Source organism: Brachyhypopomus gauderio, chromosome 11, assembly GCF_052324685.1.
Source record: "Brachyhypopomus gauderio isolate BG-103 chromosome 11, BGAUD_0.2, whole genome shotgun sequence".
Taxonomy (NCBI): Eukaryota; Metazoa; Chordata; class Actinopteri; order Gymnotiformes; family Hypopomidae; genus Brachyhypopomus; species Brachyhypopomus gauderio.
In genome coordinates, this window is record NC_135221.1 from 10781437 (window position 1) to 10842384 (window position 60948).

The window sequence follows — 60948 nt, forward strand, 5'->3', positions numbered from 1 at the left end:
GAAGTTGTTTCCATAAATGGATTATTGATTTGGATCACTTTACCGAGATGTATCTAATTAGGCAAACCTATGGCAAACTAAATATTTAAAAATAAATAAAAGGCATCAAATGCACTAACGTCACATTTCCTGTGGCAAAAATGTTTCGGTATATACGTTTTTATTTGAAATGAAATTAATTACGTAGTTAACAGCATTTGAAAGCTCTTTTAATCGCCTGCACAGAACACACAGGGCCTGCATAGGATCAATCAGACCCAACAATGACATTAAGTCACAAATCAGGATAGCTCACTGCTTGGTAAACACAAAAAAGCCTTCCTTTGCTAGGCAGGAAATTCACACCTAATGTGTCTAAAATATTTAGACCAAGGTGGAAAAATTGTGTAAGGGTGTTTATCAAACTACATAGAATTAAAAAGACAACCCAGACAGTGCCAAACTGACCAGTGGGAGGCTTCTTTAAAACATCAAAAAGCATCACTTTAAATGGGAACAGTATTTCACTGGACACAGTGACTGCTGCTTTTGTGAACTATAGTTTAAAATTTCCCATAAAATTTGCATGGTCAAGAAAAGACTGAAACTGGCAACCAGACATGCTGTACAGCAGTCGGCTAATTTAGCAGCTACTCACTTGTCGGACAGGTCCTTTGTTACAGATGAACGACTCCTGTACTGTATACAAATTATGCACAGCAACAGATGGACTACAGTCTTTCACCTGTACACCTACCTACAAGGTGTTGCTAGTGCAACAGCTGGTGAATGCATGGCCTGTAACTCATATGGAAGGAAGCATTTGTATGTACGGTATGATGAGAAATCTCATGAGTTTGAATTCTTAAATTCAGCATCATTCAGTAAGCAAATATTTTGATGGTGCAAAAATGGAGTAAACAGTGATGCACTCCAAGGCCCCCTACTGACCATTACTGCCCCTTTAAACAAACCATCAACCATGCAGCTCTGTTGAAGCATCGAGGCAAAATTAACCGAGCATTGGACAAAATGAGCTACCCCTTTACATCAATTCCCTGTAGGAAATGAACCAGCATATAATTTAAGAAAGTTTGTGGCGTTTCCAAACACAGGAGGCACACGCTTACAATTCCTAACTCATGAAAAGTTTTGTTGGTTTTGTTCCAATGACGTATGCACTTAATTTACCACAAAACATTAAGATTTTTATTTTTGATATAAAAGCACACTTGCAATTCAAAGTCTAAAAGTATCATTTATCAAGACAATTTACCTTAAAAGCAGTACCAAACATTTAAATAAATCAAGCAGAGTAATTTTCTCCAGGTACCTGCAACATTGGCAGTGTTGAAAACAATTTAAGAAACACAGGCACATTACTCTGAAGTCCATCATATTATTTTCAGTATGAAAAGTATTATAGTGCAGGTCCGAGTTCTTGTGTGTTGTAGAAGTCCATGGTCACAATTGATGAGCGACATCAGTGACTGCCTGGGAGGAAGACAGAGGGGAAAATGAGAAAATTGGTAAACCACACCATAGAAAATACATTAATATACTCAAATTAAAATCTTCAGAATGCAATACATCAAAAACAAAAGCCTTAAGCAATTCATGCCAAAATTCATACTATGAGCACAAGTGAAAAAAAGTCCCTGAATGTGAATACGCACCATTTGGATTTGATCCACCGTTGCTAATTATGGCTATTCAGAAATCAAAATTACATAACTATAGAACAGAGTAATACTTGACCAACACGTAGTGAAGACAGGTTGATTACATACCTAGATCGCAGGATGATATCCTAATGAGATATTTCAGTCATATCACAATCGAACCCAGGTACTGAACAGGTTCCCTGTATAAACAAACTTCTACGGCTATTTCGAAGTACCGGAATAACTGAAACACCTAAATATAGGGATCAAAAGTAAATATAAACCCGTAGTTGTTCATTGAATGCATAGTGGTATCTCGTTAGTTCTTCACATACCAAAAGACATCAAGTCCCCTTGCACATTAGCATAAAAATCTTTAACCTAATTCAAGAACTAAAAGGGACGAAATATAGCGTAAAGAACAACTAAGTTACAGACAGACCTCAAGTGGCCGTCCACGTCAGCCAAACTCCTTCAAAAGACTAAAATTAAGCTGTCGTAAATTTTTTTTATTTAAAAAGTAACATACATTTGCATATCAGTGTTTAACAATGTGTATGTTCTGCAAACAGGGAATACAATACATGACAAATGCTAGAAGTTTGTACACAGCGGATAACTGAAGTAGGGTGTCAAATCAAAGCCTTCCCCGCGTTATTTCACAAAAGTGAAAAGGCATTAAACGTAAGATAGTAGAAACTGTTCTGCCAAACCCGAAAGAATGGAAAAGGTGGGATTTACAAAGGCGAACGACTGAGCGCAAAATGATGTAAACAGCACCAAATGTGCTTTAATCTCACCGCCCAGCAGTTCTGGCAGAAATAATAATAATAAAAAAAACAATTCGCCTTTAGCTGAGAGAATTAGCTTCTGTTGACTAAGTCTAAAACCGAATGGACTGCAAACACGTTAACAACACTTGCACGAAAAAACCCGAATCTAAAAACAAAAAAAAATGGGGGGGGGAGGAAAAAAGGTCAAGCCAAAGATATTATATATATACACCTTCAACTTGAAACATAAGTAAAATCGATGCTGACCGGGCAAGAACATGTCCTACAACAACCAAAAAAAAAACGAAAATGTGGTCGAACAAGTCAGGTTTCTCGGAAGGAATCTTCCTACCTGTTAAGAACTGAGGTCTTTAAGGTAAAGATTCACAGTGTCCGCCATTTCTGAAAGGTGTTTAGCAGAGACCGGATGATTCTGCCCAAATGTGACTTCGACGAAATATACGGACAGTCTCTCCCGAGTGTCTCTCCTACCCCCGGTTCTTTCTTGTGTTTTAATAAGCCCCTCCATAGCCGCCCCGCCCGTATCCAGCAGCCCCGCCGCGAGGGTAGGGGGCCCCGCTGCGGCCTGCATACGTGCTCCCGCCCTTCATGGGCCCGTACCCGGACGACTGTTGGCCGTATCCGCTGCCGAAGTCACTGTAGCCGTTCCCGCCACCGTAGCCCCCCATCTGATCCCCGTATCCACCGCCGTAGCCGCCTCCGTAACCCCCGCCGTATCCTCCTCCGTAGCCGCCGCCGCCGTAGCCGCCCTCGCTGCTGCCGTATGCCCCCGCCCCGTAGCCGCCCCCGTAGCTGTTGTACCCGCCTCTCCCGCCGCCGAAGCCATTTTGATTCCTACCCATGCCCCTTCCCCCTCTCCCCCTGCCGCCCCGCGGTCCGCCGGCGGCCTGTATCTCCTGCCGGGTGAGCGCCTTCTTCACCTCCACCTTGTGTCCGTTTATGGTGTGGAACTTGAGCACCACCGCCTTGTCCGCCGCGTCGTTGTCCTCGAAGTGCACGAAGCCGAAGCCGCGCTTCTTGCCGGTGTCTTTGTCGGTGATCACCTCGGCCTTCTCGATGGCGCCGAACTTGGAGAAGTACTCCCTCAGGTTCTCCTCCTCGATGTCCTCCTTGAGGCCGCCGACGAAGATCTTCTTTACCTTGGCGAGCGCCTCGGGTTTGCCCGCGTCCTCCCGCGCCACCGCCCGCTTCAGCTCCACGTTCTTCCCGTCCACCACATGCGGCCTGGCGGCCATGGCCGCGTCCGCCTCCTCCACGCTCGAGTACGTGACGAAGCCGAAGCAGCGGGACCGCTGGAGCTGGTCGTTCTGGACGACGACGCAGTCGGTCAGCTGCCCGTATTTTTCGAAGTGGGCGCGGAGACCCTCGTTGGTGGTCTGGACGTTCAAGCCGCCGACGAAAAGTTTGCAAAGCTGGTCCATCGTGGCGCGCGTGGTAGTGCGGAGTCGACTTTTTTGTTCGAGTGTGGAGCGGCGCAGTGGCGTCCTATAAAATGTAGCGTAATGACGTCATGACGTACACGCGTTCAGGAAACGAGCACACACACACACACACACACACACACACACACACACACACACACACACACACACACACACACTCCTTCAGTGGAAAAGTCTTTTGTGTAAACGAAAAAGGGGGGTGGTTTGCCAAAAGCAATCACTGATTGTTATCGCTTGTGGACTATGGTTTTCGTCGTTGTTTCGCATTAATGACGTGAGGAATTTTTTTAATAAAGGTCCCACAAATTCGCACTGCAGTTTTTGTCGTTTGCCCATTCAGAAATCACATTTTCAAACAACTAATCACGGTCCTACGGCCGTTTACACGTTTTGTTTACCAAATGCTGTAATTCTCTAAAATAATTAAGTATGTGCTACAAAAGCAAAATCTTGTATTTTTTACAAATATATTAAATATTGTATCAAACAATTCACCGTTTGATCAGTTGTGTAAACTAACAACCAAAAAGCTAATTGTCATTATGAGTTTGATACCGGACAGTGTGCATGTCATGTATCAAAGGCCGACAAGCATAGCAGTAGGGAATTTGTTCTTTTCTCATCAGAAAAAGATACACTGCGCATTTTGGTTTTTGTAGTTTGCATTTGAAGATGGTCTTAAATTATATTTCCTGTCGTTATATATATGGGAGCAATTTCTATTAGCTGTCACCAGGGGCAAGAAAAGAATCTTCAAAAGAATTTCGGTAGGATAAAAGTATCAGATCAAATAAAACCACGTTTTCAAAACACAGCTAATTTCCAGAAGATGTAACATAAAAGCCAACCTACAATAATAAATGCTGTAAAGCATGAATAGTGTATTTTATTGTGAATGAATAGTTTTCTATTGTGAAGGTAGAACAACTCAATATGCAGTTGCATAAGGAGAGTAAAAACAGAGAATAGAGTTTTCTCTTGAAGCTGTTTAATTAACAAAACATATATAATGTGCATAACAGATAAAAACACTGATTTGTGTTAATATATAATTTCTGTATATATTATGGGCAATACATATCATGGCTATCTTGAAGTCTGGGAATTGTTCTAATGGCATAAAATGTAAACTAATGTAGTAAACCACGTTCTTTTTGCCTTTTCATTTTATGTAAACATAACTGAAGGTTCTCTTTATTTCACACTTAATTGAACCCTGGAAACTGCAAATAGCTACATTAAATACAACACAAAAATCAGAAGCACAGAAGACAGTGACATACTGCCCACACTAGCGGGTAAGAGCAACGTAATGTCAGGCCTATGCTCTGTGGCTGCTTATATGCTTACATATCGTACGCTATATGCCAAAGTCCGTAAGATATGAAAAATATACACTGTCAAAAATTACTGTGAGAGGGGACCATCTTCAATAGTGGAGTGGAGTTGTGTTTTTACCTCCGGCGCGATAGGGGGCGATAGCTAGTTAATGCAGCGGGCCAGCTGCGGCTTGAGACGCGCGGAAACTCAAATAACGCAATTCAAACTTCTTCAGTTAGAAGCGTAAAGATCAGGCGAAAAAGGTATTTGAAATTATCACCAAAACCCGTCCTAATAGTGAATTTCACCTCCTTGGTTTGTAGTGTTAAATAAGTAATGTGCAAGTAGCTATGCAAACTACCTGCATTTCTCTAACGGAAAAAAACTGAAAACATTAGCTAGTTAGACTCAACGCATTAGCTGAATACTCGCCAAATTTATAATCATTAACTAGATGACATTATATAGCTAGCTACATTAAGTTATAAAACTAATTACCTATGCCACTATTTTCTTAGCCTGTGTTAAACCCAGCCTGTGTTAAACCTAGTCTTAGATTAGGCCCTCATAGACATGATCTGTGTAGTGTGATAATACTAAGGAACTGGTATGTGATTGTACTGTTTAGTCACTGACAAAATGCTGAGGTTCTACAAAATATGTTGAGTATATTAAAAATACATTGTGCAAAAGATGTCAGTTACAGAGGCAGAGATTGAAAGGTTGCGAAAAAAGGTGGAGGATACAGATGAAGCTCTTCAGAGAGCCGCACAGTATGGACTTCAGCTCTTGGATGACAAGATGGACCTGCAGAATAATTTGGAGGAGCAGCGAATTGAGATGACCGCTGTAATTGAGGTAAGATTTTACACAGGAACTTTACCTGTGTTAATAGATCCCATATTCCAGTCGGCTTTGATTTTTACAGTTCTGGCTAGTTTCTGAGTTATGGTTTTGTTCGAAATCCAGTTCAAATGTATAATGTTCACAGGGCTTGGAGCAAGAGAAATACTCACTGCAAAGGGAAGTTGAGCTGAAGAGTCGCATGCTGGACTGTGTTCATTCAGAATTTGAAATGGTTAAAAAACAACAGAAATATCACTTAGAACAGCAGCAACAAATGTTGGAGAGGAACCATGCAGTGGAACTAAGTGACTTCAAGAACAAGGTCAGACCATAACCTGCACAAATATCGACCTATTCTACAGTTGTAAGGCTGGACACCACTGACGGTTCAAATTCGAGTAAAATTCTTACAACGCTTTGAAATATTACATTAGAAGTAAAATGTTCTGATCTCATAGCATTGTGATTTGATTCTGATTCTTTCAGTTTGATTGTTTTTTTTTTTTCTTCTATCTTTTTTTAAGAATTATTTAAAAAACGCACAAATGTTTCTGTTGGAATCATTCACACATAAATATAATACTGGAATATAAACCAGTACACCAAGATGGATTTAGTGGCTTGTACCTTTGCACAGTCTGAAAACATTATGTACATCTTTTGATCAAAGTATGAGCATGTACTTGACAGTAGAGCCCTGACAAAACAACAGAACTGCACAAAAATATATTTGAATCTTTTCTGATATTTTAAAATCAATGCTAATGATTAATCACCTTTAGATAAATCTGTCAAAAAGTTCTGTGTTTCTTGAACCTTGTTGATAGTTATATTAAGATGTAAAAAAGGAAAAATATAATTGGAGACTTTCTTTTGCATCAACGAGTACCTTTACAAAGATTCTAGACATATTTTATATTTGTATCTTATGTTTCACATGTTCCAATATCAGTCCTGGATGGTGTTTAAACATCTATTTAGGTGAGTTCACTTAACGCATGTTTCTGTAGGTGGAGAAAATGAAGGCTGACATGGAAGCGGCTCAGCTACTTGAAAAACAGTTGAAACACAAGTTGGATGTGCAGACTCAGGCCTTAAGCAGCACAACGGAAGAGCTCCGCAGAATGAAGGAACATTCCCACGACACAATGTCCTCGGAGATTCTAGAGCTCCAAGTACAAAAGATGGACCTGGAATCATCTTTGGTAAATCCAGTTTTTTATTATCTTGGGGACACACATTGTTTTTTTTATCATATGTTTTGTTTGTTTTTTGTTTGTGTTTTTTCCCCTGGTACATTACCACTATCTCCTTGGCCTATAACCAGCAAGTGGTGCTGTGAGCTTGCTAGGCAAACAGCTAAGTAGCAGACTTCCAGACTGAAGAGCTGCTGTGATCAGCCACTAGAACTAGTATGCTCAAGAAATGTATTAAAAATATAACTAGGCTTTGATCCTAACAGTTTTATCTGGATGAACATCCAATTAGCCCAGTGCAATGATAGTAATGCAGAACACTTGCAGAGGGCTACAGGCAGGAACATTGATTTTTTGGAGTGGGTAAATGTCTTTCTTTCAGGCCGTCTTTAAGCAGGAGCTTCAGGAGTCACAATACAAAGAACAGCAGCTGCAACTAGCTAACACCATCCTCCAGAGGCAAGTGGAGGCACTCGTGGATGCTAAAGAAGAAAGGGAGAAAGAGGTTGTTTCACTTTACAATGCTTTGGAAGTAAGTTTTTTTGGTTAATTGTTAAACGTTCTCTGAAACCTTCAGACTGTCCATTTGTTATCTTGTATTCACAGCACAACGGTACTAGATATGTATTGTTTTTGATGGTCAGCAAGAGTTCTTGGATAAAGAAAAAATGTTCATAAGGAGTATACCAAAACACACACCCCCAAGTCAGACAGAAACCAGGAATCAAAAAGCTATTATATAGTTAATTGTTGTTGAAATTAAAGTGATGATGACACCAATGGACATTGTTATATGTGGATGGGATTGTACAAATATTTATATTTTATTATAAATAATTATACCTTTTATTAAAAAAAACTAAATGAGCTAGGCCTACTTTATTCATGGATTACTCTGCCACTCACTAACATTGTGCAGCCTCTCCATCAGTATTACAATTATATCAACGTAACAATATAAAATATAAATTAATGTTATTATATTTAATGTTAATGCAAGTTAATGCAAGCTTCCAAAATCACAAAGTTATCTGGCTATCTGTCTGAACTGGCTAGCTCACACTATTTTGTTTTGCTTTTGGCATTCTGTATATAGATCGCTCTGAATTCTTGCTTTATCTGTACTGTGATGCGTCAGTGAGACACACTAAAATATGATGTGCTTGTTATGTTTCAAATTCAAAATCGTAAATTGATATTTTGGCAAAAGGAGAGATCAGAGAGATTGGAGAGCTCAGAGGAGTATCAAATCATATCCTTGAGGAAAGGCTGTGTAACAGTTGTTAATTAATGACTGTTAAATCATCGCAAACTATAGGCTCAACTGTGGCTCATGGTTGAGATTAGAGATGGAGTTTAATTATGATATACAATAATTGTTTCTTTAGGGTTTAAAAATATTGCAAGAACCTAAAGAATATGGCTGAGTACAAGACATTTTTAAAATGCAATCTAGCATTAAACGCATTGATCTGATATCTCACTCATAGAAATCTAGGGAGTCTAACCAGGACCTTCAGATCCAATTGGACCAGGTGTTGCAGCAGGCACAGGATCCAAACAGCAAAGGCAACTCCCTTTTTGCCGAGGTAAAATCTTCCAACATTACTCATAGTCTTGTGTTACAAAACATCTGATCAAACTGCACTTTTTACAGGTGGAGGACAAGCGTGCAGAAATGGAGAGGCAGTTGATCAGCATGAAAGTGCAGAACCAGTCTCTTCAAAAGCAGCATGCTTTCACCAAACAACAGATGATTCGCATGAAGGTAAAAAAAAACATTACTTTTTATTAACCATGAATCTGTTTAAATAATGCATTTGATATTTTTCACTGTAATGTTTTTCTGTTCTGGCAGGTACAAATATCTAATCTTATGCAGCTCCACGGTAGTAGAGCTGACCCCGCCCAGCTCGAGCGATTGCATTTCATGCTGTCAGAGAAGAACAGTGAGATAGAATCCTTGAACAGGAAGGTGCAACAGCTGGAGAAGTTAGAGGTAACGTTTGGCCAAAAATGTATTGACTGATTCCTTTTTTTTTGCACTGAAATTATTGAGAGTAAAATGGGAACCGTAACTTCTTATCAACAGACAAATGAGGATCAGACCTCAACTGGTTCATGCAAGACAGTGGAGTTTGTAGACGAGACATATTACACAGACCTTTTAAAAATACAGCTCTCAAATTCAAAGTAAGTGACAATCTCATGATTAATTAAGATGTCTTGAAGTATTTTTCCATCCTATAGAAAGTTGCTGTCTATGCAGACGTTCAGTGAAAAATGTATAAAGACAATCTATATTGATCTCCAATTTCCTAGCATCAGTCTAGCCTTTGGGTAAAAAGATTTGATGTTAATATTTATAGATTTTATAAATAATTATTAACAACTTGCCCTATTTCCAAGTACCCACATTCTCACAAGTTTGTGACTTGATCATAGCTTAGTGAAGTGAATAGAAGAGACTGTTTGCATCTATTCTTACTAGACACTTTATTATGTACACCTGATTTATAGATGCACTTTATGATGTAAATGTATATTATAGATTGTAGCTGATTGCATTGTAGTGGCTGATGTGTTGGTGTGAGTGTATTGGGAACAACAGTATTGCTGGAGTTTTGTTGGTGTCCCTACTTGCTGTATGCCTACAAGATGCTTCTAATTAGTATTCTTGTTTAGGATGCTAGTTTTGGGGGGGAACTGGTAGATGAATGGCACCAAACTAACCACAATACCTTGGTTGTCATGGCTGTCACATGGCAGTAGACATGGCTTCATGTTGCTGCCTTTTCAGAATTTTTAAAATAGGTTCATACCTTTTTGTTTTTGCTCTTTCGTCTGAGAGTTGACTAGATTCTTTGTCTTCATTGTAATTTTGTGCAAAGTTAAGACTTTATGTGCATTTGTTTATATATTTTGTAGGAAAGTTGCAGAGGAGCTAAAGGATGAGTTGTCCATGGCTAGAATGAAAGCTCTTTCTGAGAGTCAAAGAGTTCTCCAGTTGGAGAGGAAATTTTTTGGAGCAGAGAATGCCCTAAAGCAAGGGCAGAGTGATAATGTCAAGCTCCAAGTGAAACTTGAAGAACTCCAGATGAAATATGAGCCTCATGGTAAATAGATAAACCTATATAAAAATAATGGCAGAGATAAAAGCCTTTGCATTTAAATGGATTAAAGTTATCATCGTGTTGTATATTTAGTACAGTGTTTTAATAAGTTTGACAAAGCAAATTGCTTTTCCATAATCATTTTGGAATACTGATTTAAACAATCTAGACAACATTTACATACAGAACAATAGTTATCTCTTATACTTAAATTCAATACAGGAAGTGTTTGTGTAGCAGTTTGTGTAGTTTTCACTTATAAGACGAATTTTGAGCAGGAAGATTTTTGCCTTTGCCTACTAGTAACATATATTTTCATACACTTTAGTGTAGCCGTTGGACGTAGACATATGTTTAATGACCAAAATCAGAACCCGTGCAATTTCTGATTTGAAAATGCCCAACCTTCCATACAGTTCAGTTTCAGAGTTGCCTGTGCAATCTATTTTCATGCATTTGTGTTAAACCCAGAGAATTCTGTCTGTCTTTGATTAGCCAATTTAATGTTTTCTTACTTGTACTGAGTTAATAGAAATGCCTAGTAAGTCTGATACCAGTAATCTGAGTCAGTATATGGTTAGTAATGGTGCATTCTGTCTTCAGAGGTGAATAAGACACGAATTCAGAAACGCAAACGAGAGAAATTTCCAGAAAACCTTCCTGAAGGAAAGCCAGACCAGAGTGTGGATGCTCCTGCTCTAGAGAGTGAGCCAAACAAGATTTCAGACATTGCTGCAGAAACCCTTTCTTGTTCAAACAAGAACCTGGTTGTGGACACTGTACGGTCAGCACAAGCCCCTGACTGTAGCTTTCCTTTGTCTCGGGAGAACAAAAGTGTCCGCATTAGTGAGGATGTCCCGATCTCAATACCCACTCCCCCAAGGTGAGTACCACCCTCAGTCTGATGCACTGCCCGTAGTACAGATTAGTGTACTTTACACTAATTAGTGTACTTTGCACTAATCTTACTCGCCACTTAATTGCATTGTGTGTGTTTAGAGTGACTAACATTCCACTAGTAAGTTACTGCATAATAATATTTCAAGGTTCCTATGGAATATTAGCCCACTTTCCACTGTGGGCCAAACCTGGTGCTTGAACTTGTTTCTAGGATTCCTTGTCCATTTCTGTTGAGCTGAGATGGGTCTTACACAAGGCGTCATTAAAACAGCTTCATTCTTACCTGCAAGACATTTTCTTTAGGTGAAGTAGCGTGCTGTGGCAGCCGCATTGTTTTTCATACATGCTCTGTGTCCACCTAGCTTCTCTTTGACAGTGGCATCTAAAAAGGCCAAAAAAGAATCTAAAATGCATCCGTGTGCAGGCAGCTTTATAAGCCTAACAACAACGTTTCAGTAATTACAAAGCAGTAGTGTTTAACATTATTATAAAATATAGTTAAGTTTTCAGAGCTTCAAGCAGCATTTCACTTGGAAGAACATTCATTCTGTTATTTACTTACAAATACTAATTAGTTCTTGGTAAAGCAAAGTGCAGGGAATTGCATAATAAGCATAATGTGTGCTAACATGAGCATGGTCTAAATGGAATGGTAATCATTATTTTTGTTAATATATGTAGCTAGAAATGTAGCTAGCAAGCCCAGTTTCTTTTTGCTAATGCTTCTTTTTGCAAGTTATGTATTTGTTACATTTTATCTTTTCTTTTTAAGGGGAAAAAACTGAAGACATTTTAGAACATTTGAAAAGCATGTTTATATAAAAGCTTGGAGGCAGGTGAAATTACTGCTGCATGCTGTCCCAAATTTCCTCTGGCATATTTAAGTTGCCATATTGCCAATTGTGATTTTCACCCCAATTGGAATTAGTCCTCCGCATTTATCCATCTGTATAGTGAGAACACACACACTAGTGATCGCTAGGGGATGTAGTGCGCACACACACACACACACACACACACACACACACACACACACACACACACACACACAAGTGATCGCTAGTGGGCTATGGTGCACATGTGCCCAGAGCAGCCCTAGCTCCAGCACCCAGGGAGCAGTTGGGGTTAAGTGCCTTGATCAAGGTCACTTCAGTCATGGCTGAGGGCCTGGGAATCATACCCAGGACCCGCCAGTCACAAGACTGGTTCCCTAACCACCAGTTTAAATTGTTAAAATAATACTAATCCCTGTTTGGAAAAGTGGTTATGGGGGAAATGTATGTAAATTTCTATGTAAAAATTCATACATCTTGCGAATACAGATGATATCAGTGTTTTTTTTTGATAAATAAGTAGATAATGCTACAGTGGGTTTGGATAAATACTATGGTGGTTTGCTTTGACTGCAGGTCTTCAGCGTCCGAGTGCAGCAGTCCAACAGAGCGCCATGTACTTAAACAAGATGAGGAGAGAAGGAACTGGAAAGCTGAAAGAGCGAAGAAGAGCCAAGCTCCTGTTCACATTGATCCCAGCAACACAATGGAAAGACAGTGTGCTCAGCAGTAATGTAAAATTCCCATTGTGTAGGGACCAAATACATGTATAATGATGACTTTAAAAATCATTTTCTTTAACACTTTAACTGTTTACATATATTTATTAAAGAAAACACACCAAATTTATTATTATACACACCAAATCTATAGCTATTGGTTGCCAATTCTTTTCAGTCAGTTGGATGTACTGGGAGGATAACTGATGGTGTCTTGTACAGCTGTTTATGGTGGTCTCCTTCACCTGTTTGACCTGTTTCAAAATCAGTGAGGTAATATTTGTGTGTATATTTTATGTATGTACAAATGTATATGTTTCTGTTTATGCAAAATCTCTGCTTGCATAAGCAAGTGCATTTCTAGCATTTTTGTATATTAAAGAAACATCCAGCTACCACCTTTGATACATCACATGGAAGAGTCCAATAAAAACAAACATGCAAAGCCAACAGGATTCCAGTGGAGCTTTTCTGCTTGTATTGTTGGTAGTGAGTATGATTGGCTAGGCTGGGGCAAAGCTTTACACAAGAAACACCTGTCAATCAGAGCCATGAACTACAATGTAAAATGGGAAAGTGGTCAATATCTGCATTTTGCAGAGATTTTGGGTGGTGGTCCACTGGGAAAACTGACCAGAGTTCCAAACTTTCTCCATTTGGACAGTATGTCTGAAAATGCATTGTATGTGCATACATGTGGAAACTCATCACAAACTTGTCTGCCCCAGGATGGGTTGTGATCTATATGCAGCACATTTACCTTGTTCCTTTTTGTACATGCATCTTTCACACACATTTACGGCATTTGGCAGGCCCTTATCCAGAGCGACTTACATTTTTATCTTATTTTTTATACAAGTGAGCAATTGAGGGCTAGGGCCTTGCTCAGGGGCACCTCAGTCATGGCTTTAAGTCTGGGGATCAAACCCACGACCCTCCGGTCACAAGATCAGTTCCCTAACCACCAGGCCATGACTGCCCACAAACCATCCAGTGTTCTTTAAGAGTGAACAAAAGTTACTCAAGGACATTTTGTTCCTCTATCAGTTCTCCATCACATTCCTAGCATTGAACACCAGGAAAAGTGGGTATTTTCCACCCATCTCCTTGACAGTATGCCACATGGTGTCATTTTTGGGTTGTAAGGAGAGGAGGGGGTGTTACAGAAATAGAGTAAACCAAAGGTGACTAGAGGGATATAAGCTACAGTTTATTGTCTAATGACAACTGTTGATAAAAATGTACCATGTCCATTCATAGTCTGTAAACAAAATACCAACATTAATTATTAGGGGTGTGACGAGATCTCGTGTCACGATATCTCGCGAGACGTAACTCAGCGAGATTTCTCGTCGCGTTAAAAATCTGTCTCGCGGGATTTGTGATCCAGCAAGCAGCCAGAATGACGTCGGAAAATACAGGCATTACTATTGAAGATGCCCCCGCCACTTCACATCGTTTGCTTGGCAGCATTTTGGGTACCAGGTGGAAATGATAAATGGCAAGAGTGACTAATAAGACACGGACCATATGCAAACATTGTATGAAAATGATGCCGTACACCGCGGCCAATACGAGCAGGATGCAGAGACATTTACAGCACCACCACAGCTCAGTACTCAAATCAACACATCTCACTTGAACAGAGGTAGCAGGGACAGAAAGGCGCTTTGGCAAGCTGAGACAGCGAAGGATATCGGGAGCAGTGTGGGGATGCTAATATTCTTAAAAATGAACATGGCAGTGTAGTTGCAGCAAATTCAGTGACATACTTGGTCAGGCTCTGTTTGCACCATTTGAACTCTATTGACAGAGAAGAACTTTTTGTTTTGCACATAATACAACCTTTTAACGACGGGTCCGGTTAACGACGGATCAGTTACTTTTCTTTTATTTCGCGCGGTGAGCGGAGGGGTGTTGTGGAGTGTAGTGGGGTGTTGTGGAGAGTTGTGTACAATAAGCTGAGGCAGCGCAGCCTCCTCGTCAGCCACGAGGCTGAAGATGGTTCCTACACTGTAACAATTTTATTAGACTTGGTACTTCATAAATATAGATGCTGATCAAGCATAACTTGGCTGCATAAACCCCACAGCCAACAGTAAAACTTGCTGATGCATCAGCAATAAGAAAGTCTTCAATGTTCTTTCTTTTATTTTTTTTCAATATAAACAAGAACTTTTCATATAAACAAAATTTAATTATGTCATTGATTAATAAGAACCACTGTTCCAATTCTACATGTATAATGCTAATTCGAAGGTGCGGAAACAACAGGGACATTGTCACTTACACATACACGTAACTTACTGTCCAATATACACAATGAAAACAAATCATTCAAACATTCATTCTGACCTTGTTATTGACATTTGGGATACAACTGCCCCACGTTGCATTTCAGTTAAAAAGGTGGGAAATTGGAGTACATTTTCCACGGAGATCCCGACAGGTAGCCTACAGTTCAAGATGGTTTCATGTGCACTCAAGAACTTAAACCAGAATTGGGTTAACGCATTGTGACTAGCTCCTCTGCAGATGTAGGGTGAATGGCAACAGTGTTGTCAAAGTCTGCCTTCGTAGCACCCATCTTGATTGCCACAGCAAAACCCTGAAGCATCTCATCGCAGCCCAGACCCTGCATGTGAAGGCCAACAACCTGGAAGGTGGAGAGCACAAGAAATACGATTACTCCCAAATTCTGTGGTTGCAGAAGGAGGAAAAGATCTGCACAACACCTCAGCACTTACCTTCTCTTCCTTTCCTGCGCACACGAGTTTCATGATGCACTTGGTCTTGCGGGTTGTGATAGCATGGTACATGGGTGTGAAGGACGTCGTGTAGGTCTTCACATTCGCCTTTCCCCAGCATCTGTTAGCCTCATCTACAAAACATGAGCCCCAATATAACTGCCTTTTCCAAAACATAACTGTAATAAGTAACCTGGAAATAAGAAAAGAGATCTACCCGTTTTGTTTACAGCAAATGTACTGCAGTCTGTGATTTTACAGAGCATATAATAAAACAATGTACAATGTTCTACTATGACGCTGCTGTTACAATTAGTGTTCTTTGCCAATTTGTCCAGAAAAGTCTAAACTTATCCATTGTTTGCCTTCTGTGCAACAAGTGACCTCAAATGCCAGCAATTAATTAAATGAACTGGAAAATAATATTGTAATAAAATATTCATTAATATTTTAATGTACTTTTTTCATATTTTCAACTAATCTTATCATAAAATGTATGTTGAAAATAAACTAATTCAAAAGGGCACATATCAAGGGCACTAAGGTAAGACAGCACAGCAACAAGACACAAGGTGGTTAAAACTAATGGTTAATTTGTTTTTTCAATTTTGTAAATCAGTTTCATTAATTTGAAACTGAATATAAACTACCAACACCTCTGTTTTTGTAAGCAAACTTTTGCACTTTTTTTTTGCACTTTTGTAATGTACTGCAGAAACGCAGGTGTTTGGAAAGAGTTCAAAATCTTTATATTTCAATTTCAAACTTTCAATTAATTCAGAGAGGGCGTTAGCACTCTAGCTATATGAAGTACTGTGGGGTTTTTTTTCTCCGAACCTCCATACATTTTATTCATCATTGCAAGTTTGTCCTGTTTATTCATTGTCAGTTTTTGTCATGAAAATGGAATATTAAAGGTAATGAACTATTTAGACTGACATCATTGCCTGATGTCATGTATGGATTATACATACCTTCAGTTAGTCCTATGGTGCCAATTGGTGGATGTGTAAAAACCACTGTAGGAATGTTAGTGTAGTCCAGTTTAGATTCTGCTCTTCCCTCAAACAGTCGATGTGCAAGTTTCCGGCCAGCTGCAATGGCAACTACACACACACACACACACACACACACACACACACACACACACACATGTTGAAGCAGCTAATCTCCACAGCAGATGTTATGGCTGGTGAGCAAAGACTGTTATCCTGTGATATTTCAACCAAACCAAAGTTGTAGGTATTGATGAGTATTTGAAATAAGGGGTAATTAATGAATAATACATTTAGGTTTGGCTATTGGACTAATGAACAGTGAATCTATAGTTTGCTTAGCTTAATTTTGTCCTGTAGCTGTTTATGCTCAGAATTTCAACGAGTGGGTATAATCCACTTAATTATGTGAAGTTGGTTGGTCAGAAAATACTGAACACTACCAGGTGTGAGGAGAGCCTTCCCACACACATCTCCGAGTGCGTATATGCCCTGGCGTGTGGTGTTCTGGAACTCATCCACCACAATGCAACCTTTTGTGTCCAGCTTCACACCCTGAAAGTCAAAAGAAAATACTTATTAATATTTTAAAATAAAAGCTGTGCCCAGCAAGGCCATACACTATGATTAGAGGCATGGGAATATACATATAAACTGGGACTGCAAAGTCATTCAATTGTTATTAAAACTACAAAATGATTGCCATTTTCACAGCTGAGTTGTGCATGAAGGGAGGAGATAACTGATATTGCATATTCATGACTGTGTAGCCTACTTACTGGAGACTTCAGTGATGAGGAGTCGGTTCACTGAGTGAAGAATTGGGTTTTCTTCAGGCCTCATTATTATAATTAATATGAACCACTGTTACTGTGGTATCCAGTGTGATTTTAAAGGCTGGCAGCCAATTATAATGTCAGTTGATCACAGATTGATAAATCGGTACAAATTTACAGAAAAGGAGAAGGTCACTCTGATCCAGATCGACACAAGTATGTATTAGTATGAGAGCATTTGTGCTACCTGGAACTCATTATGTTTTGAGGGAAATGCTTGTTTGGCTAAATATGGCCCTAAATGCAGATGGAAAACTACTTCTCAGAAAGCTCTGTGCATATGAGGCATAAACCACATACAGCCTTAGTGGATTTCCCAGAAAATAAAAGTTATGTTTTTTATGCATTGTAAATGCAGATAATTTTCTTCTTATATTTAGTCACATCTTTTGAAATGACGTGTTAACTCTAAAAATAAATAAATGCTCCAAAATTCCCAATCTTTGTTGGATATACTACATATCTTTTAAATATCACTTAAGAATGGCATTACCAATAATAACTTTCAACACAATGCTGAAGAGTTGCCCAGAAATTAAATTTTTATATAATGTATATGCTAAAAATATTGGTTACATTTCTCTTCTTACTATCTGACTGAGATTGAGGCCAGCTGTGTTGGGTTCTCTTCCAATGGCCCACAGCAGACAGTCCACCCCCTGAATCCGGTCTATCTTCTTCTCTGAATCCTTATCTTTAGGGTCCTTTGTCACTAGTGTAACATCCAGACCCTCTTCTGTTTTCTGCACTGACTTCACCTATGGATCCACAGACATAAATACTGAGATTAATCAGAGTTAAATAAATATTTATTTTTTTCTTTGTACAAACAATAATGGCCTCCACAATATAAAGGAATACTGGTGGGGGGTGGGACTTTTTGCCACTTTCTTACATAAAACAAAGATGTATTTAAATGTTTCAGAAAGCAATGGCTGACAATAAATAAAATTAAAAAAAGATATTAACTTTACTACCCTTTATACAAACATACATGTTCCACTAATTAAATCTCAGATCTTACTTGAGGGACATGGCAAATATACATGGCTGAATAAATCACGGAAAAAAATTTACTTCCTGAGCCTGAACAATATAACTTGGCGTATGACAAAAAAGGTGGCTTATTTCATCTGAGGCTTCTAAAGCCTGTTCATGCATGTTTTCAGCCTTCTTATTATGGATCTGTGCTAACAGTCTGAAAGCACTGAGGTCAGATCAATTTCATCCCAAGTTTAAAGTAACAAAGAAAATGACAATAACCTTACCTGAGTGTTCCTCCATAAGTCAATACCACTGTTTTGCAATTCTTTGGTGCAATTTGAGCTTATCAAAGCATCAAAATTCCTCAGTACCTTGGGGGAAAAACATGGAAAACTTTACCAAGAAAATGTCTGCAGTTACGTAATTCAATACAACAGGAATCGTGTCTTTTACCTCATCATGCCGAATGATAAGGGAGGTTTTGGACCCCAGAGAGGACAGTATTCCAGCCATCTCCACAGCAATATATCCTGCCCCCACAATAACACTACGTCTGTGGATAGAGAGACATTAGGCAGATGTCCACTGTTGGAAATCAAAACCAATTAGATAGGATGCTTAAATGATAAAATAGACATTTTCAAATTGAAAAATCATTTAGCATATCATATAGCAGTCCTGTCTGACATGTGAAATATCAAGTTTAAAAGACGAATAAGCACATTTCAGCAAGAATACCATGCTACTAAAACAGTATGCATAATATTCACTATTAATATAAAATGTTAGTAATCGTTAAAATCATGAAATCAATACAACATACCTAGGACATGATTCAAGTTCAAAAAATCCATCGCTGGTAATGCCAAGACTAGCTCCTGCAAGAACATCAAATTATTTTGACATAAAAACAAACACAAATCTCAGATAAATAATAATATCCGAAATATCTTTTACCAATATAGCTTACTTTAGAACCATCAGTGAGCAGCTGGGAGGAAACATCTTTACCACACACCTAGCCAAAGCTGCATTTAGGTTCACTTGTGTCATCATGACGACTGGGATTTGGGTTAATGAATATTTTGTTTGGATGAGGCAACTGAACTGGACAGCTTCAAAAGGCAGCATTGGGTAGAATAACATTGGGTAGAATATACAAACATTTTGTGATCAAAGTCTTGCTGTTTCAGTGGAACCCTCTACCTGCCAGGGTACCTCCTATTGCCTTTCTATCTCAGCCCTGTAATGTAAAGCAATGTAAATGGAGTGTAGACCTTGACTCACCTGGGATGACCTCCTCACTAACTGTTGATGGGTGTCCACCAGTGGCAATTAGGATATGTGGTGCTGTGTATTTCTTCCCACTGACTTCAACAGTGGGCTCAGAGTCATTAGTAAAACGTGCAGTGCCTTGAATGGTCTGAATTCTGGCCTGTGGATATTAAGTGTCACACATTATTTTTCAACAGAAAGCAAGAAATTAATATTCCCCAAGCTGTGTCCATTAAGGTTACGCAAACAAAATCAGACGAGAATATTTAAAAGCTATAACATATACAGTATAAAAGTTCCACCACTCCTCCCTTTTATTATCTATTGCACCTAACTAACACCACCTTTCTGTTATATAAATATAATTGCCGCATTTTTTTTTCCCAAGTCTTGCTTGTATGTTAACTTGGCAATTGTGAGCATGTTCATGCTCCTGTATGTTCCTTGGATCTCATTTGTTGCAGTTTTCTGGATTTGTCTATTTGTTGTTGACTGTTTTTTTAATTATCCTGATCTTTAAGATTACCCGAATTTTGACCCCATAGACCTACCTTGCATAGTAGGATTCAACTTAAGTTAGGAGCCCGGACAACATCAAAAGAGCTTGGTGCAACGGGTCCTTGAATCACTACACTACATTCACTATTAAGTTCTAGATTACAAATTTGGAACATTGGTCTTCTTCAATACAAGTTTCATGACATTTAAAATGAATTGCAAACTGTAGGCCTATTCATGTTTACAGATAAACAAAGGTAAATAATAAGAAATTACACCATTGCCTACCTTATCAAGATTGTTCCGGTAAATCTGATTCAGATTACCAACATAAGCATCTCTTTTGTTTTTAATCTGTCTGTAAACACAAATGTTTTAATCATGTGAGTCATTGACTCATCAGAGCAAGACATTACTGTATCATAATTTCTCTCAGTTACTCTGGGTCAACTTAACGTATATTTCAAAGATGTAGAACATGCAGCAATACCATACAAAGCATACAATTGTGTCACGATTTTGTGAAGTTGTAACGAGGAACCATCAGATGAGCCATGTTTCTTTTATACTGATAAAAGCACACGTATTGAAGGTAATTTTGGCATTTTGTCCAGGCTCTCGAGCCTTTATTATGCATCATTGTACTCACTGCCAGCTGAAGCTTGCTTGAGCTCCCTCAAAGCCGTAGTCTGCATGGTCGTGAAGATACTCTGCATGAACGGACGCATTCCACATCACCTGACACGGTCACATGACTCCATTAAAACCTACATGGCTCCAAATGTGACTTTGTGATAAAGCAGCTGTGGCTAAATTGGCATTAGGGCATTGATCACAGAGTTAAGAAATCTGCATCCTTAAATTAAAAATAAATAAACAAATGGGTATGAAATTGCAATTGGGTGCTGCGTCAGCCTGAAATCTAGCAAGGGGCAATTGATGGCAACTTGTGGGAGTAATGCTATAGTAAAGGAATGCTGCTGTTTTTGTGTGTGTGTGTGTGTGTGTGTGAAGAAAATCAAAAATCTCTAAATTTTGAAAATCCAGTCTGGTTTGCTTGTGACGACAGCAGCAATTTGCAGAACAGACTTGTATCATTTCATAAAATTCCCAGAAATGGTCATTGGGCTTCCTCTTTACTACACAAGACAACTTGTGCCTCCACTCCTCTGCCTCCCCCTGCACAAAACAGACTGTGGGTGCGTCCCAGTTGCATAATAATTACTAAGACTAAATAATTTGAGTATGACTTCCCAAACTAACCAGAACTGATGGAAACAATCTCTCAATAAAACAAACAAATGAACAAAAACAAACTTCTTGTGTATAAGACAGCATTACCTTCTTAGGAACACAGCCGACATTCACCTGAAACGAAGCACAGTTTAGTGTGTGGTGTTGGTTCAAGACTAACAACAAAAGATATTTCTAATCTTAACAGTATTAATCCTCCAGTAAAAACTTTTTTAAATGTATGTACTTTTCATTGTTTATAATTTTCCCTTTTACATTTTTTAATACACATAGGCCTATGTAACATCTTCACCTTTACGTGACACTCATATCTTCACATCCTTTCTCCCGTTTTCACCTATAGCTACAGGTCAACACGTGTATAGACACATACTGCACCAGAACACATGCGCTTCAGTTTCCAAACACTAATCCACAGTTGCATGGATAGCATTTACAAAGCTCAAGTCACCGTCCGCTGGCATGCTCGCAAACCCAAACCCAACGCCTCGATAAACCCGAAGAGGCCTTCACACACTTCACACACTTTACTTACGCAGGTGCCCCCAAGTTTGTGGTCTTCGACCACGGCACATGTGGCACCAAGTTCGGCCGCCCTCCGGGCACCAGCCAGCCCCCCGGATCCACCTCCTAATACCAGCAGGTCGAAACGGGTCACGGAGTCGGACGCCATGCTCCGTCGAAGAATTCTAACGGGTGAGATCGACAGACGAAATGTAAGATATGTGGCCTGCATCCGAGATAAATGCACCAACGCCTCCATAACCAGGAAGTCGGAGCCAGGCGCGTTATTGGACTGATGGGAGGGACGGAGGAGCGATTTGAGAGGCAATGCTTAGTCATGGTGAACTGCACAAAACCCACTTTCGTGAGATTCGCCTCGGCTTGAATGTAGATGAATGTAGGCTATGCGAAATTTAAACGTCGAACGATTTTGCGACAATATTAATACTTTACAATCAGTTGAAATGTAATCAATTGAAACCTCTACTTTTACGTAGGCCTACCCCAAATATGGCCTCAGCCTTTCTTCATGTCATATAAAAATTGAGGATACCACTGAACCTACTTAGCCCCTGATGTCTTGTCCAAAGCCTCATTTCAAAACAGGACTACAGGGTTGCCAACTTTTCAAGATCACTTGGAGTGAGATTTGAACCGGGGTGGCGAGCGTAAACTGTTAGCGGGGGGTGTAAAATGGACACAAATTAAGTATTATATCGCGATCGATCGCCGGTGGTTGGCACCAGAGCGAACTAGTAACTCATTGAATCATAGATATGGATCTGAGGTAAATAAACTAGATTTTTTTTCGGCGTGAGAGATCGGAAGTGTGTCAAATGCGTGTGTCTCACGCTCAATGCAACCCTAGGACTATAACACCCTTGCTATCTGGGTTCTGCAGGTGGCTGTGAACTTGATGATTAAGCCATTTGCAGTTAACATAGGTGTTATGACCAAGTGAACACTTACAAGTTTGAACCGGGTTTAATCAACTCCAAGGCATCACGACATCTATAAAGGGATTCAGATTTACACCAATGCTTGACAACACAAATCTCAAAACCTGTTCCCCTTTTATGTAGCCCAAACACCACACCTTCGGTCCACAGGAAAGCTTGATCTAGCTTGTCTTTCGTCTTTGGCAGTTTTCCCCTTGAAACTTAGCATGACTAAGCGCTTTCCTCCATGACAAATATAAGCAAGGAATGATCTTAATACTACATTGGATTACAAATGATGGGGTTCAACATAAAAGAACAGTCTTATTTTTAGTTCTACCACTTCATAGAATAAAATATTTCATGGATAGTTTAATGGGATGGAAGGCATCCAACTCATTGCTTCTCTGCCATAAATGTTAAATGACTTAAGAAACCTAAACTAATTTGGCAGCCATTATGTGTCCTAGTTATGGCTCCATGTTTATGAAACATGTTTTGTGAACACTTGCCTTTCAAAAGGCAAATATACAAAGCTTGTTCCAGCAACTTAAGAAAATCTTAGCAGCTCTAACTGATGCAGTCAGTTTTTACAGGTTTTCTAGTAAGATTGCAAGATTTTCATTGTGTTTAGTTTGGAGAAAGACAACTGAAACTGAGGACAAAGAAAACACTTTAAGGAACATGAAGCTGAAGGTTTCAAAATATACCTAAGGTTTTAAGTAACTTATGTTGACAGTTTTTTTTGTTGTTGAAATCAAACATTGGCAACATGTCCCCACTACTGAATGCTAGTGTTATGTTTGTAATAGCCTTTACAGAATAACCTTTGTAAGAGATAAAAAAAATATATAAAGTTCTATTTCCTCAGGAATCCTCTTTATTGATAAATTAAACAAATGTGAAGTGTGGGCAAAGTGGACAAGCTTTTATTCGTCATTCTCATAGTCTGCAATATTCTTCCTCTTGCCCTGCTCGTGAACACGAGTTCCCCACGTGTAGACGAGGTACCCCACAACCATGGCTGTCGAAGACAAACAAAGTGACAATTACCAGTTGAAGAACAATATAATTGCAGCCAACACTTTACTAATATGATCCTATGGGTACAATGTTGCTCGTGATCTTTTTGCTTTCATTTACACAGAACATAAAAAAAAAAATATTTAAAAATTATAACATGTCTTACCAGTGTAATTTATGTACTTGCATATATTTTATGCAAGAACATAATTCACCAAATCATTATTTTAACAGTGATGCAGACATAAGGCAGTTTTAATAACTTACATACCAATCTAGAAATTTAAATGATGGAATAAATGCATTTAAAACAACAATCTTCCTTTTAGAGATGGACACCAATGAAATTGTATTTATGCATCACCGGTACATAACAATTATAATGTTGTTCAGTGTACATGTAGACTGAGATACTGATGAAGGACTTACGTGGAACAACCCTAAAGACTGAGCTCCTGAATCGCCTCCAAACATTGGGGATTCCTTTCGAAAAGTAGTTGGGGAAAGCCCGCTGCTCAAAGGGGGAGAGACTGAAAGTAATTATGTGTCTCATCCTGGCCAAATTTCCAAAGTGACGACCCATTGTGTCGGAACAGCTGGTTTAAAGAAAAAAAACATGCATTAGCTTGTTTTTGTTACAATTTTAAAATTACAGCAAAAAATACATTCTTACGTAAACCACTGTGGTCTGAATTTGGAGTTTAAATATGGTACAGTGTGGTACTAGCAACACTAAGGTCATGAGTTCAGTTACCAGGGAGTACACACATTGTCACATCGTTATAATAATAGAAAAATTAATTTTGTGTAGTTTAAAAACTGACACTACATGTAGGTGGGGAAACATCCAGTGAAGTTTTAGTGGATGGGAAATTATAGGATGCAGTGTTCTGAAACAGTATTAATGTAAAATGTCTTTTTCAGTACCACTGTGGCCAAAGAAAGGGACATCTGATCCCCCAGTCCCCATTTTCTGTCCCCAAACGTTTTCTGACTAGAATACTATATTTTTAAATTCACTAGCGCCCTCTTCCGTCTCTCTGGGTATAATGACTAGCACTGTGTACATATCGCGAGACTAAACACCTAAGGATTGCTACCAGTACTTTGCATTTTCAAAATAGCAAACATCATTCGCTATATTATTAGTATCCATCACAAGGAAACGACTAAATGTACAGACAAATAAGGAGTCAAAAAAGTAGCTGGGGTCTGATGATTACTATCATGATCCTAGAAGAACTTTTTGGACCTCAACATTTTCTCTGACCAGTTAGCTAGCTTGCCAAGCTAGGCTAGCAGCCCTGTAACTAAACCTTCACAATCAGTACAAGTCACATGGATCCATGTAGTTTTATATGCAGTTCCTGGACGTTTCCTCACGCTGTGTCAAAGCTGAGCACATAACCAACAAGATCACACAAACGCTCTGGCCAAACTGGGCTAGCCAGCCAGCCAGCCAAGGACCTTGCATGACATTCACGTTGGTTATACCAGCGCAATTACTAAATAAAATAAATTAGGTCGTGGGGCTCTTTCCTCGCATATAAATAACTCATTTTTTAAGCTACTTCTTAGCTGCTCGACAACGTGAACGTCCGCATGAAACTAATATTTTATATACTTACCTTACGGCTACTCGTTCACACTGGTTTTCGTGGGCGCTGTGAAGATGTGAAATTTGCACGCTAGAACAGGGAATAGACCTTTCAAATGAAAAGACGGTCACATGGTGAGTAACCACCACTAGGACTATGAATAATAATAGTAATAATAATAAATATATAGCATACAAAAAGCAACATACAATTATTAAACAAGGTTACCATTTATAATCCTTTTGGATAAATCAGCAGACTTCTAAAGTAGAAAAGACAACAACAGTAACACAGGACAGATTTAAATAAATTTGCAAAGCATGTGCAGAAGTTGACGCTGGAATTTTATTTCTGTGTTCTTAATTTTTCTAAGGAATGTATATAAAGCTTTGTTATACATGTATCCTGCCTAAACACTATATTATTATGTTATTTTTACCCATGTTTTCTTTTTTCTTCAGCCTCATGGTTTAATCCTCTTTCAGGTGTGATCCTACTGTGAGAGTAAATGACAAACAAGACAGTTGTGTTCTTACAAGTGTTTCTTTAAGCAGTGTTTATGCAATCTCCCTGATTGTACTTATTTGTGCAAAGTCAATTTGTGATTGGTAATAGTGATTATACAGATATTTCCTAATTAACTTATAATTCTTCTTTGAGACACACTGTTTATTAGCCACAACAAATAACGATGATCTACATATCCCAACGTTAATTAAACACATGTAATACAATTTCATAATGATTTCCTTTCAATTTCATTTAACGGAATCAAACTCTTATTTTGAAATGTATTACGTGAACGGGAACAAAAGTCCAATTTCACAGTTCCTCGAGGGTCCCTGGCGCCTTTCGCTCGGCTTTTCCTGTCATGGCTGTAGAATGTACAGTGCGGCGTGCGCGTGAAGGTCAGGTTCGCGAGCGCTGAACAAACACCACGCGTGAAACTCTCAATCCAACACAAGCCGATGCGATGGACAGTCAGGGAGCCACGACCGACCCTCAGCTTCAGCAGTTCATCGAGGTAGAGTCTCAAAAGCAGAGGTTTCAGCAGCTGGTTCACCAAATGACAGAAGTATGTTGGGTAAGTATGCTGACCAGCTAGCTAAGCCATCCTAATAGCTGGCCTTATTTATTTAACTCAGTAAAGACGTTGATTAGTACTAGTACAACTTGTCACGTAGCTCTTCCACATGGCGACATTTCAAGCCAGTCACTCCAGTCCTTGGTAGCTAACGTTGACCAGTGATTCAGGGTGCATCTAAAGGGCCTAACTACAAACATAAAGACAACAAGCAGCAATTTGTATGCTTCCACCGAGTTGTAAGTTCGTATAAGGGAGTCGTCTGAAATGAACTCTTTAGGTACTAATCAATAGAATTAAATGCCTAGATAGCTAGGCCTGCTAGCTATAACTGGATATGTGCAGTGGTCCAGACAGCTGCGCAAGTCTGAAGTGCATACTAACGCATGATTGTACTGCAAAGCTGTAGCCGGTCTGGATATAGATGATTCAGAAGTCCAAAGTGAAAAGTGTAGTATCTCAATAAGAAAAACACCCCTCCCCCAATAGGTGCAGTGTTTTGCACATACCTTTTAGGTGTAGAAAAGCCAAGTTCAGAGGGATTTGCAGGGAGGGAAGAAAGAGGATTTGCTATTCAGTATCAATATATTCCAGTCCAGTGTATGAATGGATGCTTAAAATGCCTTCAACATTTCTTCCACTTCTAAGTTGAAGTAATATTACACTGTGTAAAGGTCCTTGGTAACCTGCCAAGATGCTCTCAATGGGCACCTTTCTGATGCAAATATTTAAAACAAACTTGTAAGTTACAATACACATGCAAGAATTTGCCAAATGATAACCTACTCAGTTAGGGATGTATGGCTTTGGGTGAAATTTATGGAAAACGTAAAAAGTTCATGGTACAGTGATTGCATCATGCAAGTAGGGCATTTAATTAGAAGCATGCAGTGGTCATTCTCATCTCCAACAGCAAACAGTGGTGGGTATAACTGCAAAAAAAAAAAAAAAGTCAGCGTCTCAATAACTTGTCATGTGCCCTTGAGCATCAGTTACAGCTCGACAACAACATCTCTCGCTGTTCACAAGTCGACTTAGTCTGCTGAACACGGCATCCCAAAATTCTTGAAGGGCAGACCTCAGGTCATTGAGGTTCTGGGGTACGGGTTTACAAGCGACTCTATGGGATTCAGGTCTGGAGAAAGTGCAGGCTACTCCATTTGAGGTACCCCATCAGCCATTCCCTAATGACGAGACCTGGATGAGCTTGAGCATTGTCGTCCATGAAGATGAAATCTTCACACCACCACCAAAAGCCCGTGTGGTGACAACAGTGGCTGATGCATAGCACGGTCCTTGGCGTCTCCCACATCTTTGGTGGCCATCATTTCTGCAGAGCGCAAATCGACTTTCATCAGTGTGTGTCTCTGAAATTAAAGCAATGCAATAACAATCAAGAAATAATAATGAATTCACAATTATATAAGATTATGTAGTAAAGAAGCCTTATTTGACATTAAGCTGCGTAGTTGGAGTTCAGTTATGACATGAATTCTCAGAACAGTACCCCTTTGTCCTACTTCCTGTGGCCAGTTTGTGTACATCCTCCTTTAGCACTGAGGCTCCCTGGCCCGTGTATGACAATGACACCTGTGCTTGGTGGTGTGGTCAGGTGCCCTTGCAGATCATTTAGCACGCAGACCACTCCAATGTAAATGATTTTGAATGGTCCGACATGACACTTGGGTGCCTCTCACCTTCCGCAAATGTGTCTCGAGTTGTGGCATTCATCTGGTTCTGCAGGGCACCGTTCACAATGAAGCGGTCATCAGTGTGGGGCGTGGCCAAAGGACGTCAACTTCTATGCGCTTCTGTGATTCTTCTAGTCTCTGTATCTCTGTTGCAAGCTGCTGATGACACTGACACTCTAAACTCAGTGGCCACTTCCGTCTGAGAACATCCGGTTTGAAACCTCACAATGGCGAGTTACTGTTGATCAATTGTTGGGTGTTATCTTGGTCTGATGGTGTCAAAATGTGAACAGTATGCTGAGGAGGTCTGTTTAAATACAGATTCTAATTGAATGAGGACACATATTGGCAGATTCATGGATCAAACACCTGTTGTGAATTTTGTCGTTAACCTCCTTGCAGCAAGTTGTGCAAAAAGTACTGAAACATTGAACAGCTGGATATGTGCATTCAAAAATTTAGAGGGACTGAATATTTACATTTACATTTTATGGCATTTGGCAGATGCCCTTATCCAGAGCGACTTACATTTTTATCTCATTTTTTTTTTATACAAGTGAGCAATTGAGGGTTAAGGGCCTTGCTCAGGGGCACCTCAGTCATGGCCTCAGGTCTGGAAATCGAACCCACGACCCTCCGGTCACAAGACCAGTTCCCTAACCGTCAGGCCACGATGGTTTCCCAAGCTAGGATCACACCTGAAAGAGGATTAAACCATGAAGCTGAAGAAAAAAGAAAACATGAGTAAAAATAACATAATAATATAGTGTTTAGGCAGGATATATGTATAACAAAAACCTTACTCGTTCTATTTAATGTAATTTGCATGTTTTTATGGTAATCAGTTTGTGTGAAGGATGAAAAAATCTTGTATTTGTTTTGTTCTTCTACTAGCTAAATCCCAATAATAATTTGTGGTTCTTATGTCTGTTCTTCTGTGCAGGAGAAATGCATGGACAAGCCTGGTCCAAAGCTTGACTCCAGGACTGAAGTCTGTTTTGTGAACTGTGTTGAGCGTTTCATTGACACCAGTCAGTTCATCCTCAACAGACTGGAGCAAACTCCGAGGACAAGAGGCTCCTTCTCCGAGACCATAACAGACTAGTAGTAATCAGAGTGGACAAGATTAGACCAGAAGTCATCTCTTCCTGCAGTACTTCAGTACTGTTGGGCAACTGTCTTTATACAAAGTGAACATCCTCACCGTAATCCTCAAAGTGCCTCATTGTCATGCCACATCATGTTGAGGAGATCACTTTTAAATCAGAGGCTTATTGCACATAAAGTAGCACAGGATGTATCCAGGTGAGGTGGTATGCCTGTATTTGAGAGCCAGAAGAAACCTGCTGTGTACGAAGATATGTAATTTCATGGTTTACCTCTGTGGCATCTGTCTTGCCAAAGTTAACCTGGAAGCGTGTTGGGTACGGTTACTTGTCCTGCTTCTCATTGCATGCTAGTTAGAGGATGAATTGTGTCTTGTAAAAAGGCAACATTGCTGTAACAGTATCTGTGCAAATGTGCATATGGAATAAAGTAGGGTGAAATATTTATCCCCCAACTTTTGTTGTCAGGAAAATACAAATTTTTAGTTAATGAAACTTTACCCTCAGTTTACTTAATGAGGATTTAATTGGGTGGGTTGAAATAGGGAGAAGAAATCAAATATGTGGTGCTGAGTTTTATCTGGCTGTTGTGAACTAGGCCAGATCCCTGTGCTATAGAATAACTAGAATGTTACATGGTGTGGGCTCAGGTGTGGGAGTATAGATGAAGAATGTCATATAGGGGAGGTGGGAGCTGGCGTGTAGTTGTCTAGGGACCAGCTGTCTTCAGCATTGTTTTTCACATCAAATAGACTTGATGAAAAATCACACTGGAAAGTGTATTTCCATCAAATTGTAATACTGGTGCTCAGCACTGGTTCCTGTTTGCATAAACTGTATTTCAGTTTAATGTATTTTTATTCTGTTCAATAGGCAATTTTTGGTCATTCTGGAGTTTTTACTATTTCCCCAAATAGATGTTGCAAAATGTCATCCAAGGGCAGCCACCCACAGCTTGCAGTGTCTAGAAAATCTTGCTAAACATAATTCTTGCTAATGAGAACTGTTTCATGGGGATGATTTCTTCTCCCTCTTTCTAAGTTCATTTTGTTAATTTAAAGGCTTTAATGTTGTTCATCTCTGTCAGAAAGAGTCAAAATATTTTCAAGATATTTTTGTTTAGTCTTGTGATGTATTCATTCTGATGCATGAACAGACAAAAGATTGAAGGCATTAAGACCAACGTATTGAAAACTTGTTTATATTAGGTACATTTCCACATCATCAATACTTGAAACAACATAAACTAAACAATTCTGATGACAGACCAATTGTTTACACCAACAAAAGCATGTTAGTAGTATGACCCTTTCACCTCCTAAATCATATTTTAATCCCTATCTCCAGAGCATCAAATGTTTTGCAGTAGTAAAACATGATAGTCTTTTAAGTACATGCACCACTTTTCATAACAAACTTGTGAAGTCTAGCCAAAGTTGCATTATGCAAATCATAATGCAATGCCTGCCCATCCAGAGTATTTATATATACATACACACACACACACACACGCATGCACTCATCTGGGGTTCAGGGAAATATATGCAGCCCCCAGCTACCTTCTTGGGGCTAATGTCACACTGGTATTGGCAAGAGGAAGGACACTTGAAACTACAACCCTACAGTATTGGCTCAACTCCCATTGTGCCCACATGGGATTCAAACCAGAAACCCTGAGGATCCTAAGGAGCCCTTCGTCAAATTGAATGTAACTATTCCTAAGTAGTGAAGTATGGTTAGCCAAGATACGTGCAAATGGCTTCCACCAATAGAGAATGTAATGTGTGTTGTCATCCTGATTGTTTTGAAAAAGGTTTATAATATATATGTGCTATGATTGTGTGTGTACCCTTTTTAAAATATCAACTTGTAGTACCTACCACACACTCACAAAGGTCATATTGTTGCATAACTGCAACTGATAAGTAAAAGTAGATGTAATCCACAGAATGTAAAGTCAAACCAAAGTATCTTGCAGTCAAAAGTTGTAAAAAGTAGTAGTGTTAGTTTAGTAAAACTAATACTTGACAATATTCTGAAATTAAAGCAGTACAATAACAGTCCAGAATAATAATGAATTCACAATTAGATTATAAAAGACTATGTAGTAAAGAAGTCTTATTTGACATTAAGCTGGGAAGTTCAGTTCTGACATGAATTCTCAGAACAGTACCCCTTTGTCCTACTTCCTGGGGCCGGTTTGTGTACATTCTCCTTCAGACTTTCATGGGTTGGCAGAGCAAAGTAAGGCTGATTCCATGTGGTACCCCTGATGGCACTGTGCAGATAGAGAGGGAGAGCGTCCCAACTGAAACTGGTGTCCTTGAACGCATGGAGAAGGAAAATGCCCAGCACAATAGTGAGAAATCCACTAACTGTCCCGACAGCTCCATCAACCGTCATACGCAGCCACTCCTTAAACAATATGGCTGAGCATGCCATAACTGAAGTGGTGAAGAAGACGTAGTAGATAGGGGTGACGATGGAGGTGTTGAAGATGTCCAGAGCTTTGTTAAGGTAGCTGATTTGAATGCTGACACAGATCACAAGGCAAACGAGTAAAGCCCAGAACAGAGGGTCTTTCAGCACTGCTATTCCTGAAAAAAGCTCTTTGATGCTGATACCAAGGCCTTTCACGCATGACACGGATAGTGAGCCAATCACTGAGCAGATGAGAATGTACACGAGCACGTTCTTTTGTCCGTAGCGAGGCGCAACAATGAAGATCAGGATTAGACTGCTTACAACGATGCAAACAGCAAACACTATAAACCCTATGAGAGAATGAAAATGAAGAAAAAAATAAACATGTAGCACAAAGTAAAGCTACTACAACATCATAAACAGAAACCCCCTAAACTGGGGGGAAAAAAATCACACCACCTGTATCTTTCAGCTTCTCGCCCATAACCTTCAGAGAGGCAACCTGCTCTTCTTGGGGTGCATGAATGACCATCACCGTAGAGCCCAAGATGCACAGAACACAACCGATCTTCCCATGAATATTCAGCCGCTCATTCAGGAAGTACGATGATAGCACAGCACTGCAGGAGAAGGGTCACGAGAGAGGATTCAAACGTTCAACATTATCCACATACAGTATCTAGCAGATTAAATACTGAATTCACACCCAAGATTAAGCCATAGACCTACCTTACTAAAACACTCATTGCTCCCAAAGGTGTTACTAATGTGGCAGGTGCAAAGGCATACGCTGCAAAATTTGCCGCCTCACCTACTCCCACTGAAAATGGAATATGTCAAGAGGACAAGCATGGACTTACTGGTATTTAGGCAGATTTTAAGGTCCACTACAATTTACATAAACATTTCATTCAAGCCAATGTATTAATAGCAATATACCAAGCCAAGGTTCACTGGTTAAAGCACATAATGCTGTTTATAACAGTATATTGTTACAAGTAATATTTTGAATGCACAAGCTACTTTAAACCTTCCTATAATTTAGAAAATTTGCTCTCTCCAGCATGAAGCCAAATACTACACCATACTTGATATGAGACCGGCCCACCACAACCATTCCTTCAGGTATGCATATCCGCCTTGACCTATTTGTGTGAGGAATTGAGAAAATAATAAATATGAATAAAAATCTATAGATAAGTTACAAAAATATGCAAAACTGAATCTTTAACTTTTGATGTGTAAATAGGAATGTATATGTGAAGCTATCCCACATATGTAACATTAATGTACCTGCTCTCATAGAGCCTTTGCTTGCAAGTCTTAAAAGTCCTTTCTTTTTCAAAATAAAACTCCCACCAATGAACACACTGGAGGAGATGGCAAGTGACAGCCCAATGTAGAATCCTGAGCGATTAGCAGCACCAGCATCCATCTAAATGTAATCACAATCACTGTTATTAACAGACCAAACGGGAAAATACCTTTAAAAAAATACTAAATGGCACTGGATAAAGCAGGCATGTAACAACAATATTGTGCTGTTTCAGGTTTTGGCATTAATCTGACTTAATGAATTGCATTCTACTAAAATAAGCAGAGAATTCCAGTTATGTTTATGACAAGAATATTCAAGTCTTATTATATAAATTATATAAAGATTTTTGCAAGTTTTTGATTAAACATGTAACATATACAATGATGCTATAATGCTGAGTGACAAACACTGGAGATGTTGGTATAAAGGAGGGAGTCCTACTTCAGTAACAGTTTTAAAATCCTAAAAAATCTGACATTTTTTCTTTATAGTGTGCACAAAAGTTTAGCTCAGCAATCAAACTGAACATGGGAGTTCCATATGAAAACTCAGGCTATTGAAAGCACAAGTTATTAGTATTAATCTTATTTTATGACTAACTACCATGAGGTAGTATCCTGATTGGAATGAATATGTTTCAGCTCTGCATTTGATCATATTGGACTTCAAGAAAGAAGGACTATTTGTCTGGTATTTGGTCACAACCAGAGGATGATGGACTCCTACTTTGAGTCTTGGTTTCTCTCTTGGTTCCTCGACTTTGAGTCGAAGGTTTCTTCGTCATGCTGTTAGAGAGGCAAGAATTATTAAAAGAATATGTTCTTATCCGTATCCTTACATGGTTATTTCTAAGAATACTACTAATAATAAGAGTTTTGGCAGCACGGAGCACATCATTAAATAAGATGCAGGAATGCCTGTTGTAGTTTTACATTGTCACCTACATTTAGAGAATAGCAGTCAGTCAAATATGAGCTGTAGCAGCAATGGTGCCAGTGAAAGCATGATCTAAATCTAACATAAAGGTCGGATCATTTTAAATGCGTAACCTATATTGAGTAGCCACAGTGTCTTTATAGAGGACATATATGATTCATCTCCCCTATCCGTCCACGCAAGACGTGATGGTGAAAATGGTGAAAAGTAGTAAATCCTACTACTATTCTGATATAGTCACCAGTGCACTATGCATCCTTTTAAAACACCAGTCTTCAATTATACGTAAACAGCGAGGTGCGCAAGAGGAACAGATTTTCCAGTGAATTACTGGGACTCAAGTCCCATGTGTTTAGGAAATTCACAACTTTATGGTAAAAGTCAACATCACAGTCACAAGTTGTTTACTCCTCTGACCCGCTGGTTCCGACGTCTCTTTCTAAAACATACACTGCTGAATGTATGAACATGCAATATTGTAAATCTGTTTCCTACTTTTTTATTGTGTTTCATGTCCCGACCTACTTTTCGATAACTATTCAGATGAAAGCTAGAGTAATAGAGTTTCAGTAATAATCCCAAAGTGAAAGCATCTAAACAGGACTGCGATGGTGTTCCAGACACATTCGAGACGGCTGTACGGTGTCAGATCATTGGCGTCGGACTGTTTTGTAAGACGTGCTGTCTATCTTAGGACAGGGTATGTTAAGAGCATATCCACCTTTGGGTCATAGGAGAAACCGACTGCTACTGGTACAATCGTGTCGATATTATAAACTGTGCGGCACTACACGATCTCGAAAGCCTGCTGCTATAGACCCTGCCGACAGATCTGATCAGATAATACTACTTTAAAATGCCTATTCATGAAGTTTCCAACCCTTTAGTAAATATACTCACACCAAAAATATATCTAGAAACATATTTATAACCAAAAACCCCGTTTTAATCAGACAAACCTTGTGTTCGTAACGTCCATCGACTACAGACCCTAATAAACTTCCTGCTTGACACGTGAGTTGTCGCAGGTTTTCAGGTTGCCAGATTGACCCAATATGTAAACGAAAAAAAAAATTTTGTTTCGATAATATATTTAACTTATGTAAATATAGTTCGTTTTTATATTTAATATAAATAAATATTCATATTTAGTTTATATAAAATATATTTATGTGTAAATATATAAACTGACATGAGCTTTATTAACTGACTCATAATGTTCTGGAAAGCAGTACGAATAGCAACGAACTTGACCAAACTATCATGTACCACCGCAGATCTATTTAAATTCTCTATGTGAAAATTAGTCCAATCTGGCAACGCTGAAGAAGTGATGGGTTCCGGGTGGTGGAGTGGTCCATCTCGACCGTAGGAACCATTTACTGTCAATCACAATTTATACATTTCATTTCATTTCATTTCATTTAAACCAAACACCAACAGGCCCTTGTAAAAACAAGCTTAAAGTGAAACTAAAGCTTGAAAGACGGTTTAAAATGTTGTATACTGTGTTTGACGGTATCAAACAAGATTTATTAACTTTAGAGGTAATATAATCTCTGCCAACTGTGGAATTACCAGAGGTCAATGGGAATTACAGTGTACTGCAATGTCTTGTGTCATTAACTATACATTGGCAGCTAGACGGGTTTTCGTATTCTGAACATTTACAGAGATGTTGTAGAGCAGGGGTGGCCAAATGGTTCAAATTTTCACCTGACCTCAACCTCTGTTGATTACAGCATTTTATATTTCACCAGAAGATGGCAGTAGACTAAAAAAATCCATTTTAAATTTCAACATGACAGTAGACTTGATCTACACTGTAGTCCCATATCCAACGCACAGAAGCGTTGCTGTTGTTTTTTCCATCTTCAGCACACGCCAGTATGAACATTACTCACACCCTAGGCCGACTTGTTACCCCTGCTGCTAAAGCAGCCCTCCATTGTAGGCTTATTTGGGTCCTGCAATTGACAGTATACAGTATACATTTGACAATCATACCAACATCTTGAGCCAGATTCCCAGTACTGGGATATTAAGTCCACCTACCAAAATGACCTTTTGCACCACAGATTGTAATATAAATCCTTAGACATATATGACAGAAGCAGAAAACTTCCACCAAATCTGAAGTGATAGATCTGACTCTTAAACTAAGATTAAAACTTTTGAATGAATACCTTTATGATAGCTCATAGTCGTGCAAGGACCATTTGTATATATTTTTCCATCTGAATTCAAGTAAATACACAGTATTCAGTGTCTTATTGACTTTTTGTCCTGGAAATGGTAATCATAGTTGTTACGACCTGTCACGTAGGGCAACGCCCCCTCTCGTAGCTGTCACTCTGGGTTCCCTCATGTCCGTGTTCCCTGCCTGTTTGTCCCGCCCTGCTCGTTGGTTTTGATGGATTCCTTGTTTGTTACCACGCCCCTGTGTCATTGTCATCACCTGTCCCTAGTTTAGTCCTGTGTATATTAGTCCCTGTGTCTCCCAGGTCTAGTTGTCGGTCTTTTTGTTTATGCCTGTGAGTTGTCAGATCTCGTTCATCGTGAGTACTGCCGTGTTGCGCCTTGTGTTACCCGTCACCCGTGTATTTTGCCTGCCCTTCCGTAGTCAGTCTTCCTTGTTGTTTTCTTTGTCCGTGTTCATGCCTTTGTACATTTCATGTCAGGATTGCCAAACCGTTATGACCCATGCCCGTTACATCGACTCTGCCTATGGAATTTCCTGTAATAAATCTCGCTCTCCTCAGCGCTTGTGTCCGCCTCCCTGTTCTGCCCCGCGCAGATCGTTACATAAAGACCGACCTTACAAGGACACAGCGAGGGAGCGAGACTCTGGTGAGTTTAATCGCTGTGATGAGATGTTGGCTGGTTCGGTCCAGTTCAACTCTCCGATATCGCAGCGTGAACGAACCAGAGACAGAAATTCCCCTGGCGCTGTGGGAACACGGAAGTCTCGACGCGCACCAACGAAAGCCCAGTCACTTTCGGTTTCGACTGGCTTTCGCGTCGAGACTCCTATTGAGCGCTACGTGTCTGCCCGGCTTGGCGAACACCACAGGCGTGAGCAACCTGTGGTGCAAGCAGCGGGCAGACGGAATGAGCGCACAGACGAGCGTTGGCTTAACCCTCGGTTTGCTCTCGGTGGCCACTGCGAGCTCCCGACGCCTCGGAGGAGGCGGAGCCGTCGCAGAGAGAGCAACCGAGAGGCTTCTGTGTCTGTGTGTTCTTCCAGGCTCAACCCGGACACTGAGGAGGAGGACTTAACATCGCTGATCCCGCCGGCTAGTCCACAGGACACCCCCATGTATTTTTTGGGGGGGGAGTACGAGCCACGTCGGCTTGGCGGACACGCCCCCCGATGACGTCAGTATGGTGGCTCCGCCCCCCGAGGACGTCGGCTTGGAGGACACGCCCCCCGATGACGTCAGTATAGTGGCTCCGCCCCCCGAGGACGTCGGCTTGGCGGACACGCCCCCCGATGACGTCAGTATAGTGGCTCCGCCCCCCGAGGACGTCGGCTTGGCGGACACGCCCCCCGATGACGTCAGTATGGTGGCTCCGCCCCCCGAGGACGTCGGCTTGGCGGACACGCCCCCCGATGACGTCAGTATAGTGGCTCCGCCCCCCGAGGACGTCGGCTTGGCGGACACGCCCCCCGATGACGTCAGTATGGTGGCTCCGCCCCCCGAGGACGTCGGCTTGGCGGACACGCCCCCCGATGACGTCAGTATGGTGGCTCCGCCCCCCGAGGACGTCGGCTTGGCGGACACGCCCCCCGATGACGTCAGTATAGTGGCTCCGCCCCCCGAGGACGTCGGCTTGGCGGTTCCGCCCCCCGAGGACGTCGGCTTGGCGGTTCCGCCCCCCGAGGACGTCGGCTTGGCGGTTCCGCCCCCCGAGGACGTCGGCTTGGCGGTTCCGCCCCCCGAGGACGTCGGCTTGGCGGTTCCGCCCCCCGAGGACGTCGGCTTGGCGGTTCCGCCCCCCGAGGACGTCGGCTTGGCGGTTCCGCCCCCCGAGGACGTCGGCTTGGTGGCTCCGCCCCCCGAGTGCATCTCCTCACCTCGGATTCCTGTCCCCGCTGCCCGTCGGCAGTTCGTGCCTGTTCCTGTCCCCGCGACCCTGGAGGGGTCGTCCACGCCGGTTCCGGTCCCCGCGACCCTGGAGGGGTCGTCCACGCCGGTTCCTGTCCCCGCGACCCTGGAGGGGTCGTCCACGCCGGCTCCTGTTCCCGCTGCCCGCCAGCGGACCCTGCCTGTTCCCGCTGCCCGCCAGCGGACCCTGCCTGTTCCCGCTGCCCGCCAGCGGACCCTGCCTGTGCCCGCTGCCCGCCAGCGGACCCTGCCTGTGCCCGCTGCCCGCCGCCCGGCCGCGCCTGTGCCCGCTGCCCGCCGCCCGGCCGCGCCTGTGCCCGCTGCCCGCCGCCCGGCCGCGCCTGTGCCCGCTGCCCGCCGCCCGGCCGCGCCTGTGCCCGCTGCCCGCCGCCCGGCCGCGCCTGTGTCCCCAGAGACTGTGCTGCCCTCTATTGGGCCCGGACATTATGTGCCCTCTGCTCTGCCCTGTACACCTGCCTCTGTACCCATGTTCCCCTTGCTCCCATGTTCTGTCCCTGGTTTTGTGTTGGTCCCAGTCCCTGTGTGTGTGCCTGTTCGTGTCCTTGTGCCCGTCCCTGTGTCTGGTTCCAGTGGTGTCCTCTCTGTCCCGGTTCCCGTGTCTGTTCCCCAGATTGTGACCCACTTCGTTCCTGTCCCAGTCTCCGTCGTCCAGGCCGTGTTTGCCTCAGTGTTTACCTCTGCCCTGTCCCCTGGCCCCGCTCCAGTGTCTGTCCCCGGTCCTGTCCTGTCCAGCCCTGCTCCTGTGCCTCGCCCTGGCCCTATCCGGTCTCCCTGTGTCCCGTGTCATGCCGTGTCCCAGGTCCCTCGTCCTATTTTGTCTGGTCCTGTCCCTCCGGTCTGTCCTGTGTCCGCTGTCCCTGTCCTGTCTGCCCTTGCGTGCCCCGGAGTGGCACGCTTTGAGGGGGGGTTCTGTCACGTAGGGCAACGCCCCCTCTCGTAGCTGTCACTCTGGGTTCCCTCATGTCCGTGTTCCCTGCCTGTTTGTCCCGCCCTGCTCGTTGGTTTTGATGGATTCCTTGTTTGTTACCACGCCCCTGTGTCATTGTCATCACCTGTCCCTAGTTTAGTCCTGTGTATATTAGTCCCTGTGTCTCCCAGGTCTAGTTGTCGGTCTTTTTGTTTATGCCTGTGAGTTGTCAGATCTCGTTCATCGTGAGTACTGCCGTGTTGCGCCTTGTGTTACCCGTCACCCGTGTATTTTGCCTGCCCTTCCGTAGTCAGTCTTCCTTGTTGTTTTCTTTGTCCGTGTTCATGCCTTTGTACATTTCATGTCAGGATTGCCAAACCGTTATGACCCATGCCCGTTACATCGACTCTGCCTATGGAATTTCCTGTAATAAATCTCGCTCTCCTCAGCGCTTGTGTCCGCCTCCCTGTTCTGCCCCGCGCAGATCGTTACACGACCTATGTAATATCAGCGATATAAAATGTAACTGAAGCATATGATGGAACGATTAAACAAAACCAGCGAATATTATTGAACTTCCTGTTTTGAATTAGTAAAATACATACAGTGAGGAAACTAAGTATTTGAACACTCTGCGACTTTGCAAGTTCTCTCACTTAGAAATCATGGAGGGGTTTGAAATTTTCATCTTAGTTGCAATGTCCACTGTGAGAGACTGAAAGAAAAATCTGGAAATCACAATGTATGATTTAAAAAAAAAAATTGTGTTACTGCTGCAAATAAGTATTTGAATACCTGCCAATCAGCAAAAATTCTGGTCCTCAAAGACCTGTTAGTCCGCCTGTGCAACAAATCTAGTTGTGAAATTTCCTTGCTCCTAAATATTCCGCAGTCAATTTGATAAGAAATTGGAAGTGTTTGGAAAAGACAGCAACTCAGCCACAAAGTGGTAGGCCACGTAAACTGACAGAGCGGGGTCAGCGGATGCAGAAGCACATGGTGCGAAGAGGTTGCCATCTTTATGCAGAGTCAATCACTACAGACATCTAAACATCATGTGGCCTATAGATTAGCTCAAGAATGGATTCAAGTCAATGAATACTTGAATTCGACGTAATAACTCCATCATGTGTGACATGAAGATTGTTGAGCCACAGATAATCCAGATAGCACCTTATCCATGGGCTCTAATATTAGCTCAAGGTGGTCATCATCTCTGGCAGTAAAGATAGGATCACTTCTGTTTACCCGCAGGGCTCTGGGAAGCTTAGCTGAAACACTGAATGCTTGGGGTCGGCACGACTTCTGCATTATTGGGCTGGTGTGAAGATGGGGACCATAATGTGTCCTTCCGCATCCCCCTGTGTCTCTCTGCGTCCCTTTGTGTCCCTCCATGTCCCTCCACATCCTGCAGGTGTGGGGCGATGCATTTGATTTCTCATTTCCGATGTGGCGCGTTGGTTCAGAACGTCTTAAGATGGCTTTATTGCATGCCCCAACAGTTGCACAGCTTGGAGCCTGTGCACTGCAGGTGCAGACATAGTGCTACCCACATGCAGCAGAGACTGTGTCAGCTTTGTGTGGACTCTCTGACCGTGAAACCGTCTGCAAATGTTTCCATATCACATCTGGCATGAGGCACTCTAGTGGGAAACACTACTTTTTTGCAATTGTTTTTTAAACTCAGTTCAAATTTCTTTTCCCAGAACAAAATCTGTATCACTTTATGTCACATTTTTATCATGCTCATTTTCAATACGTGCCATTGCTCATTTTCAGAAGAAAACTCTCCAGATAACCACCAATCATAAAACATTCAAATACAAACTGGTATGGACATTTTGATGTGTTCAGTCTCATATGCACAAGTTCCTCACCCACATTTCTGGCATTTAGTGAAGTAAATGGAGGTCTGCCCATTCTGGTGTGTGCATGAAAGTATTGTCACAGTACAGCCCCAGACCCCTCCCTTTGGTCAAGTGTTTGTGTAGTCAATATCTAGGTGATGCTATATATATATGTCATGTATTGGCCACCAAAGAAGGCCCTACACCATACTAATATATATGTGTGTGTGTGGTTGTGTGTGTGTTCACATGTGGTTGTGTGTGGGTTCACACATCATGTCTGTAATATGTTACACACGGTGCTTGGTATATGTTGTGTGAGTTAGTCCTGTCCCATGCTCGTCTTTGTGTGTCCAATGCATTTCCTGTGTTTGAAGTAAGCCTTGCGCTGCGTTTTTCTCTTCAATAAACTGCATGTTTTGCTTATGCTCATCTCTGCATTCCGCCTCACGTTACAGGTATGTATTCTCCAGCTCATCTGACAGGGAATATAAGGTATGGCCACGGATGCTGATCATACATATCTCTATCTGTGCTCAGAATGTGGATCCAAAAATCTGAAAGTATCTTACTTATTGTGGACAAAAGTTTTCTTTTTTTTAAGACACAACATCAGATTCAGCCAAGATTTATACATTTATTCAAAAATATCAAGTACCTACACCAACATAATCGAAAACCTGCTAATTGCTATTTTTTGCAAACATAACTATTACAGGAAGGCAAACAAAAATATATAATATGGAATCCATATAATAATGTAATCTTATTCAGCTATGATGTATGGCTTAAGAAATTAGTCTAATTTTATACAGTAAGTACACAATTTAAAAGGGAAACAGGAATATGTATACAAATAGGAATTATGTTTACATAATTATAGACAGTCTATTAATTATGAAAAATAACAATGTAGCCAACTCAGGAACACAGCTCTAAAGACAAAAGGCACATATTTTCTGGGATCAGTGTCGTCTAGTACAGGTTGTCCAGCAAGTCCTGAATAGAGATGACAAGCTCCTGAAAGGTTGGCCTCTCGTCTGCTTTCTGCCATGGAAAAGAACGCAGAGCCGTGTATTACTTTAGAATTGCATTTTCATGAAACTTCTTTCAGTCAGAAATATCAGTGTAATGTATACCTCCTGCCAACAGTTCATCATTAGGCTGTAGATTTTGTCATTGGCCATCTGAGGGCGATACAGCCTGTAGCCAGTAGAAACCTTATCCACGATTTCTGTGTTATTCAAACGTTCATATGGCATTCTGCCCAGTGTGTAAACTTCCCACATTAAAACACCTGTCAGAAAAAACATGGCTGTTAAATAATTTCATAGAATAAGTGATAAAAGTCTGCAACTTTGAGGAATAGCAATGGAATGTGGCAAATGTAACAGACACTAACCAAATGCCCAGATATCTGACTTGCTGCTGAACTTGCAGTATAGGAGTACTTCAGGAGGTGACCAGCGTACAGGAAACTTTGAACCCACGGAGCTAAAATACTCATCATCAAGGACATACCTGTGGAACAAAAATATAAGGATATTCAGAGAAACAAAGGCAATGCCCTACTATTGCTCCAGCTTCTACATGTTGTGGAAAATGTAAAGGCAAACTCAAAACAAGTGAGGAATTTAACTTGTTTTTGTAGCATTGTGAGTCTCCTTACCTTGACAATCCAAAATCAGTCACCTTTATAGTCCCATTTGAATCTACTAAACAGTTCCTGGCAGCCTATAAAAACAACAGACTTCCCCATTACACAAATCCAGAGTGAACCATTTCATACTTCAATTGGGTAAAGGTTCCATTTTTAATGTTTGTGTGTTTTGTGGGAAAACATACAAGGTCTCTGTGGATGTACTGCTGGGACTCCAGGTAGGACATTCCTTCAGTCACATCTTTACACATCTCCAGGAGCTGGACAGGAGAGGGGTGTTGCAGGTTTTCCCGTAAGTAGGTCAGTAAGCATCCATTGGAAAGAAACTCAGTGACTATATAAATGGGTCTTTGTTTTGTGCAAACACCATATAGCTGAACAAGGTTTTCATGCCGAAGTTTCCTAAATTTGTAAAGAACAGAGGCATATAATGAATATAAATACAAATATTATTATACAAATATCATATATTCATATATTATAAGACATATGTAGGGATTCTCTCTTTCTCTCTCTCTCTCTCTCTCTCTCTCTCTCTCTCTCTCGGCACCCAGGCACCACCACTATCTTCCATTACATAATTCACTGTAAAGCTGCAACCTGTCTCTGGAAGCAACAAAAGCACATGAACTGTGTCTCCAAGCTAGGGTTGTGAAGCATGCCACCACTGGACTACAGAGCTTTGAAAATATATTCTCTGGAGTGATAAGTCAAAGTTTGCAGACAAATCTGGGTTTGGTGGATGCCAGGAGAATGCTGCTTCTTTAAAATCACAGTCCCATCACTAAGGTCTTGTGTTTTAATGGTCTTGGATGTTTTTTTAAGGTTGGTTGGTTCAAATGAACATTTGTGTCACAACATACAAATATTTTTTAGACAGTAATATGCTTCCAACTTCTGGACAATCTGGAGAAAGCCCTGTTCTGTTCCTGCATGGCACTCCCCCTGCTACATATTAATGCCCATGGTTTATGGAATGGGATATCCGGCAAACTGTCTATATAGGTGTGACAGACGGGTACCCAAATACCTTTGGGCAAATAATGTATATATGTTTCTGACATGCTTTGTCTATTTGTGAAACACTTTGCTATATACATATATGTTTGTAGCACAGCACACACACACACACACACACACACACACACACACACACACACCCACACACACACACACACCTATATGTTTGTTTGTTTGTACAGTATGTTTGTTTATGTGACAATTTATGCAATTTGTGGCGACTTACATCATGACTTTAGCCTCCTCTATAAAATCATCCTCTGACATGGAGCCCTCTTTGATCATTTTAATGGCTACATCATGTCGGCCTTGCCATTTTCCATACTTAACCACCCCAAACTGTCCATTACCCAGCTCTTTAATAAAGGTGAGCTGGCGAGGATCAATCTCCCAGACCCCTAAAGTACATAAAGTGAAACAGTGTCTTACTATCAGTGAACAAAAATTATGGCAGAAATGTGAAATAGACTTCGCTCAATATGAAACTTTGAAACAAAACTCTATGCCAGGTGTAAAAGTAAAAGCTCACCATAACCCAAACCGGCAGTAGATGGTGCATTCTGAGTTCGATTTGATATCACATATTTTAGCCTGCTTACCAATCCTGAAGCCATAACAAGAGTAAATAAATGAATAGCTCTTATAATAATTGTTGAACACATTGCCTTTGTATATGAATAACAAGAAACACGTTAACCTGCAGCGTTGTGCTGGTGGTAATTGATGAGTTCTGGAATGTTGCTGAAACAGTGCTTCTCTGCCAAGTAGAACTGGTTTTGATGGTTGATTAATATGTTGTAGTGTCGACATGTCGGACTGAAAAAAAATATCCCAGACATTTCTACTGAAGCTCTGGTAATTAAACTGGATTTCTTGTCCAACAACATGCAACAAATTTACAACTCACCTGAAATGTCAGTCATTAGTTCCTTCATAACATACATTTACATCAATTAATACCGAAATGTATATGTCTGTGTTCTGCTGTGAATTATGCCTTTTTTTGCAATATATTAGTGTAATTCAAACTCACCCTTGCGGACTGGCTTTGGTGAAAACAGAGACAGTGTATTTTCCAGTGTATTTTCCAGAGTCTCGCACCAGAAAACCTCCATCTTTATTCTACATGTAAGGATAGAATTATAAAACAAAACTAAATGAGCATGTCTGCAACAGCTGCGTAACTGTGAAAGTCAGCATTCAGTCACAAATATCACACATCATGGCTCAAGTAAAAAACAGTGAGAGAGTGAAATAACTTGATAAAGCAACAGCAAAAATGACTTCAAGAGCAAAACTTAAGTTGTCTTTAAATTAAAAATGTCCTTTTTGTACAGAATTCTTTCTTTTGGAGGTTTGGAGTCAGCTCATTTGATCTGACGAAAGTGCAAAATACAAAATTTCAAAGATCCCCTAACAGATTTGGGATCAATATAAATTTAGCACACTTTTTGTTTATTCACTAAGTTTCTAAGTTGTGTGGTTGAAGTCATTTTTTTATTTAAAGCATTTTTTATTCTCTCTCAGTTTGGAATATTTATTTATTCACTTTATTTTCATTGGGAAAATGCTTAATACTTCTAAAATAAATCAAACCTGGACACTAAAAGGTATAATATGTGTCAACAAATCAAGTGTTATGGCTTGTCTGGCCCTATACTCACCTCAGTCTTAAGTAAATTTTCTGCTTGACTTCGGTTTATGCTCTTGCAATACCATCTATGTCGAAAAAACATATTGGTCAGTATGTATCAAGAATATGTTATAATAATGCCTTCCCTCATACATAAACTGTTGATGTCCACATTTTTATTTTTCTGAATTAGTTGTCATAAGCTCTCATAAGGTATACTCACTCAAACTTTTCCAATCCATTCAAGGCCTCAACAACGTAGTTACTTGGAATATATCCTTCATTGCTGCAAAAGTCAGGAACAAATATTGTAATGCACACTTGCCTTATTTGAACAGCTAGAAAGTTTGTGCAAGACATTGTTTCTGAACCCAACGGCACTGTAAAAAATCCAACTTAAGAATTAGTTATCTGTTCTTGAAATAGTTGTTGACTAAACTCAGTGAGTTAAAAGTTAGCACACCTCAAAATGTACTGTTCTGCTCAACATTTAAAGAACACCTAAAAAATCATATATAGAAAAAATTAAGTCTTTAAAAGTTTGTAAAGGAGGAACAATCTGCGCATGCGCTGTGCCTGCCCGGGAAGGGGTGAGCGGGAAGGACGGTTATGTTCACCTCTCAGGCCTGAAGTTTGGACTTCTGTCCAGGGGGACTGAAGTCAGCAGAAAAATGTTTCATAGAGTGTTTGAATGTTGAAGGCAGAGTATGAATTAAAATGCCTCTGTGTTTTGTTAAATGACCTAACTATAGCGGTTACATTGAGCCAAGTTAATCATTGTGGTATGGCTTTGTCTTAGTTAGCTACGTATCTGAATCCACCATAAAGACAACACTGAAGCCCTTTTAACATTAAAGTTATACGCAACTGGCACGCCTTACTACTTAAATCTCATTTAACGTAATGAGAAACTGTACAACACAACTGTTTGTTTATGGTTAAAAACCTACAGAGTCCCTGCGTAAAATAGTTCCTCTTCTACGTAAGATGGACACAAATTCAGTATTATATCTCATCGATTTGGCGCCCCCTCTAGTGCAGCGCCCCTATGCGTCGCATACGCTGCATACCCCCTTTTTGCGCCACTGTGTCTGGTTTTGGTAATGTTCTTATTGTTTTTTAATGGATCCTTCTAAAGAAATGGCATTGCCATTACCAACTTACCCATATTTATCTTTGGCTCTAAACCAATTAGCATCACATATTTGTAAGATTAAATACTCCTCGTCCTTCCTCAGTTCCAAGTCCTGAGGAGCCATAGGAGCGTAGTCGTACTCAGCGATGACTGTCATGCCCTCTGAGAATTTAGGTTGCTTAGGTGGCTGTGGAGGTAGAGGCCTTGTGGGCTTTTCCTAAAGCAAACACGAGCAAGCACAGGGAAATGAGAACAGATATCTCAATTAAGATCTCTACTGATACAGTATCAGGTAGTAATCAACATGTTCTAGAATGGTAACTAGCTGACCTCTTCTGGTGTAGGTGGGAGAGGTTTTCTGGATTTACGCCGAGATCCTTTTGACAGACCTTTTCCTACTGATAAGAGAAGAGAAAATGTGTTTTATTTGTTTACTTGTAGTATTTTCACACCATGCATTTGTGCAGAGACGTATTCAGAGCTGTGTTCAGTAATGCCAGTTTGGGTAAGCATTATTTCACCTGCGTGGCCTGTCCATACCTCCGTTCCTCGTCTCCAGCACCCGGCAGCCCATTGCCTGTTTCACTTCTTGCTGGCAACACCTCCACATGCCATCCTCCCAGAAACAGGGGTGATACTTCTGCATTAGTTCCTTGTTGAACCGTACCACTTTATCACGTATGTGGGAAGACAATAATGCTGAATCAACTCGGAGGCGTATATTTATTTACAGAATTGTGTACCATGTTGTTGGGGTGAAGGATATACTGACAATGCTTAAGTTTGTGTAGCCACTGTTTTCGCACATCATCTGATTTGGCAAAAATGTAGAGTGGACCCTCATCGTAGATGATCTGTGGTGATAAAAGAAACATCTTGCATTTCAAATGTTTCTAGTATATCCATGACTGTAGAGAAAGCTGTAGCTCATAAACTAGGAATATTTGCATGTAATATTTCAGTGAAGACTTAATCTACAGTACAGACACTGTTGCAGTAATAAATGATTTACTACTCAGACCAGATCTCTTTTTGTTTGTATCTATTCAGGCATGATACTTAAGCCATTCATTAGCGTTAGATAAAATTTATATATGATGATGTATTAATCATGTAAAAGCAACATGCATTTCAGTATACATTGTTTTCATATGGATGACCTTCCACACTGATGTATGGTGGTTTTACAGGGCTTTTTCCTTTCAGGGGGCCTCGGAAGAGTGATGGACATTTATGAGTACAATGTGGCTGTGTTTCAGGGGCCATTCGAGAGATTCTCTATTAATTACAAGATGGTGCACTCCTGCTCCCACTCATACGGACAAGTAAGTGAAAACATCTCAAACATCAGCATCTTGGGATTGGTGTCTTAAAAAATCTTGACCCACCCCTCCAACAAATATGAGGACGAGATGGAAATGCAACTCTGCTGCTAAAATCAACTCAAGGGTCAGGCACAGAGATATTCTGAGAAACTCAAAAAGGAATTGTTATATCCCTGAATAGACATAAAGACAACAGAACTTGATCAGCATTTTGCAGATGTTTGCTGTCCTAGTTGTAGGCGTAGATGCATGTAGCCCAGTTTCACTACACATTTTTCAGGATTCATGTTTGACCATGTCCGCAAAGCACAGAACCACTGAACTGAAGTCAGGCTCAGTGGTGCTGGCCAGGATTTCTCATGTCTCACAAGCAACAGCAATGCTTTATATCACCTATAAAGAAGAGGACAGCACTCTAACTGAACAGATCAACTCACATTTAAGTACTTCAACTCTTGTGTGGCAATGATGGCAATATTACATTTATGATTTATACAATGTCAAATGTATAGTACTAAGAAAACAATAGGCAAGAATAGCTGTCATACACGGTTTAACAGTCATCAAGTAAAGGACATTTATTAGGTTTAAGTACACTGGCAGTGAAAAAGAATTGCTGTTCACTTAAAGGAGGAAGTAGTAGTTTAGTAGTAGTTTAGAAGTTTTTAGAGGCTAAATTTTGAATTGGAGTTCAGATTTCATTCAAATAAAGCTGACTCAAAAGTGAAGCAGACTTGAAGTAAACCCAAACTCAGACTGGTATACAATGATTGTGAGTTTGGTTTTTACCAGCTACTGTGGACATCTGTGAGGCAGCCATCATTATGCAAGAGAACAAAATACTGACCAAATATCTATAAAATCAAATACTGATCAACAATGTTTGCTGTCTTTTGCCTGCATGCCTGGAATTATTGCTTTGAAATGTACAATTAATCATTACCAAAAGACAAACACAATAAATACTCAGAAAGGGCAGTTCTCTTTGACTGTCACTGCAATTTCCCCTCAACCTCATGAAAGACAAGAGCTTCCCATGCCAATATGCTCCAGTAAGAACAGATTTTTGTTCATATTATTTTGTATTTATGATCATTATTCATAGACTCTCCAGTAGGCCATCATTTTCCTTTCTTCATTTATAATGAAGATTCATGCACTGCATATGCTGGTACATGTTGTGCTTAAACATCTATGAATCCTTTGAAGTTGTATAACCTCACTGGGTGTACAGTATGTAGGACAATTGTGTGTGTGTGTGTGTGTGTGTGTGTGTGTGTGTGTGTGTGTGTGTGTGTTTAACCAGATTTTCCAGATTATATTTTGTGTAGAAGACCTAATTATGCAGCTCACCTTTCTCCCCAATACTTTGACCAGTCATTTTAGTTTTTTAAAAGAAAATGTATATGTAAAATCTATTTCCACACACTGTGTATGTATTTAGGCTTTTATATTGCATTATTAAAGTTACTGGTAAAATTTAATGGGTCACAGGGTGTATGGTTCTGTCTTGAAGCTGGCTCTTGACCCTTCAGCTAAGTGTTCGACATACAACACTGAAATGGACAAACTATTGCTAGGTGGTCTGTTTCAAGACAAAGGCTGCCCCGATGGATTTCTGAATCTCCCATCCCACCATGAAGAGTGCCGATTAACATGTGGTTCAGTCCTGCATGTCAAGATGACAGCAGTTGGGCTGTATGGCTCTCAGCAGGAGATTACCAGGACCACAACTGGGAACCATCATTTTACTACCCCAGGAGGCAGATGGATGACTGCTGGTGTCCGTTGTTCAGCCAGTCTGTGGCTGTTACATCCAACCATGAGGACCAAGGCTATAATGAAATCAGGTTTTGCCAACAGGTTTGCCATAGTTGTAACTGGAGATTTGCTAGACTTGCTCAGTGGTGAAATGCCGCTGGACTATATCTGCTGATGGCCACATCTAAAGGGTTAAATGAGTGATGTGGACCGTGATATTATACCAAACTCAGGGGGAAAGGTTACTTGGAATGACATTGTGGAATTTATTGCATGTGTTTTAATACGCCTAGCAACATAATAACAGAAACTGAAACTAAAAAAAAGTTGTTATTGCTAATGCTAAATAAAGATATTTCTGATACAATTCATTATGCCTTTCTGTTTTTCTATAAGCAAGAAGGCCTTGAACCTTTCTAGATTGCTTGTTTTTTCTTCTCTTCCCAGAATCTCTTCATAGAAGGTCTGTGGCTTAGTTGTCCATGTTAGTGCCTACTCATTTACGCCTTAGCTGTTAAGGACTGTGAAAGGTCCAGGTGGTGCACACCTTTAAACGTAAACTTCAAACTTCATGGTATAAGTAGTTTTATGCATTTATAACAGGGGCTGAAAGGGGGCTGAGAACCTTCTGAAACCATGCCAGTGTGTTTCAACTGACGCAGCTGAAGCTGTGGAAGGAGTGTGGTTGTGTGGTTTAGAAGCCTGGTGACACATGAGTTCCAGCTGCATTTGATATGTGACAAACTACACAAATGTAGTATAAGGGGACAGGGAGATTTAAGAGTTTTAAATTTTGTCCCCTTTTTATAAATTCCTTTTTTGTTAGACTGAATGGTTTGGGAGAAACCATTTCAATGGTTTTTAAACACAGTTTAACACTAATTCTTAGAAATCAGTCCAAACAGTAATATGAAGCAATATCTGGTGAGAGATCGCTGACCTCTATATACTCTCTCCTCTTTATTTTTTCCTGTTCTCCGAGTCCTGCTACAGCTTCTGTTTCAGTTCTCATGGTGCCTGTTAGTTCAACCCCCACAGTCTCTTAATCTCTTTTCCTAGCTTCTGCCATTCCAGAGGCTGCCAGGGTGGGCCTGCTCCAAGCCTGACAGCATGACCCCACTGTGTTGCTCCACTGTTGTTCTTCAACCATGCACCCATTTCTTAGTGTCTAAAATTGTCATGAGTGCAGAGGGTATGCTGAAGCCACAGCCTAGCAGGCAGTGCTACGTGCTGTCCCTCCTGCTGTCCCTGCTGTTTTGGGACTACACTCCACAGGGACTACAATCTGTCTTTTATTTCCTTTTTTCTGTTTCCTGCTTTCTGTTTGTGTCTGACTTTCCATGCGAGGTCTTCTACGCTTGTGCTTCCAATACGTTGTCCTGACAGATATTAGTGATTGGTCCACTGTAGCCGTTCTCCTTGCTTCAGGAGACACAAATTAAGTGGGGTTCTGTTGTGGAGCCTGGCCCAGTCCACTCACCACCTCTCAGTTGTGCCTGCGTCTTGTTGATTGTCACCATGGACAGTGAAGTTGTATTTCCCTGTATGGTTCACTTGGTTTTTGCTTGTGACTGTCAGCATTGATTAGTTGTTTTCCTGTGTCCCATGGTGTCCTTTGTTTGACTTTTTGGAACGGTCTAAACTTTACACATCTAACCACATGTGTTGCATAATAATATATAAAGCTCTAATGGCTTGCCATAGGATATGTGACATCCAGCGTCATTTTCAGTAACCAAAAGGCGCTTACAAAGCAAACAGAATGGTGGTAATAAAAGATAAATACAGTAGATGAATAAACACAAAGGCAATAAAAGTATAAAGAATGCAAAACAATACAGGCACAGGGCAAGAACAGACATAGAGGAGCAGAAAAGACAGAAGATATTAATGGAGGAGGGAGACAGACACAGAAATGAGATGCATGTGGCGTGCTGCTTGTGGTGACCCAGTCCCTACCAGTGAAGTGTTTTAAAGTTTGAAATGCTAAGTAATAGGAAATAAATACATTTTTAGAGAATGAGGAAATTCAATGTATAGTATTGAATGTCTTAATATATGAAATATACAGTAAAAGGCAATCATTTATTTTCAGTATGCTGCTCCTAACCCAAAGCTAACTTTCATATGAAAAACTTATTTGTATTACACAACGGCAACTATAGTTCTCCTGGAGACACTGGCCTGGTTGTGAAAATGCTGCAGGTGTAATGTTGGTACACACCAGCAGGATATGATTGAAGCTAAGCTGATGAATGACTAAACTAAAAGACATCCTTACCAGTACTGCCTCCAGATACAGTATACCTTACATGTTATATACCGCACCTGTTGTGTACTGTACTTCTAGTTTTAGTCTGTAAAGAGTTTCACTTCTGCTTTTCACTGTTTGCTGCTTGTCACGGCAGCCTAGTTAGGTGTTTAGTACTCAAATGACACAATTTATAATGACACTGCGGTTCTCTTGAGGTTAATCAAGGATGACTCGGAATATATGTAGAAAAACATTTTTGTGTAGAATTGTTGCAGATAGGAGGTGTATGCTTTTTTCATACTTTATTTCTTTTAAAGTTAGATATGGTTTTAAAATTACGTCACCCCAGCTCACCATTGAACAATACAGCAACTACAAGTGTATCAGGTTAATGAATCTGGTACAGTGATGCACATTATTATGAAGGGTGTGTCTCACCTGAAACGGGAAGATCCGTTCAGCAGGGGCATTGTCCTCTGGGATCACAACCTCAACACATTTAATCTTCTCAATGTCCACAGACCCCTTTAACCCTTTCCGTTTCTGCAACACAGATGATTTTTTGAAGTTTAATGACAATCGAAAGATCTAAAATATTAAATCAAACCATTGGTGGGGTTAATAATTTTGATCATTATGCTTTACATTGTAGCTCTCACATTATGCTCACAATTTAATTGCAGACAAATTAACAGGTAATCTTCAGTTGTAATTTTACACAACATAAGATGTCAATTTTAAAATATACTGTGCCAAACCATTATAGATTCACATAGGGGTCACTTCATAAACAAACTCGCAACTCTGCAAACTCTTCACCTGCATTCTTCTTTAGGTAGACAGGTAGGCATCTCCATATAAAATCAATATAAATTATTTCAGTGGGTGTCACTGAATGTTTAACTTACCCCTTTATCATAATCATAGTCATAGTATGCAACCTTATCTTGTGTAAGCACAAACAACCTCTCTTTGAAGTTTAAAGGTGATGTTTTCTTCTTCTGTTGTGATCGTTTTATGAAAACCTCCTCCAAAATGCTATCTGACATTTTTCATTCAGATATGAGCTTACCTTGAAAAGAAAGACATGATATAATGATGAATGAATTAGGCAAACGAACACTAGACAGATGTAGACGCCCTAAGTAACATTATGTAAAACCTCTCTCTCTCACACACCCACACACAGCCTAATTAGGAACACCCAATAAGCAGCAGTCAAATGACAGCAAATCCATTAATTAATGGCAACTTAAAATGGCAGCTCTCTTTTTTTGATGTTTGTACATTTAAAGAGGCAGACTGTTTCTCAACCCAGCCATTGGGATCTGTGAGATGTGTTGTCGTATGCATAAACCAAACTTGAACAACTGAAGACCTGCCACAGATGTACTGGGATATAGGTTAGATCAAATACGTCTGAGGGGTCCAAGAGACTGGGCTGAGAAACACTGCTCCAGGATATTGCATCATAGAAGAGACAAGTAGAACTTTTCAACACGTACTCTTTTGCAACCATCCCTGTATAATCTTGTTATTCATATATATTTGAAAAAAAAAATGCAAATATTAGTTGCATTTATAGTGTACTAAAGTCTCATAGATACTAGTAAATGTAGTCTAATAAATGTTTAGATTACATTCCCTTAATTTTATTGAGCTCACGCTCGGATTTTGATCAATCGTCTCTACTCACGGTGCTTGTCTATGCTCTCTGCTTGCTGGTTTCTTCAGTGATTGTATAGGTGAAGCCCAGCCCTGGTTTGAAAATGCAACACAAAGAGCCTCGTATCAGTGTTTAATTTGGGGACCATTTGCATACGCTCCCCACTGCCATGTCAATGGTAACCTTTGTTGCCAATGTTTCCTCAATCAGCACATCTGTTTCCTTTCCAGTCTTCCTGCTCTGTGTCGTAGGGGTTGAACCTGTTCTCTGAACAAATCAATGTGCTCCTGACTATTTGCTGTTAACATAACCATAACAGAACACAAGCCTTTTTCCCCCAATCTTTAACTTTAGGGCCAAGTTGTGGTCCCAGTACTATCATTGCTCCAGATTTTGTTTATACACTTAAGTTAGCCTTACTTGGTATTCACTGACAGTTGTCATATTTAAATAACTGCAACAATCTTGTCTGACCCAGACAATGGGAAGAGTGAATTACATTGCATATTCTACTTGTATAGCAGCACTGAAGTGACAACCAGCCTTCACTTAGTAAGAGCCCATTAAATAATTATGAGCAGTAATGGACTGGCTTCCATTACAGTCTATGGCAGCAGGTCACAATGGGAGTCTAAGAGTTTGAAATGCCATTGATATAATCTGTTGGCATCAGTCTTGTAGAACACTTTAAAGTCTCGGACAGTAGTATGGCGTCAATATAGGACCTAATGTGGACCTAATGTCTTATATATTTTAATGACAACCTGACTTAATTAATTTTTATAACTTATTTCACTGAGCACTCTAGGTTTGTCCTAGCTACATAATAAGATATATTTAGGTAATAATTGTCTATTTTATATTTTATTTTATTAAAAATTAAATAAGTCAGGTTGTCATTAAGATATATAAGATGCACGGTTGTCTGTAACGACGTGGAACAAAGTAATATGGCGAGGTCACGTAGTCGGAGGTGAACTTCGGTATATCAAGTGTGTTACTGTTCTCGTAATTCTTAGTTTGAGTCGGAATTTGGCACAACACCGGCAAACACAGGCAAGATGTGTGTTTATGTTTTCTCATATCAGCTATTTTTAACGATTATCTATTTTAGTAACCCACAGTAGATAGACTGAAGTAGATTGTTGTGGAGTTACGACTACCCTGTTGTATATTGTAATCGTGTGTGTGTGTGTAGAATGGCATGGGTGGGCGGGGCTTAACTCCATCAGCCAATGACTGTGTAAATCTCGCCCACCCGTAAAAACAGGTCCAAAAGTCAAAAGCGAGAAACTTCTGGAGGCGAGAGCGAGACCGAGAGAAGCGCGAACGAGAAAAGGCGCAACGAAAACGAAAACGGATTCTTCAAGAATATTAAACTCAAATTAGACTATTGAAAACATAAATATTGTGTTTACAAACCAGCTTTTTTAACTCTCAATATTAACGACAGTTTTCTCAATTACAAAACGTAATTTCTTGGTTATGGATTCTGTTTTTTGATTCTCAAAACATTAGGTCCTATTTTGACGCCATACAGTAGGTCTTAGTATTAACTAGTGGTGGGCCGTTAACGGCGTTTGTTAATTTGATAATCTTATCGGACGATATAAAAATTATCGCCGTTAATCTATTCTTAAAGTTAGGTTGGGAATTGGGTCAAAATGGGTAAGCAAACTATGATGACTTTCAACTTGATAGTTTAGCTCGGCTGTATTCCTAACCAAATTGCACAGTAGGGGCGAGAACGAGTTTTCAAACCTGTGAATTACAAATCGTACGTGTGTTTATATGGATACAGCCACGAAGTCGCCTCGTTTGCTTCATGGAAAATTCATTTTTAGGAACGTAAAGTGTTACCGGAGCGGAGCTCGGAGCGGTCGTTTTCTGCATGGTCCCAGCGCTAGATTCGTCGCTATTTAAATATTTCTTTTTAACTGTTAAAACTGCAGAGGACCAAACCCGGCTTTTGAAAAAGTCCCCCCCCCAAATTACGTCCGTGAGGTTAAATGTACTAAATGTTGGCTTACATTTCAAATATCATGTTTAGCTGAATAAACATGTTATCAACCCCCTTTAATGTACAGTATGTAGGCTTACAAATTCATGTTTAACTGAATAAAACGTTGAACACGAGTAGCCTACATTTTATTGAGCATATTTTTTTTTCTTCAAGTATCAAAGTAGAACAGCTTCCTCAAGCAGTCATTGATGCATTTTTGAAACAGGAGATGAGCCCCTGGTCTAATGCACCCTAGAAACCCTATCTCAAAAACTGACTTTTAGTCATTACTTGGGTAGCACGCATATGAGCCATTTTAATATAGATTAATCTAGATTAATTTCAAGATTTCAGTGAGATTATTCTAGATTAAAAAAATTAATCTATGCCCACCCCTAGTATTAACACAATCATAATAAGACTTTGAAACTAGAACCTTTTATGAACTGGCCTCAAACTTTTAAAACACCCTAAAAAAACACTTCACAAAGCTGAACAACTGAACAGACCTATATGTGAATCTCCAATCTATTACCCATGAAAAACATTTTGGTGTGTCAGAAATTATGCAAATGTAGGTTTACCACAGCAGTAAATTTTACAGATATTAACAGGTTCAGTTTACTTGAAAATGTCCTATGTGTCCCCCACTCCATTGCACACTTCACAGTAGTTAGTTTGTCATGTCATTTAACACTGCTTAGTCTGTTGTCACCTCTGTCTGGTCTGTGGTGAAGAAACTGAACTGCCTATTTTAATCACCATCTCAACATTTCCTGGTTTCTTCAGTGTTTATTGCCACCTCTTGTAGCACCTCTCCACAGAACACCATACAGCTCCTTCAGTCTTTTCTTTCTTTTCGTTTAAAGGTTAAAAACTAAATATATTGAGCTGTGGTTATATACCATTGTTTGAGACTTATGCAGTCTACACAGAAAAGAGGCACTACAAAGAGAATGCAACATTACTTGTCTGTGTAGTTCATATATATTGTCTATATAGTCTATAACCACATAGATATAGTGATATCACTGGTGGTTATGGAACCTTGTCAAGTAGAGCATTACTGGCTGCATGTTTACCATGGTAGGAATTAATATAATAATCACTATTATTGCTGTTATTGTGCAAGTTTTACTCAGCTAGCAATTATTCGCAAACTAAAAATTACTAAATACTACTGTGTTTTACATGTGTTTTACTTCCAATGTCAACGGGTATTTGGTCTTATTTTTAAAAGAAAATAAGTCTGTAATTATGTCTGTAAGCGAAAAAAATATGAATCAGAAATATGATCAATGGAATCCTGTATTGATCGTTTTGGTCCAGTAATGATCTCATCTTGCCAATTCTGATACGTTTTCCCTCTATACTACTGAACTGACTCTATGCAACTTCCTTATACCACATGCATTCCGCCATGTTAGACCAGTGAGTCATAGTCAAACCAGTATACTACACAGCATCACTAAACATTATAGCCATTATCTGCATGTAGTAGCATACACAGTGGTATACTATTGTGTGCGTCCTTCAGCAAAAGACACTTCTGTTTGCTTGATAGGGTAATGAGTTTTTAGTGTCAGCTGTGTTGAAATGCTACTCTAGCTGTACTAAGACTCACAAAGAGTTAGTCTGATGTGAATTCATTAATCAACAAACCAGATATGATGCAGGTCCACATTCACAAAAGTAGCTTAACCTTTAGTGGCTATCTTTAGAATGTTTGGGTTAAGGCTCTCTGCATTAATTGCTACAAGAACTCACAGATGTAATCTAATGATAACCAGAAAAATATATTTTAGTTACACCACACACATCTTCAGTAACTGCTTGAAAACCATCTCTGACCGTCAGTCAATATCTACTGGCATGTCAAGGCAACTGGACCATTTGCAATTAAACAACAACGCTTCATTTAAAATGGGACAGAATGTAACTCTAAATAAAGCAATCTAATATTTGGCCGACTATGTCAAGGCCCTGGAAAAGCTAACAGAAAACGAGGAGGTTACATTGTAGCTCTTTCCCTCCCCACTCTGTGCCTGTGGTGATTGTTGTATTCATGCAGGGTTAACATGAAAGCAACATTGAGCAAGAGGAACGCCTCAGTTTTCTGTCAGTAAGGTTCCTGTCTGATAAGTACGTGCATGGTGTTGTGCTTGTAGGAACTAAGATTCAGTCATACATCTCCACTGGACCATAGATTGATCAACAAGGGTGTCCATTACCACTGAGCTGTCTCACTCTGCATCAAAGTTTAGCACATTCATCTGTTTGAATCACTGTATAACGTGCAAAACTAAAGCTATCAAGTGTCATACAATTATCTGAGCAGTGCACAGGAGCTTAAGTAGAGGAAGTATGTACACATATACCATTTTAGCATGATAAGGGGTCAGTGTATGGGCTAAAGATTACTGGACAATGCTGATTCATGCTAATGAATAAGGAAAAGGAGTTGTATGCAAGGACACATTCAGTTTACTTGAATTGAGCAATTCAAAGTGTAAATACAGGCTTATATTTGTCACTGCATATGGTCACATTAAATAATACCATACCACAACCATACAACAGCATCATGATTATAATAATAATAAAAATACTTATTATTATTATTATTATTAGCTACCAGTGCCTTTCACATTATGTTCACACTGACCTCTCTGAGAAAAGGCCTCACTGAAGCCCTCAGCATCCTGGGTACTTCTCTGATAACAACCCTACCTACCCAGGACTCAAGCCCAGGTCTAAGTCTAAATACACACTCCTTCAGCTACTGTTTGAGCAAACTTACAATCAACCTGAGTGATTGATGATTTTCAGTACTTAGAAGACATATTACATAGTTACTGTTATTAAATGATAGGAAGAAATATGCCCTGTCTGTGCTAGTGTGCATTACACAAGACTGTTCAGTTCATACAGCCACATGTGACATGCTTTTGAGAGTTCTCATTAACGTCCATCATTGTTTAACTTCTGAGAAGTGTGCCTACAATATGTTAGAATAAAACCTTATTTGATTTTGACTGCTGTAATAGTACATTGTGAGAGAAAAGGCCTACATAAACACAGCCTATATGAATAAGGAACTTAATGGTTTTTGCTTCCTTAGATATTATTATATCGAATAGGAGTCTTTTCACAAATGGAAAACACACAAGTAAGTTATTGCAAGTCTTTTGCACATAAAAAAAAACAAAGAATAAAATGGCATCTCTGAGATTCTATCATGGATATCTTATATTTAGGCAACTGCTACTTTTTTAGGTGATAAAGGGCCATTACTATTGGCCTGAGCTGACAGGAATCTTTCCCATGTACAAAATTTATTCAAATGAAATAATTTGAAAACACACTTTATTCACTATTCTGTACAGTGCACCATTTTGAAGGAGAAAGATTCACGAACTCATGAAATCCCATAACAAGTAGTTAATAGGTGTCCATCAATGTACCTCAACATTCACAACATGGATACCCACAATGCTTAGTGTCATTTGAAAACAAAGCATGACCTTTTGACATTTATGGTACTCAGGGATATACAAGTATACAGTGTCATTATAACTGTAATTATAACTGTTTGCCAATACCAAGGTTTGCTATAAGAAACATCCAGCTTCCTTCTTTACCCGGCTGCCCTGTCCAAAATACTCTGAACATTAGTATTTGGTAAGCTATACATTTGTTATATTATCTGTATCTGTTGTATTTTAATTGTGTATGTGGATGCATATTCCTAAACTCTAGGTACACTTACACAATGTTTGTGATGATCCACTTAAACCAATCCACTTCACTCATGAATTCTGATCTCTATACTAGTTTGCCAAGTGCTCTTAATTCTCTAATGTGGTGAAAAAAGTCCCATTTTCAGCATGGTGCTGGCATAAGTCAACATAACAACCAGCTGGTGAAACTAAAACATCAGCATTCATTACACTGGAACGTAATGGCCACATATAATGAAGTTTTAGATTTTTTTGCATATTCTGATATTACCCAACAGTGGGTCAAATGTATAAAGGATAGTCTGACAGGCTAAGAAAATGAAATGTGAAATGAAATGAAATGTGAAATGAAATGAAATGTGCCATATTTTGTCAATTGTGATTTTTACACCCCAATCGAAATTTGTCCTCCGCTTTTAACCCATCTGTGCAGTCAGAACACACACACACACTAGTGATTACTAGGGGCTGTGGATCACACGTGCCCAGAGCGGTGGGCAGCCCTAGCCCGGCGCCCGGGGAGCAGTTGGGGTTAGGTGCCTTGCTCAAGGGCACCTCAGTCATGGCCTGTCTGCGAATCAAACCCACGACCCTCCGGTCACAAGTCCAGTTCCCTAACCGCCAGGCCATGACTGCCCTAAGAATATTCAGATGCATTTCTACACATTAAGATGCTAATAATTCAGGCTTGTGCTCTAGCCCTGTGCTTTAAGAGCATGTGATGCTTTTGCCTTCAATAAATTCCTTAAAGTCATTAAAGTCAGTTTTCCATGTAGCAATCAAGACATTGCTCAGGACAGCCACAGTATACTCCAGCTGAGACATGTATAGCCTACTGTGTAACCTACATAATGCATGCAGGATACATTTAGGTGAACCTGAAGATCACTGGTTAAGCCACCAATGGACTCTTTTCTTCACAAACCAAAAACTCTCACAACAAGACGCCCTGCTTTAACCAAGTGGCCATAAAAAGGCACAGAACACTGGATCATGAATCATGGCTCATCATGTGTACAATATGCGCACAAAGGTTTCACATGTATACCAGCAAGCGTGTACAGCAGTGAACATGGAGCATTTTTTTTAGGTTACAACTCCTGCTTCGAGTAGCATGCCCTTCTAAATTCAAAACAGCTTACCTGATGTCCCTGCTCCACTGTAACTAACACAATCTTAGACACTATCTTTCTGGTGTCACAAACGCTTGACTTCTCTATTCCTCCTCTGTAGCTGGTGTGAATGTACGCAACAGTCGACTAAACTCCACCCAATCACAGGACGTCTTCACCAGTTCCCCTTCTGTTTCCTCCTCATTTTCATATCACCCCTGATGTTTTTCTGGTGTTCAACATGCAAATATATATGATTATATTCTTTAGACTAACTCAAGCCATTTGTAGGGTAAACATATCTTTATACTATTTTGTAATATAAAGGGACAGCATCACTTCAACTGGACTTTCAGAGCTCTTTATAGATTTGATTTATATTTGAAAGCATTTAACTATATATTAGGTAAAAGATATAACATATAAAACCCAAGCTAACACTGTAGCATTGTTTATAAACATTTTATCTTGAACAGATCACAAAATTGCAATATATATATATATATATATATATATATATATATATATATATATATATATATATATATATATATATATATATATATATATATATATACATATGAAATTTATATATAGTCTGTTTATGTCTATTTATGAAATTTCTGTGTTTTTAATTATTAAAATGACTGCTGTCATGTCTACCATGCAAACTGAATAAGACAGGAAGAACATTGACAGTTATCTCCTCTAACAAAGCTGACAGCATGTCTTAACATGG

The 60948-nt window shown here is 40.1% G+C and overlaps 7 protein-coding genes and 1 long non-coding RNA gene across 11 annotated transcripts; 2 read left to right on the forward strand and 6 right to left on the reverse strand.

Moving 5' to 3' along the window:
- Positions 1-1165: 1165 nt before the first annotated feature.
- LOC143527017 (heterogeneous nuclear ribonucleoprotein A0-like) lies at positions 1166-3934 on the reverse strand. Its single transcript, XM_077021900.1, has 2 exons — positions 2769-3934; positions 1166-1473 (listed from the first exon to the last, which is right to left on the reverse strand). The coding sequence occupies exon 1, from the start codon at positions 3856-3858 to the stop codon at positions 2929-2931; it is 930 nt and encodes a 309-aa protein (XP_076878015.1). The 5' UTR covers positions 3859-3934; the 3' UTR covers positions 1166-1473; positions 2769-2928.
- Positions 3935-5150: 1216 nt separating this feature from the next.
- Positions 5151-13256, forward strand: spdl1 (spindle apparatus coiled-coil protein 1). Of its 2 annotated transcripts, none has more exons than XM_077021897.1 (12): positions 5151-5462; positions 5893-6057; positions 6191-6367; positions 7056-7250; positions 7624-7773; positions 8732-8830; positions 8899-9009; positions 9100-9240; positions 9334-9434; positions 10170-10357; positions 10958-11237; positions 12664-13256. In XM_077021897.1, exons 2-12 carry the CDS (start codon positions 5893-5895, stop codon positions 12818-12820), a joined length of 1764 nt encoding a protein of 587 aa, XP_076878012.1. In that variant the 5' UTR covers positions 5151-5462; the 3' UTR covers positions 12821-13256. The 2 variants fall into 2 exon arrangements, with proteins under 2 accessions (XP_076878012.1, XP_076878013.1); XM_077021898.1 differs by lacking the exon at positions 5151-5462 and adding an exon at positions 5475-5806.
- Positions 13257-14939: 1683 nt separating this feature from the next.
- gsr (glutathione reductase) lies at positions 14940-22175 on the reverse strand. Its single transcript, XM_077021901.1, has 13 exons — positions 21931-22175; positions 21483-21509; positions 20791-20879; positions 20430-20499; positions 19656-19803; positions 19192-19246; positions 18822-18921; positions 18653-18739; positions 17975-18142; positions 16992-17103; positions 16528-16659; positions 15554-15687; positions 14940-15462 (listed from the first exon to the last, which is right to left on the reverse strand). Exons 1-13 carry the CDS (start codon positions 22156-22158, stop codon positions 15313-15315), a joined length of 1500 nt encoding a protein of 499 aa, XP_076878016.1. The 5' UTR covers positions 22159-22175; the 3' UTR covers positions 14940-15312.
- A 1519-nt stretch (positions 22176-23694) lies between these two features.
- Positions 23695-25566, reverse strand: uqcrq (ubiquinol-cytochrome c reductase, complex III subunit VII). The gene is made up of 3 exons (XM_077021905.1): positions 25489-25566; positions 24290-24456; positions 23695-23861 (listed from the first exon to the last, which is right to left on the reverse strand). Exons 2-3 carry the CDS (start codon positions 24441-24443, stop codon positions 23767-23769), a joined length of 249 nt encoding a protein of 82 aa, XP_076878020.1. The 5' UTR covers positions 24444-24456; positions 25489-25566; the 3' UTR covers positions 23695-23766.
- Positions 25567-26276: 710 nt separating this feature from the next.
- On the forward strand, positions 26277-31136 carry timm8a (translocase of inner mitochondrial membrane 8 homolog A (yeast)). Its single transcript, XM_077021904.1, has 2 exons — positions 26277-26542; positions 29177-31136. The coding sequence occupies exons 1-2, from the start codon at positions 26432-26434 to the stop codon at positions 29336-29338; spliced, it is 273 nt and encodes a 90-aa protein (XP_076878019.1). The 5' UTR covers positions 26277-26431; the 3' UTR covers positions 29339-31136.
- Positions 27342-28649, reverse strand: LOC143527022 (uncharacterized). Its single transcript, XR_013134016.1, has 2 exons — positions 28240-28649; positions 27342-27909 (listed from the first exon to the last, which is right to left on the reverse strand). It is a non-coding gene; the product is annotated as an uncharacterized LOC143527022 (long non-coding RNA).
- On the reverse strand, positions 30524-35052 carry LOC143527019 (magnesium transporter NIPA2). Of its 2 annotated transcripts, XM_077021902.1 has the most exons (7): positions 34977-35052; positions 33808-33866; positions 33057-33198; positions 32852-32908; positions 32493-32583; positions 32223-32383; positions 30524-32113 (listed from the first exon to the last, which is right to left on the reverse strand). In XM_077021902.1, the coding sequence occupies exons 3-7, from the start codon at positions 33196-33198 to the stop codon at positions 31482-31484; spliced, it is 1083 nt and encodes a 360-aa protein (XP_076878017.1). In that variant the 5' UTR covers positions 33808-33866; positions 34977-35052; the 3' UTR covers positions 30524-31481. The 2 variants fall into 2 exon arrangements, with proteins under 2 accessions (XP_076878017.1, XP_076878018.1); XM_077021903.1 differs by lacking the exon at positions 33808-33866 and having other exon boundaries at positions 34977-35045.
- A 6472-nt stretch (positions 35053-41524) lies between these two features.
- On the reverse strand, positions 41525-60369 carry btk (Bruton agammaglobulinemia tyrosine kinase). 2 transcript variants are annotated; one of them, XM_077021907.1, is made up of 19 exons: positions 60240-60369; positions 53386-53447; positions 52598-52761; positions 52128-52232; positions 47122-47203; positions 46890-47018; positions 46680-46744; positions 46379-46566; positions 45438-45500; positions 45246-45300; positions 44615-44703; positions 44279-44397; positions 44111-44185; positions 43808-43979; positions 42747-42963; positions 42571-42635; positions 42304-42422; positions 42041-42198; positions 41525-41948 (listed from the first exon to the last, which is right to left on the reverse strand). In XM_077021907.1, exons 3-19 carry the CDS (start codon positions 52736-52738, stop codon positions 41877-41879), a joined length of 1914 nt encoding a protein of 637 aa, XP_076878022.1. In that variant the 5' UTR covers positions 52739-52761; positions 53386-53447; positions 60240-60369; the 3' UTR covers positions 41525-41876. The 2 variants fall into 2 exon arrangements, with proteins under 2 accessions (XP_076878022.1, XP_076878021.1); XM_077021906.1 differs by having other exon boundaries at positions 46680-46747.
- Between the last annotated feature and the right edge of the window lie 579 nt (positions 60370-60948).

Bases quoted from the DNA above. Each gene is read 5' to 3' on its own strand.
- btk (XM_077021906.1), bottom strand. From the start codon at position 52,738: ATGTCAGATAGCATTTTGGAGGAGGTTTTCATAAAACGATCACAACAG. The intron at 42,964-43,807 runs GTAAGTCGCCAC...TTACAAATTTAG, and splicing joins GAGGAGGCTAAAGTCATGAT to GAAACTTCGGCATGAAAACC. The intron at 41,949-42,040 runs GTATACATTACA...TTTCCATGGCAG, and splicing joins TGATGAACTGTTGGCAGGAG to AAAGCAGACGAGAGGCCAAC.
- uqcrq (XM_077021905.1), bottom strand. From the start codon at position 24,443: ATGGGTCGTCACTTTGGAAATTTGGCCAGGATGAGACACATAATTACT. The intron at 23,862-24,289 runs GTAAGTCCTTCA...TGTCTTCGACAG, and splicing joins AGTCTTTAGGGTTGTTCCAC to CCATGGTTGTGGGGTACCTC.
- spdl1 (XM_077021897.1), top strand. From the start codon at position 5,893: ATGTCAGTTACAGAGGCAGAGATTGAAAGGTTGCGAAAAAAGGTGGAG. The intron at 8,831-8,898 runs GTAAAATCTTCC...CACTTTTTACAG, and splicing joins GCAACTCCCTTTTTGCCGAG to GTGGAGGACAAGCGTGCAGA. The intron at 9,435-10,169 runs GTAAGTGACAAT...TATATTTTGTAG, and splicing joins ATACAGCTCTCAAATTCAAA to GAAAGTTGCAGAGGAGCTAA.
- LOC143527017 (XM_077021900.1), bottom strand. From the start codon at position 3,858: ATGGACCAGCTTTGCAAACTTTTCGTCGGCGGCTTGAACGTCCAGACC.
- LOC143527019 (XM_077021902.1), bottom strand. From the start codon at position 33,198: ATGGATGCTGGTGCTGCTAATCGCTCAGGATTCTACATTGGGCTGTCA. The intron at 32,584-32,851 runs GTATGGTGTAGT...TTCCATTTTCAG, and splicing joins GTGGGCCGGTCTCATATCAA to TGGGAGTAGGTGAGGCGGCA. The intron at 32,384-32,492 runs GTAGGTCTATGG...CTTCTCCTGCAG, and splicing joins GCAATGAGTGTTTTAGTAAG to TGCTGTGCTATCATCGTACT.
- gsr (XM_077021901.1), bottom strand. From the start codon at position 22,158: ATGGAGGCGTTGGTGCATTTATCTCGGATGCAGGCCACATATCTTACA. The intron at 20,880-21,482 runs GTAATGCTGTCT...TGACCGTGTCAG, and splicing joins TCGGCTGTGTTCCTAAGAAG to GTGATGTGGAATGCGTCCGT. The intron at 15,688-16,527 runs GTATGTATAATC...CATGTTTTGTAG, and splicing joins CACCATAGGACTAACTGAAG to ATGAGGCTAACAGATGCTGG.
- timm8a (XM_077021904.1), top strand. From the start codon at position 26,432: ATGGACAGTCAGGGAGCCACGACCGACCCTCAGCTTCAGCAGTTCATC. The intron at 26,543-29,176 runs GTAAGTATGCTG...TCTTCTGTGCAG, and splicing joins AAATGACAGAAGTATGTTGG to GAGAAATGCATGGACAAGCC.